Genomic DNA, 72,089 nt, shown 5'->3' with positions numbered 1-72,089 from the left:
ATGTACTGAGCCTCTCCAACTAGACTGGTTAAAAGGAAGCAGGTCATAAAGGTCAGGTGAAATAAACCTAAAATTGGCTTGGTTAAGTTGAATATGGTTGGGTGCTCCTCGGGCAATCCGAGTTTGGATAGTGGAGGAACCTTATTTGAGACCACAATGGGGCCTGGATAAAAGGCTTCGCTCATTCTATTGGGGTCTCTACTAGTGTTGATGCAAAGCTGTGAGCTCTAAGGAAAGGGTTGATAATGTGTGGAAATTTGAATCTCGGGGTAGTGGAAATTGAAATAGATACTAAACCAATGTTTGATTGGATAACTGAAGAGTAAGGGAGTAGTTTAGATCGTATTCTTCTTATTTTAGATTGTAGGACACTCGTCAGCCAAATTCCTTACGTGAAAATTGGTCACTGTTTCTGTGAAGCAAATAAGTGTGTTAATGCATTGGCCAGAAAAAGGTCCAGTTTCAAATTAGGATATGTATTTTGATAGTCCACCTGTGAACTTATGTTTGCTTTTGTTTTATAACTATGTGGGTTTGCATTATATATGGCATAGTCCTCTGTTGTTGTTGATTTTATTTATTAATGTTATCCGGATTTACCAATATATAAATAAATAAAAAGTGGTAGTGTCTCATGTGCAAACATAGTACTTTCTTCTAGTAATCTACCTGCTATTGCCTCTCACTGCACTTTGGTTTGGGAATACTGAGCCTACAGGACTTGAAATAACTTGACGTTTACCACAAATTTTACCTTAAACTTTGACGTTTGTGTCTATTTGAACACCATGAATTGAATCCCCTTAATATTTGGCTTGTGAAAAATTATATATTTTATTAGTATTTTTCATTAAAACCTAACAAAAGTATGAAAACCAAATCGATACTTGGTTCAAAATTCGGTGGTGCAATTGTAAATCCTAGACAATTTCACGAGTGAAAAACTAACTGATTACATATTTACCCTAAAGCCCAAGCCAATACAAAATCAAACCCAATCCAAATTCTTGGGGATTTTGTTTGGGCCTTAAAGCAGTGTACGAATGACTTTTAAAATGGTCCTCCTCCAGCAAAACATCCACATGATTTGGGGTGGCCCAGAGATTGGACCTCTTTCAAATTCAGGGTATCCTAAGTTCCTAACTTACCTGAATTTCTCTTCCTTGCCAATCCCCTTCTTTGCTTTACCTATCTTAGCTTATATGAGTTGTGAATCTAGATAGGCTTCTTAACTTCTCACCATTTCTACCAAAAGCTGGCCTTTATAAAATGTTAATTGATCTTAAAGTTTGGAAAAGCTAGAGAAACATTTATAAAATTGGGTAATATTAAAGTCTCACATGAAATACCCAAAAATTAGTGAACAATTAATATAATATAACTGGGTCCAGTTTCATTGGCTTTATTATTGTTTTGCATTATAAGATTTTAGTTACAGCTCACAACTTATGTGAATTGTTTTTATATTTAGTTAATAAAAACTCATTTTCGTTTACAATTACTTTAAAAAGCTTCTGATTTTAATTTAAACTTTCTAAATTTTAAGGATTTAATTTAAAATCACATAGTTATAGAGGAATTATTTAATTTATTCAATCCTTTAATAAAGGATAGTCATTCGGAGCAAAGAGATTGTAACCACTTGTTACATAAAGAAAATGACAACTTGGTATGATCACGATTTCTATAATTCAACTTTTTATTATATAGTACATAATTGACATATAAGTATTTCATCAATGGATTTGACTAACAATAGGTTCAATTCCTTGAAGCAAAATTAAACAACAAATGAAGGATGTATCCTTTAAAGATTTTGCTCCAACAAATGCACTTGTCTTGTGAATTGAAAGTAATGTCTTACACCGTACCAAATAATTTCAAGTTCACATATTAAATAGAATTTAAATCTATCCAAGAATTGTACTATTAGAAAGAATTTTTACTTTCATATTTTGTTAAAATTATTTAAAAGTATAATTGAATCCAAATGTTTTTTTTTCCTTTTCAAATTCATGATCTTTTTTGAATCACATCGGAATCCTTGCTTAAAAAGAAAATAAATTTACTTCATTCACAATTATAGTTTATATGTACATTATGTTTCATATGACAATTACATATATTTTGTTACTTATATTAGTTAACTTTTTCAGAGTTAATTTTTTTATATAAAATATATATAAAAAACAAAATAAGTTCTCGTATCAAAGAGGGAAAAGGAAATTTGAACTAGTAACATTTGCTTCATGAGATGTGAGCATGAACCCATTATGTTAACCCTTTGGAACTATGAATTAAAATCTTGGCTCTATAACATGATGTAAATGGTGGATCCATATCATATGACTATATGAGAATTAGTACAAACTTGCCAACTCAACTATTGTAAAAAAATGTTGTCAATTTTTGTGTGTATATTGCTCATCTGTAAAACTAATGTAGTGGTATGGTAAAATTATAGTATCTCTAAGACTCTAACATCACTCGGTAAATAAATATATTACAACAAAGATGTATAAAAAAATATGGGAAATACAATGAATAATTCATCTTTCTTCACTCAACAAGTTAGGCTAGTTTTTAGTTATATCTTTTTAGAGCAAGACTTAGGTACAGTACTTAGGTACTGTTCCTTAAATTCCCTTCTTAAAATTTTGCTATGTGGATTTTTTTCTCATGGAATAGAAGTATATTTTTTAATTAAATAGCTACATGGCTAAATTTTAAGAGGAAAACCTAAAGAAAAACACCTAAAGTACTGTACCTAAGTTTTTTCCTTTTTTATATACTATTTTTTCAGGTATGTCAACCAAATTTTTCATGAAAAAAGACAGATTTAAGCCCTAAATTTTCTTATAAAGAAGATCAAATAATACTATTGATCGAGTTACAAGCCAAATACCACTTTATTTTATTTATTATATCTAGAAACTCTGTGGTCATTTGAAAAATATTATTGCATTATTATGACCTATTTATAGGCCATCAAATATCTATACTTGGAAAAGAATTTAAAACAAAATGGGCTGTGCTGAGGCCCGCCTGCTTGTCTTAGATTGGGCCTCTATGATCAATTAGGAATGAAATATTTGGCTGAGCGGGCTCAGACCCATGGTGTGAATGTTTGGGGACTGGCCCAGTTCATGATACCTCATAAAAGTACAGGACAATACCTGTCAAAAGGGATTTGGAGTTATTAACTTTTAATGGGTTTTTGGATTTGGAATTGAAGTGATCGATTTTATAACCCATTATTGTTGTTTCGGGATCAGAGTTGTATCATAATAGTGGAAATACAATACACAACTTAATTAGGGCCTAAATGAACGTTAATGCTTTTAGCATCAAGTGGCCTAATCTAATCTAAGAATATAGGTTTAATTTGATGTGATTTGTTTAAATCAATGTCTTAAGTCTAAACTTTCAGAAGGGCCATATTGGTTCATTCAATATACCCATATAAAGACTGATATTATCATGACTCTTATGAGGTTAAGGGTAAGTAATAGTTAAACCCATATGAAGAAATTTGTGCAACCTCCTTATTGATTAAATCCACATAAAATCTTATCCAAAAAAAATCCAGATAAAATTACTGTTTTTTTTCCAATCATTGGATTCTAATTCCAACCAACCAATCTTAGGTGTTGACTCTAATAAATTTTCTTTTATTGTAAAACTTGTTAACACTAACTCTAAATCTGGTAGCTCTTACATATATCTTAATAGGGTTCTTTATATAATGTACATTACTTATATATCAAAGATGTAGTAATTAGAACTTTACAGTTTACACTATGAATGTAAGCGGTTAAGCTGAACAATATAACCTTTTATCTCTTTCTCTGTTATGCTTCCACTTCTCTACTTTGTTTTTCATGTTTTTATTTCTCCTTGATTTTAACATGGGGTATGGATTCTTAACTATATTCGTAATCTAATATACCAGTTCATATTTGATTTTATGTTTAATCACATAAGACTAGTCGAACCGAATTGGGCTGCTAAAGCTTGAATTGGATTCAAATTCCTTTGCTAAAAGTCTGAGAAAAGCAAAGACATATGGACTTGTTTTTGTTGTAGGTTATTCAAAAAGCTCATCCTTTTTTGCTTGCTTGATTGGTCTGCACCTACACTTGTATTTACTAAAACATGCCAAATGTGTGTTGCTCTACCTCTATCACCTTTCTTCCGCATTTAAAATCTTGTTTTGAAGTCAGAGATTTACACTTGGTATAGAAAAACTTAATTCAATTAATTCCGCGTGCTGAATTTATCTTAATTTTGTTTCATCTTCAAGCATCAATTCAAAGTCAAATTTTACAAACACTTGGTCACTTGCATACTTGTCGGATATTAAAAACATGCCCGAATTTAAGTAAGAGAGCCTATTCCCGTCAATGTTCTATTTCCCAGAATTGAAACTCTAATGGCCAAAGCCTGTGAGATTCTTTACATATTTAATTTTAAATTTGCTCAAATAATAACAATATGACCATAAAACTACAATTTTTTCAAAGAAAATGCAAAACCTATTGTTACAAACTCATGGATAGAATTCACCCTTGAAAATCGGCTTACAAGGAGAAGGTACCCAAGAGCTTACAAACACATAGTTAAGTTTACACTTATCCAATGTGGGACACTAAGATCATAACATACTACCACGCTCCACAGTTGACGTTCACGACGGATCACTCTAGCGACACTGACCCGTTAGTAGTCCTTTCTCATTTTGGTGGCTCCACTCAATTATTAGTAATTTTTATCCAGCCTCTAAGTCGCCCCTTTCGGGATTCGACCACAAAGCCGCAACTCATTTGATCACATACTCAATGAGCTACACTCGATTAATCGGGATGATAGTTAGCTCTGATACCAAATGTTACAAACTCATGGGTAGAACTCACTCTTGAAAACTGACTTACAAAGAGAAGATGTCCAAGAATTTATAAACATATGGTTAAGTGTAACCGACTTATAAAGAGAGGATGTCTAAGAATTTATAAACATATGGTTAAGTTTACACTTAACCAATGTGGGGCACTAGGATCATAACATCTATAAAAGAAAATACTTCTAATTACACAGTGGTTTACAGAAGAATGTTACACTTGCAACTACAATCCTACCGACAAATTTTAAAGGAATGTGAATGTAACATGCACGGGTAGGGACACATTGTTTTTCACACCTAAATCTATAAGTGTCAACTCATGGTTAATGCATAAGCTCACATAAAATGCTCATATAACTATATTGGACTCAAGGAAACATGATGAAATATAATTTCAAATTAACACGTAAGTATGGTGTGAATTTAAGTGTAGAAAAGAGTACATCGTTAAGCGGACTATGAGATTTTTTATGTATTTAATATGCTCAAATCCTAACAATATGAACATAAAGTTGCCGCTTTTTCCAAAGAATACACAAAATCTATAAAAAGAGATACTCTTAATTATGTAGTGGTCTATGGAAGAGTGTTTACACTTACACCTACAGACAAATTTGAAAGGAATGTGTGAATGTACGATGCACAAGATGAAAAGATGATGCTATTTTGTGTGCTGGCTGCAAAATCTGCAGAAAGGATGGAGAGTGGAAGTAATGATTGGTCAAAGAGAGAGAGAGAGACAGCATATATAGGGTTAGGTTAGGACTAAGCTAGCATAAGCATTAACAAATGCTTGAGAATTAGTATAAAAAGCAACACGCCTAGAAGGGCAAAGTGGGGGCAAAGGTAACAGAGACTGAGAGCACGTCCCCGACACAACCACCCGATTCGCAAAGCACTTGTCTCCTCTCTCTCTCTCGAAACAAAAGAATAAAAGAGAAACCCTCCACGCCATAGCCACACAACACACACACAGACACTACACCAACCCAACTATCTACACCTCTCTCTCTCTTTCTCTCTCTCTCTGATCTGTTCTCTTTTCTTTGTCTTCTTGTCCTTGCCCATGATTACAACCTTTTGTCAGCTTCCTTTACGCACGCTTCCTCTCTCTCTCTCTCAAGTTATCATTATTGATAAAAAGATACTCTTTTTTATTTTTGAAAAATAAGGACACAGAGATGAAATGAGTTTCTAACGCAAATACATTATAAATTTATGAATAATGCTATGAATTTTTTTTTTTACGCTAAATTTCATGAGTGTTAGTTGTGTCGGACTCCTCCACTTATAGTTGACTACTTCAACATGTATGAAATTTATAATATAAAAAAATTTATAAATGTTCACGTATAGTCTCTAATCTTGCTACTTATAAACAAATTGTTCTAAATGGAGAAAAAAGAAATTGAAGGTATAAAAATTCTTAGTAATTAGTTATTTCCCTCATTCATGTTCAGTGGCGGCCCCACATATAGGTCAGGGTGGTCCCAGGACCACCCTGACCTGAATTCTTTTTTTTTTTTTTATATATAATAAAAAAAATTTATTTATCTACCTTTAAAAAAAAATTAGGAATACTCTCAAAAAAAATTAGGAACACTCTCAAAAATTTTTTATGTTAATTAAATTAAATTTTTGTAGATTATTTGTTACATTTTGGCTGGTACCAATTTTTAGAAGAAAAAAAGAAAAACTTTTAAACTAACAAACTCGTTAGTACATAATGTCATTACTTGCGTCGAATGCCTAAAAAACAAATCCAACTATCGCAAGGGTCGCCCTTTCTTCTTCTTCCTTTTCGTCTTCTTTGTTTCGTCTCAGACATTCTGCTAGTCTACTTCTTCTTTCTTTTTTTACTCTAGTTTTTGCTTTGTCAAGTTTTTTCTTTAGTTTGTTTTTTAGACTTTTAGCTTGCTAACCCCACCTACGTGACAAAACTCAAAAAGCTAACAAAATGTTTTGATTTCAAACTTATTTATTGAGTCTTACCTCTTCCCAATATGATATACATATATACACTATTTTTTTTTTCATTATTTAATTACATATTTATGTTTTAATATTCTAAAACAGTAATTGTTATGTAATAACTAAATGATTTGAGTGTCAAAAAAGAAAAACTAAACGATTTGTTTTATTTGAGGTCTACTTATTTGGATCAATAATTTTATGTTGTATAAGAAAATATAAATATATATTATTTTTAATATTTTTTAGAAATCCCGAAACACCCCAAAATGGTACGTCGAAATAGATCTGTACCGAAATATTCCGTTTCACTAAACAAACCGAAACATGGTCCAAAACGGTATTTATAACATTGCTTTCAAGCAAAAAGAAAAAGCTAAAAAAAATTCGAACTTAAATCTAAAAAAGAAAAAATTGTAACAGATAATCTGAAGAAAAAAAAATTGTAACAGAGCAAGCCCACTAAGGAACACCCTGAGAAACAATCCTGGAGCTGCCACTGTTCATGTTCCCATATACTTGACTTTTATAGAGGATTCTAAGGGTGTTTAAAATCCCCAGGGGTTGCTCTTAAATAATTAGATCGATAATGTATCTTTTAAATTTTAGCAATTTTGAGTTGTGTGTTTTATGGGGAAGTGAAACTGGTTTTGCTTCGTGTGGATTTTATGAAATTTCATCAGTGGAGGTTGCTTGTTAGTTGCAAACCATTGTTGAAGATTTTTAGCCAAATGATAATGCTAGTAAACATTCAGCGTGACAAAATTTTATACCAAATGAGCGTGAAATATGAAATGAAATAAGGAATTTGCAGTAGAGGTTCGTTTCCTAAATTTTTTCTTTAATGTGAGGCCACTCATTGACTTATGGAATTGCATGTCCTCTAAGACCACATGCATGCTTCTTCTTCCTTTGTGCTTAAAGTGTATCAAAGTCCTTTCTTGAAAGAGAAGAAAGGAGCTCACTCCAAAGTTCAACATGATTTTCTTAAAACGTTTACAAATTTCAACTAAACTTTTAACTTTTAAGTTTCTAAGGGATCAATGTCACACCAGTGTCAATATTTTTTTGTCATAGATCCACGTAATGTGTGGGAATATATAATTATTTTATGATGTGGTATCATGTACAGTTTATTTTCTAAATTTTATTGAAAATTATTTGTTCTCCTTAAAAATTGAGCTATTTTAAAAGTAATTTTCATTTCTCTATCTCTACAAATAAATCATTTTATTATTTTGGGTGTTTTTTTTGGAGAAATTTGGGTGTGTTTGATTGATATTATTCTTTTTTTAAGTGATCTATATTCTTCAAAAAAAATTTATAGTCCATTATGTTTACCTTATTTCTTTGGTATAGCTAAAATTTTTTAAGTTTCAAATTATTATTCAAAATTTTCATTCTCTTAAGAAGATTACCATGATAACTAAATCTCATCACAAATTTACAATTGATAGGCATATTCAAATATATAGCCATGTAGATTGTTTTTTGATATAAATTCAAACTCTCACTTTTAAAATATCAAAGAATTAAATCAAACCAAAACTCAGAGAGAGAGAGAGAGAGAGAGAGAGAGAGATCGCTTTTTTGTATGGACAAAATATGGATTGAATTGAAGAAATAATAGAAAAATTTTATAGCAAATAAAATAGGAAGAAGAAGAATCAAAATAAAATGGAGATGAAGGGAGTAAGGAATTGTAACATTAAGATATAGAGTTGTGGGAAGATAAAAATCTAAAAGTAAGAGAGAAATGTTGGAGAAAGTGTAATTATAAGGTGAGAAATTAATAAGAAGAAAAACAATAAGAAAAGAGAGAGAAAGTGATGTGACATGATGAGAAAGTAGTAGAATTAATTACTATGCTTCCATTTTTATATATTATATAGATATAGATTTTTTATTCTCAAAAATGTATATATATATATATATATATATATATATATATATATATATATATATATATATATATAACTAAGAGCAATGCTATTAATATATACAAAATTTGTCACAATTTCTTCCGCAAATGCTAAAATGATTTATTCTAATTGAAGTAATATTATTTTTACCTATTTTATTATGCACCAAAGGGCACAACAACTTATCTTAGTAGCTGTGACAAAATTGTAAAAAGATAAAAATGTTTTCAATACTTTTTTTAATATACAGTATAACTTTTATATATATATGTGAAGTTTCTTTCTAAAAACTTGAACCCTGGTCATTATCCCCTACGCACGAAGGGTGCATAGTAGTTTTCTATACTTAATTGGGAAAATTTAATGAGTGTCTTAAAATTACTGATTTAAGAAATATTTTCAAAAACCCTTTATCGAAAAAGAAAAAAGATAACTAATTTTTTGCAGTTTATTTTCTGAAAACTTAAACTCTGATCCTTGTCCCCCCACGTACCAACCACGCACCAAAGGTGCATGATAGTTTTCTATACTTAGTTGGGAAAATTTAACAATTGTCTTAAAAGTATTGATTTAAGAAATATTTTTAGAAACTTTTTTATGAAAAAAAGAAAAATGGTAACTAATTTTTTACAGTTTATTTTTAGATTTTCTATAAAATTTGTATAAAAAATTTCTTAAAATTATCAATTAACAAATATTCTAACAACCTCCGGTTACCTGGACATACTTAATATTAATGCTCACATGTGTCTTCCCACACAAAGTTCATACATATTTTACCGCGTGTCATGCGTGTGTCATAAACAAATGGTAACCACAGGACACAGATTTTTTTCAGAAATGAAATCTCTAAACTATGATGCCTAGCTATTAGGGATGGTATACATACGGTCGGAGCACGGGATAAGGTTACTTTTTCCTATTGTCAGAGGGAAGAAAAGGTGTAGTAGGAATGTATACGATCGGTATGTACAGAACACACATGCCTTGGTGACAAAAGTGATACTTCTATAGCAGGCTAGCAGCAACCAAGAGTTGAACCAAATATCCACCCTTGCACTCTTCTCAAGTACTTAGGTTTCTGTCTTTTATTTTATGTTCATTATTTAAGTCTATCTCCAATGTTTCAAATGTCCCTTTGAAGCTGCAAATTCAGGGTAAAGGGAACTGATATCTAAGCCACATATGTGAGTATTTTGAAAAGTTATGCAGTGTGGCCTGAACGAATTGTCCATGCATGCCCTTTTAATTAAGGGTTATGTTAACAAGATGCCCGTTAACAACATAGATTTGAGCAGTTTTTTAGATTTTTAGGCAGTTTTTGATAGCTTTTAATAATTTTTTTGATAACATATTTCATTTTTTCTAAGTAAAACTCAAAAGGGAAAATCTTAACAAACACCGTACGGTGCTTGTTAACATTTCCCTTCAATTAAATAAACTATTGGATTTTGTTTTTACTACTTTGAAAAACAAAGAAAGAGAAGGCTGGGAAGGAGAGACTGGCACTAGTGCTGGAAATGACATTGTAGTCTAGTCCAAAAGTTTAGTTCACTTATCCAGTCAGTCATGGAAACTGGTCCTCATCAACATCATTGTCCCCTTATCTAAATGTACATCCCTACTTTTCTTTTGCTTCCCCCTCTTATCGACTTTAACCCATAACGCATGATGTACAACTTGGCAATGAATTAGTGATAAAAAGTATCTTTCTCTTGTGCATTTATATGATCCTATAAGGAATGACATTCCAAACTCTATCCATTTGGTTACTATATGCTATGATCATCTATCAAGAGTCTTTGTAGCACAACCAGTTGATACCAAATATAAACTTAATATTAGTTGAAATTTTAGAAAGATAGTAAATAAATAAAGAGTTTGAAGGAAAATAATTACTACATTATAGGGTTCAATTGGCAAATATCATACTCATTTCTTGCATGTTCATGCAAAAGCTGGTTCCCAAACAAAAAATATACGTGATGAATTGAATTACCGATTATCTTAAAGGTTTAAAACAGTTAGAAAATTATGAATTTAATTATTTAATTATAATTTTATCACTGTGCTATATTGGTAATATATTTCCTGCAAATCAATGAGTTGGATTTATGTTGAGTTGGATTCATTGAGTAGTTTTTGGTTGCGTAAAGATCGAACCGAATTAATGAAATGGTCAAAAGATTCCCTATACAATATTTCGACATAGGAGGCTAGTTGGGGCAGATTTTCTTTGTTAATAGGGTATTGTGGTGGATTTAATGATCTGCTTGTCATCATGTTGACCAGAGTTTTGTCGAATCAGAAAAGGCTCTACACGCACCAAACCACTCCTATCATGAGTTCTAAGTTCTAACTTTAATCTTTAGTGTACCATGAGCTAGTCTCTGACTGCATTTTCAAAAGAACTTTTTGGAAGTAAACCAAAACCTCCTGACTGTATGTAGATTGTTACCATTGTCATTGCATGTCTAGCTAACCACAACTTCCAAATTTTGTCAAATTTTTTATCTTTAAATAAATAAAGTTCTTGGTGATGTTCCTTGAGTTTTGGGAAAATTGGACAAGATTTAATATAGGGTGATATTTAAATGTAATTCAGAAGAAACCTGTGGGGGGTAAAAAGATCCTGATGGGAACATGGGCCTTTTGGGCCGTGTTAAGGAGGGCCGACCTAACCCTGGGTTTGGAAGTTGTTAATACTATGGGTCGGCCCATGCGCCGAGGGTCCGAGGACCCAGCCGAGGGTGAACTTACCCTCGGACTGACACCAGAGAACCCGGGACTTCATGGTACAGGTTAGGGAATGACACGGTCAAGACCAATGGTTAAAAGGGGTGAACCCTTGAATGCCCCAGAAGCACCAGTGTTGAAGAAATGTCAAAGACAAAGGCTGCTACCTCCACATTAAAGACCCTGCACCTACCACCCTGGCCGCATTAATGGGGAGGTGACACTTAAACAGTGGAAGGGAAACTTCTAGTTACTGTTCAAAGGCACTAAGAAAAGAAATATCTATACTAAGGGAGGAGTTGGGGGCAACACGTGTATAAAGTATTAAGAAGAAGAGTATTTAAGGAAAGACCTAGAACAGAAATGAGGACGGAACTTTTTGTAACCTAAAAAGAAAAAAAGACAAAGAGAGAGAGATAATATAAGAACAGCTCTTGGCTTACGTCCGAGGAGACCTATTTACATTACTCTTTGCTGTTTCCTAATACTGGCAATCTTTAGTTTGGCATTTAATCTTCACTCACTTCTAACCTGGGTTTCAAGCCCACTCTCTACAAATTTTCATTGTTTAAGGCTCATTGGGCCTGAGCCCATAACTGTTTTTGGGTCCAGGTGCAATTGTGCACTTACAAAACCAATACATAGTTGCTGAGCCAAAAGAACCTAAATACAAAATCATGCTTTCATTTTTTTTTTCAATATCTGTTTCGTTATTCAATTTCTGATTCTAATCATGCGTCCACATGCAAGTATAAGAAATGCTAAAAAGGGGCTAAACAGCGAGCATGGTCCAATTGTCCAAGAGCAAAATGAAATAAATAAGGCCAGACCCCAATATTTAAATTTATCTACAGAAAGCCATCTTATCGGACCATTTCAATACGAGATGCTTAAATTTCACCCCCAAAAAAAAAAAAAAAGATGCTTCAATGTGTCAAAGAGATGAGGTTTTATAATACTAACTTTCACTTCATCTGGTTTAACTTCAAATATCCAGAATTAAAAAAGCTCAGAAATGCAGAGATCCTCTCCCTTGATTCCTGTGAGAATGTCTTTTCTCTCAGTGAATTTTGTTTTCCCCATGCTGGAATGGAAGCACTCTCTCTGTCCCCTTCTCTCTCTCTCTCTCTCTCTCTCTCTCTCTCTCTCTCTCAATAAAAAATTGACACCCATTAAATACTCAAATCTGAGACCGAAGTTCCCAACAAGAATTCCCAACCACTATCATTCATTCTCTAGAATCAGTGTATGCTTGGATTAAAAAAAAACTCGGTCATACATTACACACCTACTACTCAGAATATGAAGAAAAATAATATATATACTGATTTTGAGCTTGGAAACTCACAAAGCAATGCTTTTACAGACCTCATTGTCACACATTTCACGTACATATACTTCATTAATTCTCATCACTTCAGACTCAGATTCTTCAACTTTTCCTGCTTGCATGCAAGATTTCACATGCACTAGCTAGATTCTAAACCTAAACCCTAACCAATCAACAAACTTACACACATAAATTTTCAAATTTCTTTCTTCTTGGCTAAAAGCAAACAAACCCATCACACATACAAACCAGCTGATAAAGGAAGCTAAATAGATAAAGAAATGCAAAAAATGACAAAAAATTTGAAAATGTAAACAAGCAATTACGTCTCTTACATAACTATTTTGCGGTCTAATATGCGTCTTCGTTTGGACCGATCACTAGAACTCGAACGTTCTAGTAAAGATTTCAATGCATTTTGCAAGAAATGTACTGATTCAATGCTGTGATCTTTATCAGCCGCGACAATCAGAACATTGCGGATTCTTCCACCAAGTGTAGCCATTTCTGCTTTGAGAGTTTTCAAATGTAGAGACTTCAGGATCTCAATTAGGTCTGGCATTAGGTCAGTCCGGTCTTCACAACACAATGAAGCCTTGAATATTAACCTTCCATCACTTGTATAGTCGCCGGAGAGTACAGTGATTTCGTCGGTTTCAGAAGGTAAAGCTTCGAGTTCTGTGATTTCGGAGGTTTGTTCTTTTAGCTCTTTCACACGTTGAACAACCTTTGCAAGTAGTGAAGCCTTGTCTGTCTGAAAAAAAACACCCCAAAAAAAATAAAAAGTGAGTAAAGGGTCAGAAACCCTAATTTTGAAAAGCTGGGAAACTTTCCCAATTAAACCACCAATGGCCAACCATAGAAGCTAGAAAAGGGTTTTCGAATATCGATCCCTTTTCTTTTTCAGATTCTGTATTTGCAGTTTGGAACATTCAAAAGTTGCAAAGAATTTTATAAATCCAAGATTTCGGAATCTAAATAAACTCTCTTTTTTTCTTGTTTCTATTACAGAAAAGTCCCAAGTCTCCGCTTGATTGCCGGGGGGGAAAAAACCAACACAAACTTGTAACTCTGAATCCTTAATTTGTTATACACTGTTTATTTCCCTAGTCTAACAAACAAAATAGGAAAAACAGAAAAGTAGTTGAAGATGGAAATTAAGCTCGTGCCAACTAACACAAACAGTGATCTTAGACTAAGGTTAGAGAAGTCTTTGAGTGGAAACTAGCTAGATCTTTAACTCTGCCTTTATTGGGTCAAAAATAGCACTGAAAAGTCTATGATTCTATATCCTAATCTCTTTTTCTTTTTCCAACTTTTCTTAGTAGCCAAACAGTAAAAAAAGTGCCAATCACATAGAACACAAGAATCTAATGTAGCACAACACCAAATTGTGACCCTTCAAAAAGCTCATGGTTTTCAAAACCTGTACACCAAAATTAATTTGGAAAAAAATCAAGTACATGGGACAAGTTAATGAAACCTAATCTTAACCTCGTTGCTCAATTTGAAAAGTTTTTTAAAAAAAATCATTCCCACACTAAAATAAAATGAAAAACATAGACGCACACACAACACAGACTCACATAAATTGCCAAATTACCTTAGAATTACAAGGAAGAAGACTCCTCAGCTTATCAAGATGAGAGTTGATTCTCTCTCTCCTTCTCTTCTCGGCCTCCTTATGATTCTTCAAAGCCATAAGTGCTCGATCTTGGGGTGGTGTATCAGCTAAACCTGACACTTCCAAAGGGTAGTACGAGCTGGAACTACAAAAGCTTGGCATCCCAGCAAGCTCACATGAGTTCACTTCTGGGAAACCGTACGGACCCACGTTGAAAACACCGTTTCCGGTGAGAAAGCGGTAGAGATCATGGTTTTCCGGCTGATGCATGGTTTGGTTTTTGGGTATGATGGTGCTTTTTGACTGAGAGAGAGTGTGTGTGTGTTTGAAATGAGAAAGTGTTGGAAGCTTTCGGTGGGGTTTTGTCTTTAGGGTTTTTATCTGAGAATTTTTGGGTCGTTTGGGCCCTTTTTGCATTGATTTAATAATGTTGTCTATTATAAAGTTGGTGAGATTTCTCACGATATATATATACATGATTGTGATTTGTTTGTTTGTTGTGTCTTGATATTTTCATTTCATTTTCTCGCTCTCTGAATTATTCTACCCAAATAAACAACTCACATATTATATGACAAGTTGTCTAAATCGTTCAATAAATTGAGTCAAATGTGGGGCAGTTATTATTATACTTTATATTTGTGTAATGTGTATTTAAATCATTTTTTTTATAAATCATTTTTTTTTTTTGATGAGTTATAAATCTATTATAAACTCATGTAATATGATGATCTAAACTAATGTAATGTATGGTATGTATCTAAAAAATTATTATGTCTTCATGACTTTGCATATTCATTCTATCTAGATATAGAGTAAGGGCTTTAAATAATAATTAAGTTGCAATGGTATTCTTTGTGGCATTCCATACACATGGTTCAAATGCAAACTTCTCCTTTCAAACTATCTATCTAAAAAAATAATTTTATAAATATTAACCCACCGACCACCGAAAAAATAGTTTAGAGGCACACTAATTTTATAATTTTCCCCATAATTAATGATTGATATTAATAAAAGTAATGTTAATGAAATAAAGATTTTAAAAATCTGTCCCTATCATTATTATTATCGTATTTGATTGCAATTATTGTTGTTCTCTATCTGCTTGCAACTTGTTAAACAACTTGCCACGGACAGATCAAGATAGCATCTCGTAGTACTGATGGAGTACATGAGATCATAATTCAAAAGCCAATTTAGTTTAAACAAATTGCAAATTAACTTAAAATTCCTCTTACATTTTCCTTTATATCACAAATCCAATTACACCTCCTTTTCCGATAGATAAGGTATCATGTTAGAACTTTACTTATAAACTAGAAGCAGTTACCTGCGAGTTTTGCTTTCTACCTTAACTTTTTTCCTTTTTCTATTGTTAATTGTCACTCTCATAAGATTAGGTGGGATAAATAGCATCCTTCTTCTTGTAGAGAATTAGCTAGAACATGAAATAACCTCACTTTATATAGTTTTTCAAACTTAAATAATTGTAGGATTTCAATTCTATTTTAAAAATAAAAAGATAAAGATAAGTTGTAAAATAGCAGTAGAAAAACTTGGACATGATTTTATTTAGAGTTCACACCATCAATATGAAATTGAAATTGTATTTAGTAACATTTCACTCATCAACATAGTATTTCTCCACTTCATGAAATTAGAGGTCTGAGGTCCAGCCTATCATGTCTATAGGATATGTAGGATTAAGGATTCTTTTATTTTTATTTTTAAAATTTTCTTGTTGAGTACAATATCTTTTTTTAATTGAAATAGATTAAAGTATTAAGAGTGTGTTTATTTTGTTTTAAAAATATAGTTACACCTAAGAAAAATAAGAGATAAAAAACTGTACATAAATTGGCGTTGAAAATAAGGTATGATTTTAATTTACAACAAACAAATACTAAATTTCCAATGTCTCGTTGGCTTAATTAACGTTTTAGAACAATTGATTTAATTAAATCTAGGATCTCTAATCTCCTTAGCTTATAACAGCATGTTCATTGGAGTTATGCATACAAATCTTTTTAATGGAGTGTTTTTGAAAAAAAAAAAAGCTTGGAATGGTATTAGTAGATTGATAATGTGGCATTATTTCAACCATTTATTATTTTATAAAAAAAAATTGTTAAAATTTAAAGAACTCTACGTTGTAGAGTATCTATGAATTCAAAAAGATACCACCGCACATCTTTGGTGTGACGGTTACTCTACAAGTATAAGTGCTTGTAGGAAGTGGAGAGTAAGGGTCGAGGTTCAAGTCTCTAGGAATGAGTTTCACATACATATACACTTAGATTAAGTTATAGTAAAATTTCTATATTTTAAAATAATAATAATAAATAAATATATTCAAAAAAAAAAAGAATTCAAAAAGTTTTTTTTTTTTTTTTGAGGATAGGAATTCAAGAAGATCTAATTACATAGTCATTGTACATTTTAGGTGCTTAAATTTACAGGTACGAAAGGTCTTAAAATACAGACTGTCACAATAAATGATTTCACATTTTAAATGCGTATAGGCCATAAAGTATGCGTTTATTTTCCATAAATCCTTCTACTTTGTACGGATCTTATAAATTTAGACCTCGACTCTAAATCATTTTTCAACTTATCAGTCATTGAAAGCGGCAGTTTCTTAATTGGAGACTATATTGTACAACCTTCGCCATATCTAAACTAGCTAGGCAACTTCCGCTTTTCCCGTGAGCTTGTTTACTAAACTAACATTTTGACTAAACATTTTGACTAAACATTTTGATATTGATACGTGAATTATCCATTAGCATTTCCCAAAAATAAAAAAGATATATGAATTATTTGGTGTGCAATAATTAATTTTCTCAGTACCATTCAGAAATAGTAGCTTTGCGTCGTAAAGTAGAACATTAATTGCGAGCTAAATTTATCAGGGTAGTCGATACCGTACCAGTACCGGCTGTACCGGATTGTACATACCATACCGGCCAGTGTACCGGTATTGGTATACTTCTATTTTGTACCGAAAAAAATACCGGCCTTACCGGCCGCGTACTGACCATACCTGCCAATTTCGGACAATACCGGCCAGTACCAGGCGTACCGGCCGGTACCAAAAAAAAAAGCTTTTTTTTTAATTTTAGTTTTGTAATTTTTGAATTTTCGTAAGGGTATAATGGTAACTTATTTACATTAACTTATTAGTATTATTTGTTTTCTTAGTATGCAATGAACAACTAAGCTTTCTATTTTTTATATTGTTTTTTTTCTTTTAATTGATACTAAAATCTAAAACTATGAATAATTTGTTCTGAATTGAGGTAATATTTTATGATAAACTTTTATATTTACTATAATATAAGTGAAATATTATATGCTTATAAACATGGTTCTAGAGATTTTGGTGTGTATATATATAATATATAAAATAGTGGTAAACCTGAAACGGTACACCGGTATTGACCGGTATCCGAAATATATCGTACCGGTAGCCAAACCGGTACAGCCTCCGGTACGGTATTGACTTCCTTGAAATTTATAGCTTCAATTTTTTTTTTTTTTTTTTTTTGAGAAGGAGCTTCAATTTTATTGGGTTGGAAATTTGGAGTTGTTTGACGAATGCTGTTGATGGAGAGGAAAAGAGGCTGTGCGCGAGCTAAACTGAGCTTGTTTCCAAATCTATGTTAAGCTTACAAGTTACAACATCTTTTATTTTTTATTGTTTATGGAATAATCACGTGTGACTATTAAATAGATCATATGATTATAAATTAGCAACTAGTGATTTATATAACTATGATTAATAAATAGGTTAGATGATTAAAAGTATATTGAGATCTTGATACCAAGTCGCCACTCTCATCACAAACATAAAGAATTTTTCATGACTTATGGTTGTAGATGAAATTTGGTTCCATAAGTAATCCAAAGGAAAAAAAAAATGCTTTGATATTCTATTATAGCCAGATTAGTGTTAGAGAGAGAGAGAGAGAGAGAGAGAGAGAGAGAGGAGATTTTTAAACAAACGAATATAAAAGAGTTAAAAGCAAAAAATGGTTGTTAAAGAAGACATCCCTAACTTCTTCCTTTATATCTTCCACTGTCTAATGGCCATCAGTGAGAAGAAGAGAAGGTCTAAGGGTTAAAAAAAAAAAGTTAGGAGAAAAACCAAAACAATATGTCTAGAGCCTAAAAAAATTATATTGCTGTGATGCTAGATTAAGATTGGTGTAAATAGGTTTCTCAAAAAAAAAAAAAATTGGTGTAAATAGTGGGTTTCAGTTAGCGCAATTAGTAAAGTCTCTGATGGTTGTATAAGAGATTTGGGGTTCAATCTTCGTCTACACCAAAAATTGATTGGTGTCTTGGTCTAATGATAATAAGCTATCATCAGGAGCAGACACCATAAGTTGGAACTCTAAAAAAAAAAGATTGGTGTAAATAAAACTGATATCAGTAGTGGCCTCATATGTATATAAATAAATGATATTACACTAATCATAATTTACCACCTTTCAATTGTGAAATTTATTTAAAATAAAATAAAATGCTAAACACGTGGGGAGGTTTAGTTTGCGCTCTTGAAATATGTTTTTCAAAAGGTTAAAAACTAGTTTTAAAATGAAATTCCAAAACATTTTTTTTTAATGTTTTCTCAGAAAAATAATGTTCGCTTTTAAACAAAGGGGGGGGGTTGAAATGTGAAATAGCAAAAAAATTGTTTTTATAAATGTGTCATAATAATTTCATTTAAGCCCCTTTTTTTTTAATCACTCCCACTTTGGCAAATAAGTTCGCCACCACAACACAATTCATCAACAAAAACCCACAACCCATCACAATAGGCCAACAAAAATCCATCAAAACACAACAAAATTAATAGTCCGTTTGGATTGAGGGAGAGGGAGAGGGAGAGGGAGAGCGAGGGGGAGTAGAGTAAATTTAGCACAAAATTAGCTTATTTTTTAGCCAACTCTACTCTACTTAGGGATGGCAATTTAGATCCGGCCCGCGGATACCCGGCCCGGCCCGACCCTAATGGGCCGGATTTTACCCGGCCCGATAAAGAATAGAGTCGGGTATGGGTTTTTAAAAAAAAATTCGAAGCGGGTTCGGGTCGGGTCCGGGTTTTATAAAAAAAATCCGAAACCCGACCCGAAACCCGCCCCAGATAAAAACCCGGTTATGGAGGATAAGACATTTTGTAAGAATTTCTTAGTCTTTTTCATTTGTTAGTTGGAGGATAAGACATTTTGTAATTTTCTAGACTTATGGGATTTATTTTGTAGCTTTTTAAGTGATTTGTTGATTTAAAATCTTAGTTGTGATTTGTTGATTTATGATTAACTTATAATTTGGTTTGATTTGGTTGCCCTATAATGTGGCCTAAATGCCAAATTTTGGCATTTGGGCCATGTTAAATGGCTTGAATTTAGGGAAAAAATTTAATGGGCTTCAAAAAAAAAATTTTTTGTTAGGCTAGATTTGGGCCCAAGAAGATAAACGGGGCCCGCAGGGCCCGTGGGGCCCGGCGGAGCGGGTATGGGCCCCGGAAAAAAACCCGATTAATAATCGGGCCGGGTCCGGGTTCCGGGTCTTGGCCCGCAGGTCGGGTCTGGGTATGCAAAAACCCGGCCCGAACCCGACCCGTTGCCATTCCCTCTACTCCCTCAATTTCACCTCCTTCTCCCCTCCATTGAAACAAGCCATAAAGAATTTCTCTTTTAAAAAAAAATTGAAATCATACAACAAATTAATCACTGTCTAGCTTCCTAATATTTGTAGCAATATAATGTCCACGTTCTTGAATTCCTAACGTCTTCATCAGCCGCTTCTGAGCCATATTCGAAGAGCATGGAAGGAAGCCTGAGGTGAATTTGTATCTGCATGAAGTTCGTAATTCGCCGCCTTGGACAAACTCTGATTGAAGGAAAATTTTAACATATAAGAACATCACTTAATTCAAAAGCTTAAATCAATGAGATTGGACCGTCCAACTGTATATTTATTAACAGTACGCTTTTGTCATTATTACTATTCAATGTGACCTAACTCACAAGCAACAAAGTGGGAAAAAAAAATCGCCATTGTTGTCTATAAGTTAAAAAATCCCAAGCACAAAAATGTCAAAATGGGACTACATGGGTTTCCAAGCAAAGTTACCCAATTTACAAAGAGCTTTGGCGTTTTGATTCTCTTACATCCAATATTTTATATATCTTTTTTCGTAAACAAACTCCGGTGTCTACAAGTAAGCACCGAGGGAGCACAAGGGCTACATGTATAAGATTTTGATGGATTAAAAGCACATATGAATGTGTATGTTAGTATAACTTGAAAATTTCGAGTTAGATTTTCGTTCTCTTTTTTTTTTTTCCAATGTTTTTATAACAAAAATTTTAAAATATTTTGTAATTCAACCACTAGATTTCTTAAAAGGTTAATTTGCGCCAGTTGTTAGGTTGAATCGAAACATGTCACTGCGCTAGCAAAAAGAAAAAAGAAACATGTCACACTGCGCTCTCTCTGTCTCCGTGCGACACTGGTACTGTATCTGTATACCCAAATGTTATACAATATCTGAATCTTGGGCCAAAAGCAGTCCAAGACCCTTAAGCTTTTCAGCTTTGAAATCGGAATACAATGTATTAAAAAGCCTAAAGTGACATGTTCGATTTTATACTTTTATGGGCTATAGCAATAGGATTTCTGGGCTAGGGTTTAAGCCTTTGTACTGGATCAGCTACAGAGGCAATCCTAATCCTTTTCTTTTTTCTTTTTCTCTCTTTTTTTTTTTTCTTTTTTTTGGGGGGGGGGGGGGTGTGGGGGGTTATCAATAGCAAAATTAATTCACATAAGCCAGTATTTTATCGGTTATAATGTAATAAATAATTGATATAATGAATTTGTTTTCATAATTGTATTCAAACAATGATGATATGATTATGGTTCAAATGATTTGGTGGTATTGTAATGATATATGACATTTTTAGTAGTGTTTCATATATGTGGTTCGAAATCACCTCTCCTTCTCCTACTATCTACTTATTTAAACTAAAAATAATGATAATATGGTTTGATTCTTGTTTAAAAATGAAACTAATGGTTTTCTAGATTTCGATCCTATCAAACTCATATGTACAATATAAATCATGTTGAGGCTCATTTGTACAATATAAGTCATGTCGAGGCTCATTTGTATTAAGAGATCACAACCACACCACAAAACCTAGTTTTCATAAAATTGTTTTCCAAAAAAAAAAATACTCATGCATAGTGCTTAACTGCTTATGCATAAGTATTGGACTTCACCATCCATTTATATGAAAAATAAAACCAATTAATTACTTCCATTTATGCTTGCTTCTTTTCTTTTAGATCTAAGTATGAGAAAATTATTGAATACTCCGAGAGTATTATAAATGCATACTCCCTCTCTCTCACATGAATTGTGAGTCCCATCATAAATTTAATTAGTAAAACTAACAGTTATGCGAGAGGGATGAGTATGCTTTTATAACACTTCGAGAGTACTCAATAATTACCCCTTAAGTTTGAGGTTTTTATTCTACAAAAAAGTGTGAGTTTCCTTGTTAAAAGTCTTACAACTTAACTGACACCTCTTGATACTTCTAACACAAACAAGACAAATTAAAATCTCTTATATCCTTCCACTTTCCTATCCCTTCCTTATCTTCTATCATTCTATTTTTCCATCTTTCAATCAAACAGACTCTAAAGAAAAATAAAAGTTTTATATTCACAACATTTTCACAATAAATCATAGGTGATAAGTTGTTATTGGTTATAATTTGAATTCATAACTTAAATTACTTTTTTACCCACCCATAACAACCAATAACAATCTACCAATCAAAATTTGTTGTGAAAGTATAGTAAAAATGTTATGGACATAGTGTTTCTCAAAGAAAAGTAAGCAATAGTGTCATGACTAATGGGTTAGAAATAATATAAGATGGTTATCTTTTTTTTCTTTTTTTATAATCAATAAGATGGTTATTTCAATTGTGTGTAACACGGTCAAGTGAAATTTTTTTTTAATCTTTTTGAGAATCACGATGAAGTCACAATACATGTTTTCTAACATTTGACCATATAGTGGGGGATAAGAACCCAAACAACATAAAAACAAATAAGGTTATCAAAAAAAAAAAACATAAAAACAAATAAAGGTGGATTTGGATTAGTTGATTATTTATTTGTTGAAGTATTGTAAAAAGGCTAGATGGGGAAAAAAAAAACTAGTGTGAAACGTTCCAAAATTAGTTTAAAAAGTTTTTCTTTTTTTTTGGGTGTGTGTGGACTCCAAACGTAATTTCATGGAGAGGCCTGCTTATAGGGCCGAATACTTGGGCTGGAAATTGGCCTACTTATAGAATGTGTGGACAGTGCTATTTTTATATATGGCTCTCTTTTTAGAAGGCCAGGCCCCTTATCCTTAAAGTATGAAGCCATCCCAACCAACCAGGAAGTAAAAGATTAAAATAAAATAAAAAAATATATCCCACAACCACAAAAGGGAAGCATTCGCCCTAATATTAGTGAGTTCTCTATTTTGCTTTTCTTTACTTTTCTTTTCTTTTTTTTCCTTTTTTTTTTCTTTTTTTTTTTTTTGGAGTGGGTGTTTGGAGTTTAGACATTTTAGAATTGTGTAGTTAAATAATTAAATTTACTATATTTCAAAAGCTTAAATCATTGGAATAATCAATAATTTAATATAGGCAAAAATGCAAAACTGTCCCTCTAACTTTTAGCTGTTGTCATTTCAGTCTTCTAACTTTCAGTTTTGTCATTTCAATCCTCTAACTTTCAATTTTTATCAATATAGTATTCTGTTAGGTTTCACTTACTGCAACCGTTAAGTTTAACCCTTTTTTTAAATAAAAAAAATTGTAATTAAAAGAAAAAAAAAGCTAGGAAAAAAAGAAAAGAGAAAAAGAAAACAGAATACTAACAAAACATTTTCGTCTCTCAAGAGACACCAAAATCTTCCTCTCGAATATCGAATTGAAACGCGTAAGGTTGTCTTTGAAGAGCTTGACTTGCTCCGATAACTCGGAATAGTTATCGAATTCAATCCCTAAAGCTCGTGCTAAGTCCATGATTATGGCGCTTTGTACTGCTTTGCTTGTTCGTCTTCCTTGCCCTTCTTTCTGTAGCATACAATGCACTCTCTCCTCGTTCTTCGTTACCTGCCAAAATCAAAATCAAAATCAACAACCATGGCAGAAAAATTTAGAGCGAGCTAGAGAAAGAGAGAGAAAATTACAGTGAATTGAGTTTGCTTCATATCTCGAGAGAGATCGGCGATCTTTTTGCGGAGATCGGGGAGGCCGGAGTCCAGCAAAGCAAGCCAATTGGCTATGGCTGAAGTGCGCTCTTGGAGAGAATCGCAGAGCTATCGGCAATTGACAAGGACGAAGGTCTTGCTGCGTTTGGAGTAAAGCAAAGCCACATCAGCAGCTACAGAAAGATCGGCAGCGATTCCTTTGAGTGTAGTGAGTGCGGCGGTGGCGAGAGACTCAGGCGAAAGGAATGAGGAGCTGTTGGAGAATGAACTAGAGACGGCTTGCGAAGGAGCAGAAACGCCGAGGGTTGTTGAAGTAGAACCTAGATTGGTGGTCCTCACTAGGGCAGAGCTCAAAGAGCGATTGCTGGATAAAGTCAATCGCGGTTGAAACTGACGCCGACAAGGGCGTTGGAGTTGCTGACGTCATTTTACAGTGCCAATGGCATGATGGTCAAAGAGTACTACTGACAGTGAAAGGCATGGCGAGAGTTGGTTGAACTCGATCGCTGATATAGAAGAGAAGAGGATAATGTGATTTAGGATAACGTTGGGTTTGATTTTCTCTTTCTGTTTCGCGTTTGTATTTCTTCTATTCTGTTCCATGATTGAACTCATTTGAAGTTCCATGTTTTTTGTTCAAGCTTTTTTTTATTTTCTTTTAATTACAATTTTTTTTTTTTTAAATGTCAAACTTAACAGTAGCAGTAACTGAAATCTAACAGAATACTACATTGACAAAAATTGAAATTTAGAGAACTAAAATGACAAAACTGAAAATTAGAGAACTGAAATGACAAAACTAAAAGTTAAAGGACTGAAATGACAAAAGCTAAAAGTTAAAAGGTCAATTTTGCATTTTTGCCTTTAATATAATATTAAAGCAGGAAATCCTAAGTTTGATTCATATCTCCTCCACTTTACCTCTTATTTAAATGATTAAATTTATCATATTCCAATAGTTTAAGTTTGAGAAATCTGTTAATTTAACAAGACAAAAGGTTTTGCCTATAACAATGAAAATTTTGCATTCTACAATAATTTTGATCTAGCATTTTACGAAATAGTTAATCATAAAGGGTGATCTAACAGTCAAGTTACTAATTGAAATGGATGGTAAGATCAATATAAAAAAAGAATCAAACATTCAAGGTTTAAAATGAAAACTTTAAAACTTAAAAGACTACAATTAATGAAAACACTCTTAAACTTTAAGAGCAAAAACTGTACTTCAATTTTTTATTATTATATAAATTTTAAGTGAAAAATGTTCATGAAATATCACGCTTCTCACTCATCATCCTACTAAATTTTGCTTGTCACGTCCTTTGAACTTCATTTGAGGAGCACAACTCAACTAAAGAAAATGGGACCCTTTACAAGTCATTCCTCTCTTTCTTTATGGTTGCTATAGCTTTCAGCACAGCTTCACCATTTTGATATTTGATTCTCCTAAGAATGCACCTATATTGTGTTTGCCATTATTAACCAATTATGGAATTTCTTTGCGGTCCACATCCAGTTCATTAAAGGTCCCTTTGTAAACATGTTATAAAAACTATGTATACTTTAAGATTTGGCAACTAAGAACTTCGGGTAATCTGGACAATGGACATGCATGTGGTAGCTAGCTAGGCTATATTGCTACTTGTTGTGCCAAAGAAGAAAATGATACTTGAATAATGAACAATTCAGGTTCGTCCCAACTTAGAAAATCTTGGCTCAATTGGTAAAATAAAAGACTATCGGATTAGATTCTTTATGAACAAACTTGGGCTTATAGGGGAATTGAGAATGATTTTTAAGTTCATACTCAAACTCATTGGTGCTTTTAGAATAGAATGATTCATGCCCCATGAATGAATGAGGCAGACTCATCAATTACTGGAAAGAACAAAGAATTCATCAACCAAACATATTAAAAGAAGTGAATGAATGGGTGTTTCAACATCATGCATGGATCGTTGCGTGGATAGCATACCGAACCAAAAATAAGTTTATTCATTTTCATCAACTACTTTCGAATAATTAATGGTAGGTTTTTAGAACTTGATTATTATTCGGTTGCTAAGTAACAAGGCTATTCGTAGTAATGCCAACTATTATTTATGGTATCCGCCCATTTGATTCTCGATCTGTACAAGAAATTCACAATTGACAAATTGTACCACAGATGTCAGTTTCCAATTTTATTTATAGAAATATTTATAGTGCATATAAAGGAAAGCTTGAATAATGTAATTAAGTTGTGCTAGTGCATGCTTGAAATAAGCCTATAGTAGTATTTAATAAAATTATCACCCTAGCTAGCTAGCTTTTGATTAGGGTTAGCTTTTCTTATTTTAAGTAAAAACATATACTTCTGCTGCCACTGAAACCAATTTTTCACATTCAAAAATTCTCTTCATGGCCTCCACGAAAGACGAACCAGTACTTTCACCTAACTTTACAACTATCCTAATAACATTTTGTATAACTAATAATTAATCATATAACAAAAGAGAGTAGTGGTTTGGTTCTTCCTAACACCTCCCAAGTACAACTTTCACTTTGCTAAGGAACCATAAACAATTGAATGTTGAAACTCAAAAAAGGCAAAAACCAAACGAAACCTCGGAAAAGAGAGGTGAAGTGGCACATGTGCTAACAACACATTCATTAAAAGATCACAGTGACAAATAAAGAAATAAGCTCTGGTTTCATCATTGTATTCACTATGATCATTCAAGCTCATTACCTTTGATGGTTTAGCATTACTTTTCTTCTGAAACAAAAATGGAATAAAAGAGAAAGCACTTTAAAATAATAAGGAAAACAGCGGTTCTTGTCTGCTTTGATATAGATTGGTGTCACTCACACATAAAAAGCACTCTTTTAAGTAATCACCATCATAATACTACTGCATTTGCAGTTGCAGGTCATGAGTGGAACTCAAAGGGCTAAAAATGCTTCTCTCTCTCTCTCTCGGGTATTTTATTGCTGTCCCTTAAATCTAGCATGCTTTAACTGAAAATACGGCTTTTGATGGGTTGAAATGATGGAACATACTTACCCAAGAATAAAAATCTGCTCTACTAAAATAAGAATCACGCAACATGGGTGCAATGAGGTATACAGTAGTTTTTACTTTTTCGTTTACATACCTTTTAAGAAATTTATTTACCACCCAAAAAAAAAGTGAAGGTTTGGTCCGGACACTGGACCTGGTTGGATTGTAATATGTTATATATTTTTGGACACATGTCACCATCTAATTGAATTTAGTGCACTGAAAGCCCGAAACCTAATTCGGACCCAAAAAATGCATACCTTAAGAAATTTCTTTTTATTGAGGTGGGGTAGGTAAAAAGAAAACACCATAAGGTTAAAGAGAAAAGTTAAATCAAGTATTAAAAAGTTATATGAATAATTTTCTTTTTTTGTGCTAAAGATAATTAATAAATGATACAACATTAGGGATGTAAAAAAGCTAAGTTAAACCGAGTATTAAAAGTTCAGATTTATACATTTAATTTAATTTCTAGCTCCAGCTACATTCGAGCTCATCGTCAAATAAGATAATACATTCAAGCTTGGTTCATATATTTCCTTGCCATACAAGCATTAACTTGTTCACAACAAGCTACTTGATTAACTAACATATATATAGCAAAATTATGACTAGATTTTTTATCCATTCACAAATCTATGAATTTTTACTGCAAATAAAGTGTTTTATTATCAATAAACTATAAATGATAATTTGATATCATATGAACCCAGTGGCGACTCCAGGATTATTTATCAGGGTGTTCCTCGGTGGACTTGCTTTGTTACAATTTTTTTTTCTTCAGATTCTCTGTTACAATTTTTCCTTTTTTAGATTTAAGTTCGAATTTTTTTTAGCTTTTTCTTTTGGCTTGAAAGCAATGTTATGAATACCGTTTTGGACCATGTTTTGGTTTGTTTGGTGAAATGGAATATTTCGATACAGATCTATTTCAACGTACCATTTCAAAGTGTTTCGGGGTTTCTAAAAAGAATTAAAAATAATATATATTTATATTTTCTTATACAACATAATATTATTGATCTAAATAAGTAAACCTCAAATAAAACAAATCATTTATTTTTTCTTTTTTGACACTCAAATCATTTAGTTATTACATAACAATTACTGTTTTAGAATATTAAAACATAAATATGTAATTAAATAATGAAAAACAACAACAAAAAATAGTACAATAAGAGTGTATATATGTATATCATATTAAAACTCAATAAATAAGTTTGAAATCAAAATATTTTGTTAGCTTTTTGAGTTTTGTCACGTGGATAGGATTAGCAAGCTAAAAGTCTAAAAAACAAACTAAAGAAAAAACTTGACAAAACAAAAACTAGAGTAAAAAAAGAAAGAAGAGGTAGACTAGCAGAACGTCTGAGACGAAGCAAAGAAGACGAAAAGGAAGAAGAAGAAAGGGCGACCTTTGCAATAGCTGGATTTGTTTTTTAGGCATTCGACGCAAGTAATGACATGCTGTGCTGACGAGTTTGTCAGTTTACGAGTTTTTCTTTTTTCTTCTAAAAACTGGTACCAACTAAAATGTAACAAATAATTTATCAAAATTTAATTTTTTTGAGAGTGTTCCTAATTTCTTTTTAGGGTGTTCCTAATTTTTTTTAAAGGTAAATAAACAATTTTTTTTATTATATATATATACAAAAAAAAAAAAAGAATTCAGGTCAGGGTGGTCCTGGGACCACCCTGACCTATATGTGGCGCCGCCACTGTATGAACCTATTTACAATTTTATATAATCCAATCCCAAGTCTATACCAATATATTTTTAGACAAGTATATATATATATATATATATATATTATATTTATAAATAATTCGACTCATACAATAGTTGAGACTAAATTTTGGCTTGAGTTTGGCCTGTTTGCTAAAAAAATGAATATATATATAAACAAACCTTCTCTTCTATGAATAAGGATAATTATATAGATATATAGAGAATAACGAGTAGACCCAACCCATCTCAATCTTCTAGGGTAGAAACCCAAGGAGAAAGAGAAGAAATGGAAAATGTAGCCCATCGTGTCAAGCTGTGATAAATGAAATTAACATCCCTAGAAACAAAAGAAAAATTACAGCAAAAGAGAGAATCTAGATCAACTTTTGACATAGGGAGATAAGAGGTACCATAAAGAACTTAAATAATGGTAAACAAGCATTTTCTTGAGCCAAACTCAAGTTGTTTATAAGCAGCTCGGTTCAATTACAGCCTTAGACAATATCAGTATAAAGCATCCAAAATATCGACAATTTTTTACAATTTAAAGATTATATTAAAATATCATTTAATTGCCATTATTTACGATAAAATTTTGATTCAACGATAGGCCTTCATCATCAACCAATATTCACAAGAAAAAAGGGCTTTAGCAAGCAAGATGATGGAACTCGTTATACTTAATTATAAAAGCTTCAACCACCCCCCCCCCCCGGGTGGCTGAAAATTAATGTTGCAAAGATAGAAAACTGAGAGGATATAACCTTGTTTTAATTTTTCACCATATGTGTTTGGTAGAATGATTACTATGATATCCTTTTTTTTAAAGAAATATAATTTCCTTATTATTAAATGTGAAATGATAGAAAAGTAAATAAGTGATTTTTTTTAATTTTCTTTTCAATAGCATGTCCCTCCCAATTTTTTCCACAATTGGAAGAAAACAATGTAGCCAGGTGGAAAACTCAACAACCCAATATTATTTCTTCTCCCTTTCCATCCCAACCAATGGGAATTCACATTTTTCTCTTCATTTTCTTTCCTCCATTTTCCATCATCTCCATTTTTCTTTCCTCATTTTCCATTCTCTCCCTTTTCACCTCTACCAAACATTTTTTTTCCCCTTAGATCTATTTGGCTACAAGTTTGAGAGTAGTTACAAAAAGAGCCAAGATTTGAAAGAGGCAATGTAAAACCGGTGGGATCCACTTGTATGAGAAAACATGGGAATATACTCACAAAATACATAATAATTTTCCGTAAAACGGTATTTATGCACAAATCTACCACCAGTACAAATCATATTTACTATCACATATTCACATTACTCAAATAGTCAAATGGGATCTTCGTACAAGTTTTACTATTTCATTATCATCATTGACCCGTGATTTTCTACCATTCTACTAGTTTTTACAGCCGAAAATTAGGGTTTGGGACCACTGAATAAGATTTTATTTCTGTAATTGTCTAGCATGCGCGAGACTAAGAGACAGCACATGTCGTAGAGATTAATCAAGTTCTCAATGAAATCCAGACGCATCATTAGGAGCAAAAAATAAAAATTGTTATCCTCATTGGGAAAAATAAAAGGAAAAACTATAATTAGAAAAAATAATAATTTATTAAAACGTTATTTAAATGTACAAGTATGCATATGGGAATTCCATCCCTTTGGAGACATCCATGATGGCTGCAATTAATTTTTCTGAATTTTCTTGGACAAAATCACATGCTTTGTTTCTCTCGCTTATTATCCCTTTCATAGACCGTATCATAATATTTCTCTTTATTTTAAAAATTGATTAATATTATCAAATATATAATATTTTTACAACAAATATTCTATAGCAAACTATTATTAATAGATACAAAAGTGATGTTAGTAGTAGGTTCAAATTTAGAACTAGTAATCATCTGTTACCTAGAATTTATTGTTAAATTATTATGGATGCAGCTACCTCATTTAAATTTAATGTATTACCTTTATTTATTTTTAAAAAAATTAAAGTTGCTATAAATTTTAGCATCATTTTAATTTAAACTAAAAAAGGGAATGAAAATGTATAGATATTTTAAATAAAGTTACCATCATTGTTTCTAATAACTTTTTAAAAGGTATCATATTTGTGGATATTAAAAAATGAAAAAAAAAAGCAACAAAGCAAAATGAAAATATCTTCTAAAAAAAAGAGTAAAATAAAAATGAAAGATGTTACGTCCACAATATTTTTACAACAAATCAGAGGTAGTTAGTTGTTATTGGTTCAAATTTGAACCTAACACTAAAATTATTTTTTTACCCTAACAATAACAACCAGTAATAACCTGCCACTTAAGATTTATTGTGAAAATGTTCTGAACATATTATTTCTCAATAAAAATATATTTCAGAGCTAGAGAGTGGGGAAATTTTAACGAGCGGAGCATCAATGCATCATTGATAATTGAGATACTACTACTACTACTACTCTCTCTCTCTCTCTCTCTCTCTCTCTCTCTCTCTCTCTCTCTCTCTCTCTCTCTCTATCTCTCTCTTTTTCTCTCTCTCACAGGCACACACTGTAACACTCACATAAAAATGCAATAGTTAGTTATTATTGATTCAAATTTGAACCTAACACTAAGATTATTTTTTTACCCCAACAATAACAACCAGTAACAACCTGCCACTTAGAATTTATTGTAAAAATATTGTGAAAATATTGTGGACATATTATTTCTCAATAAAAATATATTTCAGAGCTAGAGAGTGGGAAAATTTTAACGAGCGGAGCATCAATGCATCATTGATAATTGAGGTACTACTACTCTCTCTCTTTGTTTCTCTCTCTGTCTCTCTCTCTCTCACACGCACACACTGTAACGCTATACACAAAAATGCAATGCTCATGGATCCACTAAAGCTTTTACGAGATAAAAAAGCCCAAAAAGTATCAAAAGCATATAAATTCGCAATCATAAAGAGTGATTAAAAAGTGAAAACTATCCAAATGCAATTATTTTTTTCTTTTCTTTTTTGAGAATCCGATTGGGTATTTTATTTATATCCCAAAATTCAAAGAAATTTCTTTTTCCTTAACCATACACCACAAGTACTACTAGATGCAAGACATTACAATCTTCCTAGTGAATAATTCTTTTTAGGCATATATGCAATACAATAAGCATCTCATAAAGACGATTTTACGAGACATTCTCACAAGTGAAACTCACATGCATAGTCTATATATTATAAGAGAAATGTCTCGTAAGACTGTTTTCAGAAGAAATTTTTTCTATTCTATTTTTTGCTAGCAGTTTACTTGCTTTGTGTACATATCAGATTACCAATGCTTATAGACTTGATCCATAATCCATATTCATATGCAAAGGGGGTCCAAATGTTTGAACTGCCAAGTGCCAGCTTGTTCCTATGATCCCATCCGAAGACAAGAATTGATGACTAGCTTTGTCGCTTGGGAGAGAGATAGTCAGTGTCAGCAATAGGTCCTCATGACCCCAAAAAGAGAGCCAAGAAGCACCCTAGTCCTAGCCTTTCCAGAAGTCTATACCCACTTAGACTACGCTAACAAGCCCCCATCAAAGCTGTCACAAAGATAAATTCAAGCCATGTCCAAATCCTAGGACCCTAAAGAGAGCTAGTCCTGCAATCTTTTCAAGTTACCAAACCTAAAATTGTTGGTTTTAATAAAGATTTTGAATACAAGAGACAGCTTGTACCCCACTCTTCAGCCTAAAAGGCTGAAAAATGGAAGAAACAAAAACCAGCAAGCACACTTTGATATTCGATATTGATCACTTTCACACGTTTCTCTCAAGAAAAAAGATAAGCACTTTTTAGTTTTTTGCCGGACTTTTCTTTGCATAGAGATTCCAATTGAGTTTAAATCTTTTTTCGACCTTAAAAAGGCAGTAAATAAGTAGACGTATCTACAAGACTACAACTGCAATACACTTCACTTTCCTCGTCAAAAGAACAAAAGCCTGTAAGGCACTAACTAAGCACAAGGTTTAGCACGAAAGGCAAAATGACAACAAAAAATTAGAGCACTCCCCAATGGCTTCAATTTTCTCATTCTTCTTTCCTTTTGCTCCCCTACTTTTTCTTCCTTCCTCTCTAAAGTCATGAAATTCTATGTTGTTCATCTGTTAGAGAATGACAAAAAACACCCCATCCTTTTCAAAAGGGTTACAACATATTCTACCATAACTATTTCCTTAGTAGCTTCAGTGTCTCAGCTTCAAAGTCCCAGCAAGATGTAGTAAACTAGTGTAATAGGAAGAGCTATTAGCATCCCAAATATAACCCTGCACCAATATGGACACCAAAATTGATCATTAATACGAGAGAGAGAGAGTGTGTGCTAGTATTCTTGCAGAGTGCACATGCTAGTCAATATATACATACGGATATTCTCAATGGAATTATTATACACAATAATTTATTTATGATTACATACAATATAGATTTGAAATCACATAAATGCAGTTCATCAGAAATTAAATGTGAATTAGAACAGTGCTCTAACCCAGTGCTGAGAATGTCAGGATGAACATTGTATTCCTTAGCAAAAACGAAGGGGACAATCCCTTGGGGAAGAGCCGCCTGAAAAATTAAGGACAGATTTTACATTATCCCATGAAAATCACAATTAAAATTGAGTGCAACAACAGAAAAAGTAGATAATCAAACTTGATTTGGTATAAGAACCTCATTTACCTGGACAATAGCAATGTGCAACAGAACTCCTCTTAGCCCAATAGCATATGAGGCTGCAGCCATGACCGCAGGACCAGTGATGAATCGAACAGCCATGGCAAAGGCAGCAATGGAGTTCCCACATGCAATAATTTTTGGCTGCAATGCCATGAAAAGACCTGCAACACCACAGGAACAAAAACAAGATTAAAATCAGTACAAATCAAGTTGTGACCAAGTCTACGTTCATTGTATCCAATTTTACTTGGGATGCGAACAAAGTAATCCTAAAATTACTTGGGAGTACAAATACAATAATCTTTTTGTTCTTATAAACGCAAGTAAAATAATCTAAATTAATATACCACTATAAACATTTTCAATCTTTAAATTTGCCATCTAACAAGTAGAAAGCTAAGAAATCCTGAAGGGGTTAACATACCAAGACTAAACATGGCCATTCCGAGACCAGCACTTGAGAGAATGCCTATCGAACCAGCTACAATGGCTGGCATTTCAATTTTCCATCTGTAAAATTACGGAATTGATTAAAACACACGTGCTAACAATTCGAAATTGCTTCAAAACAAGTGCCAGATTTAATTTCACATACCTGAAGGAAACCAGAGACCAAGTGAGGCCAATCAAGCTGGAGTAAGTATTGGGATTCCTAATGAGCTTTCGCCACACCATAATCAAAATGAGTCTGGTCATAACACTAGCAGGCGGCATATTTGTCGGCTTTGATTCAATATGAGCGCCAGTCTTGGGATGAAGCTCAGTTGTTGAGCTTGAACCAAGCTTGGAAAGCACAGGACCTTCCCTGTCAACACCATTTGTCACCGGCCTGTTCCCAAAGCTGAACTCATCCCGACCAAACTCATCATAATCTACCAAACACAAGAATTAGTTTACTATCATATGAAACATGAGGAAATGACAAAAACAAAAAGAAAAATGTTCCCAGTGATGACAACTGTTTCAAAGACCAACCAAAAAACAGGGGATTCTGTTTTGAATCTGAACTAAAAAAGCAAGGAAAACAAGCCAAATCCCATCCTAGGTTGAATGGGAAAACGATAAGACACGTTGAGTAACAAACAAAATGTAACAAACCCCACTTCACAGTTAAAATAACGTTAAACACTCATCCACACCCCTTTTTCAACAACACAATAGCAAAATTCCAAGAGTGACTCAAAAACAAAACCAAATCATGCCTAATAGTCCACAATGTCAAGCACAACATGCACCAAAACAAAATACAACTACTAAAGTTTCAAAAATAAATATTTCAAACCTTTTTGGTGACCAACTCCAGCACCAAGCTCATTCCCATATTCTCCACCTCTGAAAACATGGATGCCGCCTTCTGACACAGGGGAAGCACTTGAGCTCCATACAAACATGTGAAGGTCTTTTCCTCCCTCACCACTACCAACACCATTAGCCTTCTTCTTTGTAGTTCCAGGTGAGAAAATCCCAGCACTAGGAGGAGCTGGATAAGCCCCATTAGCTCTCCCTGCGTTTCCAAACACGTTTACTCCACTCTCTTCTTCAAAACCCAAGTTTCCAAAATTGGATTGCCTTGGGCTCACATTGCTAGCATTCTTACCATTCACCATGGAGTAAAAATCAGTATGGTTGAAACTAGAACCTCTAGGAGTTGGGTTTCTTGAAGATTGGAGAGAGTAAATCTCAGCATTTGTTAAGTTAGAAGGTCGAGGAGTGAGTGAAAGACCAGAATTTGGACCATGAGAGCGGCGAGAGAAGATTTCTGAACGAGAAGAAGCGGATTTTCTAACAGTGACATGGAGCTTACCATCTTCACCAACTTCAGCTTGTGTTTCAAGTGGTTCTTTCCCATCTAAAGAAATGATATCAGAATCAACTCTGAAAGATATTATAGAGCCAGCAGTGTCTGGAAATTGCTCAACAATTAAAAGCCTAGCTCCTCTGTACTCAAACAAGAAAAGCATGAGTGTGTACCAAATGATACATTGGAGGACAACTATTTGAACCATGAGAGTCCCTGAGGCATCACCGTACATGCCTTTGAGTAAAGGTATGCCCATGACAAGTGTGTTGGGGAGAGAGGAGAGAGAGAAGAGTGTGATGGACCATTCAAGTGAGCCTCTTGAGCTGGTCCTTGACCAAATGGCTAGGACCACCAAGACTATAACTTTTTGAAGAGTGTCAGCGGCTATGAACTTGAAGTTCATGGCGTAGGGGTCGTTGGCGGAGATGAAGTGAAAGGAAAGTAGAGGGACTGCAAATAGGGCAACAAAGCGGTTGATGCCTGAACATTGGTCAGGGCTAAAGATTTTCCACCATTTTACAGAACCGTAAGCTAAGATCATAGCCACATAGAGAGGCACAACCGCTGTGAGGACATGGTAGAGGTCTGTGAGAGAAATCATTTTTTTTCTTTTGACAGATGGGGTTTTGGGAGGGTTTTGAGTGATACCCAGATGAGAAAATGGGGTCAAAGAGAAGCCAGATGGGGTTTCGCAAAAAGTGGAAGAAAAACTATAACTTTCCCGGATTTTCTCTGGGATTTTCTTGAGCTTTCTATCCGGAAAACCAGTCCAGCTTAGGAAAGTTAGTTCTTTTAGGAGTTAAAAAAGAGTCCAGTATTGATGTTGAGGAAAATATGTAGAAGAAAATAAGCACATAAAGTTAACCCATTTTCTTATAAACTCAAAGAGACGAAGCTAAGAAAATAAGGGGGATAACAGCGGTAATGGTAAATAGAGGAGACCGCCGGAAAATGACTGGAAGGTTATTTTCCGGCGAGGGTTAGAGAAAGAGAAAGAGGGTAGCAAGTGGGGATGGGAAAGAGAAGCAAAGGGTTATATTTATGGCATTTTAATGGCAGACAAAGAAATAAAAGCTGAGGGCTTTTCTGAAGGTTTTTGTTTTCTTTTTCTATATCTTTTCAGCTTTTTTTGGATTTGGAAAAATGAGAGAGGGAGAGAGAGAGGAGAGAGTATCTCAGGGGAAAGTAAAAGTGAGCCTGTGAGTGAGAGGGAAAAGACCAAGCAGCATCAGAGAGAAAAGAGAGAGAAGTGGAAAAGCGAAAGCAAGGGAGAAACCAGGAGAGCTTCACAAGATTCTCTCCACTTTCTGTAATTTATATAGTGTTCTTATGACACATGAGAATGAGATTGATAAGAAAAATATTTCTACTTTTTCTCTCTGTCGGAACATATTAATATTTTTGGCACTAGGAGTGGATCCCTTCAATTTTTTTTTTCCCTTTTACAATATATACACACACACGCTTAAGAGCACAGGTAAAAAGTGTGTTTAATAACTATATTGTTATTTTTAACACCACTAATACTTAAAATATATACTACAACAATGGTGCTATACCTAAAATTTGTTAGTTACTTGCTATTGTGCAAAAAAATAATAATATTTTATTAAACTCTCTCTCTTCTCTCATTAAAATAATATTTTGCATTTTCTTTCTTTTTCTCTCTCTTCGGCTGCTCTTCTTTCTTCCTTATTCCTTCTCATTTTTTTCTCTCTCCTTCATCGCCGAGACCCATCTCAGTGAACTCAATGGAAACAAAGTCAAGAGCTCTAGCGAGTCAGTACCTCTCAGCGTACACAGCAACAATGGGTGCAAGTAAAACCCTTTTCCTGCTATGGCCTTGTCCTCATCGGACAAAGGTGACTTGGTGCTGGAACTCGGCAGGAAAGGTGAGTCGCAGCCAAGTGGGGTGACCGAACTTGAATCAGTGAGTTGGCGAGATTTGTTAGGCTCAGTTTGATTTCGAGTTTTCTCATGGTGTGGATGTGCCTTCGCTCGTGGAGCTTGAAGGGTGACTGACAAGGGCCGGTGGGGTCACCGGGAGTGAATGGTTTGGAGGGATGTTTTGAAGGGATGGTGACCAGGAGTTTATTAGAGTCACCTAATAAGCCGGTCAGTTTATGGACTAGGTCTCTAAAGGAGTTTGTGTTTGCTTGCACAAAGGTTGTTACTGTTGGTGAATTCATGGAATTGGTCATACTAGAATGTTTTTCTATTTTTGAGATTCAACTTTTTCTGTTTTTGAATTTTGTAGATTTTTTGTTCTGTTTTGTTGTTTTTCTAATCGGAAATGTAATTTTGTTAAGGCGTTTGGTTGCCACGAAAATTTGTTGGAATGAATGAAATCATTTTAATTTTTTTTACTGAGGTGTTTGGTTGGTGAGAAAATGTTGCAAAATGAAGGAAATCATTATTAAAAGTAAACTTTATTACTATAAAAAAATATATCAAAATCACTTCAATTTGGCCAAGTTAGCTTGAATTTGATTTTTTTTTTTTGGTGGTGGTTTTTGGCTAATTTGGGTTTTTGGCTAATTTGGATTTTTGGCGGTGGTTGTGGGTGGTTGTTCTTGGCTTGCTAGTTGTTGTTGGGTGGTTGTGCTTGGTTGGCAGTGGTTGTGGATTGTGTCATTGATCGGTTTGTGGTATTTTTTTTGTAGTGGGATGTATTATTTTATTGTAGTAGATATATTAATTTATTGTGTTGAAAGCTAAAATAAATTCACTGATGCTGAATGTTTTATAAAATGAGTAGGTAAAATAGATAAAGTAGTTTTTTGTAGTGCCAAATAGATAAAAAAAAAATAGTTCAACTGCTGTGGATGCTCTAATATCCTTATATCACAACTCAGTGAGCTATATACTTCATAATTTCCACATAAGACCCTATGGGAGCTAGAGGGAGGAACCTAGGATGGGTCATTTAGCCCAAAAGAACCTCCCCTTTGGAAAGAGGTACAAAATGAAAAAGTAATAAATTAACACAAGGTTTTTTTAGATGGCTTTCAAGGCATTAAATAACTAGCTCAATATATCTATTTATATAATAATAAAAAAATTATTCAAATTTGAAATATACACTTAAGTGTGAATGTATCCAACTCCTTTAAGTGTGAATGTATCTAACTTTTAATATCTTTCTTACATTATGGTTAATTAGGATTTGCATAATTGTTATTATATCATTATATATTTTTTCTTTTATTTAATTTTATAATTTGATTATTGGAAGAGGGAGAATTTGAACATTTGATATTTTTATTAGAAACACCAAGAAATGTCAATCACATGAGTTACTAGGCTCTTAGCACCATCATTAGGCACTTGATGCTTGCTTCTTTGGTCCACATTGGTTCTTTGATCAAGGTGTCATTGATCCTTAGTACAATCTTCATGATTATTGCTAATACACTCTTGCAAGTTCATGGGTCAATCACGAGCCATAAGTTTGTATTTAAGAAGCTTGAACTAATCACAGATGAGGCCTTTGATGAACACATTGTGTATTTTAGGGACTAGCAATTTTTGTTTTATTTTTAAAATGGCATTTGCAATTTATAATTTTATACATCCCAACCTACCTAATTCTCCCATAAAATGGCCTGTGAAATTCTTTGGAGAGAGAAGGGAGGAACTTTGAAAGTGAAAGTGTCATTAAGCCAAAAAGAACCTACCCCCTTAGTAAGAGGTAGAAACTACAATTTCATCCAAGGTTATAAACATACTACACTATGTTTGATTTGAGTGAAAATGGAAGAAAATGAAAGTAGAGAAGGAAAAGGCAGGGAGGATTGGAGAGAAATCGAGGGAATTGTTTTTCCATGTGTCCATCATTTTTCTTTCCTCCATTATATGTTTGTCTTATGCCACGACTCTTAAACTTTATCCAGAGCACTTTGGGAGTCAATTTTGAACTATTAGACCAACCCCCTGGGTTCCCTCAATAAGTGTGCCAATTTTTTTTATTATTTGAAAGTTACAACAATGGAGAAAAATGATTCAAACCATAATTCTTCTCACGAAGGAGAACATGCAATGTCACTGATCCATATGCCACAATTTTTTTTTTCTTTTTTGGTTGCAGTGCATGGCACTTGACATAAGTATACCTAATACGCGAAATCTTTAACTTTTAGTATCACATGTAATTGGAGAGAGAATTTAAACTAATGGTCATCTTCTTTGATTCTATAATAAATTGTCACTTCTTTAAAATAAGACAAAATTTGACTACAAACTTAATTATAGTTAAGACTACAACTTTTATTAAAAAATTAGGATGACTATATATTTTGAAAATATAATTACTAGAAAGCATATTTTAACACACATGTTAAATTTTATTTAATAGGATGTTATTTACTATATGATCCATAAACATATTTTTATGCATAATTTTATACTACAAAAATTTATAATTTAAACAATTAATTGATAACATGGCTATTAATCTTTAATCTTCTATAAATTTTGCAAGTATGAAGGATATAAGAAGAATATATAATCCAATGATAGATTTGTCAAAATTCACATCTAATTAATTAAGTTGCAACTAAATTTGTAACCAAATTTTGTCCTTAAAATATTGATATATATATATATATATTTATTGGTATTGAGTGATAGACTATCAATAGTAGAGCCAAGATGTTCCATTGGCTAGAGAGAAAAATATGAACTAATTTACTAGTTTGATGGGTTGTCCTTAAAATATTGAAATATCTATTTTTTGGTATTGAGTGATAGTCTATCAATAGTAGAGCCAAGATGTTCCATTGGCGAGAAAGATATATATGAACTAATTTACTAGTTTGATGGGTTGTACTATGAGACTTTTATTTTGAAGTTGGAAATATAATTGCGTAGATTAATGTTTAAGAGATAAATTCAAATTCAAATTTTCTTTTCTTTATACTCATCACCAGTTTTTAAAATTGAGTATGCTTCTAAATTTTCTTTTAGCAAGGTTTTAATGCAACCTGGATTCCAAGAATTTTTATGCAACCCACTACGTGTTGGTTAAAAAAGCCATCTACATGTATTATTTAAATAAGTCACATAACTCATTAAAAATATCATGTAACTATAAGTACAAGTAGATGGTTTTTTAAACTGTCACGTAATGAATTGCATAAAAATCCCTACAACCCCAGTTGCGTAGAAACCTTTTCCTTGTTTTTTCTGCGTGTTCTTGTTTAGGAGCACTAAACTTGTTATTATTATTACTATATGTATATATATATATATATATATATATATATATATATAACCGAAATCTCTTAAACTCTCATAATTTGCCACATCGGCACAATATTTAAATAAAATTATCATTTTATTTAAATAAAAATTATTTTTGTTTAGTCCAAACTTAACAATGAGTGAAACACTATCTCTCTAACAAGTCTAACTTAAACTCAAACTCATCATTTTTTTTAAACAAAATTATTTTTGTTTAATCCAAATTTAACGAGTGAAACTCTATCTCTCTAATAAGTCCAACTTAAACTCAAACTCAAACGTTGATATTATTATTATTATTATTATTATTATTATTATTATCATCATCTCTCTACTTCAATAACGTGATATTTTATAATAGGGTGTAAACTTATAACCATAGATTATTCTTTTAAATGTCCCACAATCTTTTTCTTATATTTTTCAGTCATATATATTTTGTTTTGTTTCAATAATTTCTAAGCTATGAATAATTAGATTCTTTAATATTTTTTGGTTTTTCAGAAGTTTTAATATCTGAATTTTTAAGTTACTTTTATCAGTATCTGAAATTGTCTGACAAATTTTTTGTAAGTCATTGCACGTTCAAGCAATGTCTTCAAATTGTAATACAAATTGAAGTCATACAAAAGCAAATCCTGTAATGGTGTAGTTTCTTAATCAATTTAAAATTTTATAAAATTATTTTAGTCTACCTTACAAATAGATAGGTTCACGTGCATAACACGAGTTGACGACTAGTTATTATTATTATTATTATTAAAAAGTACCCATGTGCAACTTCCCCAACCTCATCTACTCATTTACCACTTAGACCAAAAAAAAAAAAAAGGCTTTATAACTAAAGCTAACATTTCAAGAGGAAAAGAAAATAGTTCTTATTACTCCTTTCTTTTACCAGTATTAATCCATGTACAAGGAACAATTTCACCGAAATTATTTTTCTATATTTTTATTTAAGGTTAATGGCTTTATATTAATTTGGGAAAAAAATTATGCTTTATAAGTAATACTTTGTTGATTTTTTGTAAATCACTTGGTTGGATTGAGTCTTAAACTTTTTAAAAGGTTTGGGTTGAATTAGGTCTGAGTGGCAAAAATTTTCAATTTAAGTAACGTGAATAAATTCGCACTTTTAATAATTTGGAAAAAAAATGTAATTTATAGATAAAAATAAAATAATTTAGTTTTGATAGATGAAATTCAATTATGTAATTACCTCTAGAAAGAATGTTGATTGTGTTTTATAAAAAATTAAAAATTAAAAAAAAAAGATTGTTGATTGCTATTGCTAAAGCGATAACAAGAGTGATTACAACAGATAATTAAGCCTTGAATAGATGGAATAGATTGAATGAATCTCCCCAAAATGTTCAAGATTATGTTGAAGCTAGAAACAACAATAGAAAATTGCATGCCTTGAACTTTCAAATTTTCAATACATGTACGCGCGATGTATCAAAATAAATAGTATACTAATCTTATCATATAAATTTTTTTTTTCTTTTTTCATTTGTTAGAAAAATATGAATACACTGATAAAAGATGGAGAGGTTTGGAAAGAGTCCAATGGGAAGAGACAATAGTCTCTGCCACTGTGCCACCACAGGAAGAAGGACCATGAAAAGAACAAATCATGAACAACAAAATTAAGAAAAAAAACAATAGCAGCAGAACAGATCAAAAGAAGAAGCATAAAAACCCTCAAATGCTGGGAATGATTGCTGCAAAAAAAAAAAAAGGGAATCTGAAATTTCCGAATCCCACAACTTCATGCGCAACAATTGGCATGTGTCACGTTCTCATGTAATCATTGTATTTCTAGCTATGACGGGGCCTATTTTGGTTTGTGTTTCCTCAGCTGCGTGGCCCTTTAAAATGGCCCATGACCCCAACCAAAACCTAAAAAATAAGAATAAAAAAACCAAAACCCCAACATAAATATAAGACATTAGAGATTTGGGATCGACCAAAAAGAAATATTCTTCCATATCTTTGTCTAATGGTAAATATCATCCTGCTGATGGAGTGATGGGCAGCAGTTTTGTCAAATCAAGGTCGTCTATATAGCTCATCTCATCCATATAGCAGTCTAACCACGGATTTAGATTCGATGCAATATTAAAAGGATGTAATTATTCTAATCCTTCTCAAGTAAATTTTTACCATTCTTAACTTTCAACTTTAACTTTTTAACTATTTTTTAACTTTTTGTATTTAATGGTTGAGAACTTGAGATTGAAAGTTACTTTTTTCAGCTCTCAATTTTAACTATCCATTGTTTTTGCATATACTTTAAATATTACATTTGATCTCAATCCTCTAACCATGATGTGGAGAAGAAATGTGGACAATCCATCTTAATTAAGAAAGACCAAATCTCGAAATTTTTGGATTGTGCTTTCAGCCAAAAATATGTTGTGTCCAGGAATTAATAGACTCTAAACGTTGTTGCCTCTATTTCCACCTTGGTGTACTCCATGACCCAATCATGGGATGTGGCTAGAATCATGGAGCATTTTGAAAATGTCTTTTGTATATACATCATCGTCTTAACATGACAAGGTATGAAGAACTCCCCTAATCACTAGATATCTTGAAATATCATCTTATGACTGCTAACTTAGGTATTAGAATAGTATTGGCTGACACCATACTAGTGTCAACTTTGAAATTTTTGTCATGTTTTCTTGTAGATTTTCCAAAATTTAAGTGGGACGACATTGATTTCAAACATTATCAATACCTTCCACACACACATATATGTGGCAATGTGGTAAGACAATTTGTTGACATTCAATATAAAAAAATAATTGGTATTTTACTAATATTGTCCTTGAAATTTAATGTGATTATTAATAATTTTTTCAAAGACTCTTGCCGTCGAATAAGCGACATGAATTCAAATGCCACCCATACCAAAAAAAAAAACTTAATTAATTAATATTTTGATATAATGATAAAGAACAATAATCATAAAATATGTGCTGCAAGTTTGCACTTTATAGATTTGCTTCTCTATCATTTTTCACCTAAGAGCTAACTTTTCAAAGGACCAAAGCCATAAATGAGACTCGGAGAAATGGCTAGGGCTTTGAAAGTACTGCTACCTAACATTAATTAGTTAAGAAGTAAATTTAGTTAAAGTTTTTACCTAAAATTGACCACAAACGTTGAATATGCTGCATGATCTTGGTGAACCTATGCAAACAAGTCAAAGTGCACCAAAAAAATATTTGTCACCACTATCATGCATCATTGTCTTTCGGTCATCGTGGTGATCAATCATTGGAACTTCTCTTTTGGCCTTTGTTAAATCCGCATGGTCTGTCTAAATATCTATCCTGATTGTCCCCAAGACAAATTCAACTCAACAACACCATTCACAACCATTTTCACACCAAATTTTAAACTTATTGACTTGTGTAACTGTGAGCGGTCAATTAAAAGTGATGAATTTATATAAACAGAAAGTGTTGATCACTCACAATTTCATAAGTTAACAAATTGTGAAATTTAGTATGTGATTAGTTGTGTCTCTAGAATTATTCAATTCAATTCGACATACTTCAACTGAAATCAAGATTTTGCCTCTCTCTCTCTCTCTCTCTCTCTCTCTCTCTCTCTCTCTCTCTCTCTCTCTCTCTCTCTCTCTCTCTCTGGGTAAGGAGTCTAAAAGAAAAAAGTAACCACTTTCTTTAAAGAAAGATCAGCTCAGGTGTGAGTGCATTTCTAGCACCGGATGCTACTTATCAAAATGTTCGGAATTGCGTATTTCATTATCAAATATAAAGTCAGTCAGCAAAAGAGTTGAGAAAAGAATGCCGACTTTGCATGTTTCAGCTTGAAAAGAACCTAATTCCTTTCCAACTAGATTAAAAAGCCACACCATGTATGGTGCTTTTCTAGATGACCATTACTTTAAACAATTGACTAATGGCTAATCATCTAATCTTAGTAGCTTCAAAACATAAAAAATCTTTTACTTTGTTTTTTTCCTTCTCTCCTTTTTTGTAAACAAATAGACTAAAGTGATTTTGGTTATTAAACACTCTACCTAGACCACATTACAAAGATTCGAGAATTTGTGAAAATAAACAAATGCAACATTATCTCCTAAGGGAGCAACAATGCAACATGTAAACATTTTTGTTCTTTTTTTAAGGTTCGGTTAATTGGTGCATTTAAGGTCATTATGAACAAATTATTTTAAGAAAATTTTGACACAATTTTATAAAAAATAGAAAAATTATCAAAATATTAATTGTTTTTTTTCTTTTCCTATAAAAACTTTCCTAAAATGATTTAATAATACATGCCTTTAGAGCATTAGTTAACCTTACCTCTCTTTTTTTTTTCAAATTATTACCAATGTCATTTTGATTGTGCACTTGTCTTCAATCATGAGAAGACAAAAATTGTTTTCCCAACAACAAAGTGAACCCCTTCCTTTTATCATTACAAAGCACCCAATCGTCTTATGGGAAGTAGAGATTAGGAAAATGACTAATTAATCTAGCCTGGCCTCTAATATATAGATGATCTTAAACCCAAAACAGAAAAAGAAAAAGAAAAAAAAGCTTGAGAGACACTTTATTCATACTCTTGACAAAAGCTGTAGAGAATATAACACACTAAAATCCTTGAATGGGAGTCATTCATTCCCTTCGGTTGAGGTTGTCTGCCATATAGCTTACAAAAAACTAGCTAATAGCGCCCGCACAATCACCTAAACTTCAATGTGGCCCTTCCTTTTTTTCAAAAATAATATAAATTAATTTTATATTTTGGGACAAAAATTTTGTATTCTTAAAGTACGGTGAAAATAGCCAAATACCATATTTTGGTATAATTTGTAGCAAACTTGCACTGTTTCTGAAATATTTAGCAATTTACCACTTTTTTAGTACTCGAATTTCACAAAATCGAGTTCTAAATAATACTCGAGTTCAGTGAACTCGAGTACCTAGGGAGTCGCTAGCGTGGCACTGCTGACTTGAAATTTGTGCAATTAAAAATAATAATGTGGTACTTGAGCTTGGTAAACTCGAGTTCCATGCAACACAATACTCGAGCTTACTAGGCTCGAGTTCTTTGTAAATAAAATGGCCTTTATTTTTCTTCTATGGTACTCGAGCTCACCAAGCTCGAGTTCCTTGTAATATGGAACTTAAGTTTGGCAGGCTCGAGTTCCTTATTATTATTATTGATAATGAACATATAAACATAAACATTAAAATAAGTAATTTTCTACATTTGAACGCACAAACATATGTTTTTATTTATTTAAATAGGCTCGAGTTCACGTTTACTGTATATTCAAATTTGACCATAATGCTTCCAAGAAGTTGGAAACTGATGAGTGTGTTAAAAATAAATGAATAAGAGTTATGAGTGGCCGAAAAATTAATATTTTGAAATTAAAATTTCTATATTCTACAATGCTTCTATTTAATAGTTTGATAAGCTCGAGTTCCTTATAATATTTTTTTTTTATAATCAGCAAATAAACTTAAACATAAAAATAAGTAGTTTTTTTTTTCAATTAAATGCACAAACATATATTTTTATTTATTTAAATAGAAGCATTGTAAAATATAGAAATTTTAATTTCAAAATATTAATTTTTGGGCCACTCATACCCCTTGTTCATTCATTTTTAACACACTCGTCAATTTCTAACTTCTCAGAAGCGATATGATCAAATATGTTAAAATATTGGAGGTTACAATGAGAAATTAGAACAACATGTAAAAGAAAAACCCCACTTCATTTTTAGTCATGGGCACACCGAAAGAAATTTAAGCTACATATTGTTACTTTATCAATCCTGTTCCGAATTACCGTATGGTCAAATGATTGATAAGTATTGTAGAAAGAGTGGACCACTTGGATATAAAGAAAAACTTAAGTTTTATCACATCTAGATATGTAAATTCTTGACTTGCAGTGTTTCTAAGAGGAATGTAAAACATTTTTTTTATGTATATCTAAATTTTTGGCTGATGATGTGAAAGTCGCTTTGACAACTTTTTTTCTTGGCGAGTTGTAGCACCCCATGTTTAGATATTTTTCACTGTTTTCTCACAAAACACCTCCTGAAATTGTGTTCTCTAAATTTAAAAGCAAAATCTGTATGCTTTTTCATGTTTGAATTTCACAATAATCGAACATGTTTTTCTGCATTGATAAATCTGTTTCTACATTAATAAAATTTGCTCTTTGCACATCATGTTTACTGTATATTCAAATCTTCTTATTGCATTCATAAAATCTGTTTTCTGCATTAATTAAAATTGTTCATTGTTTTCCCATAAAAATTATTCACTATTTTTTGCATAAACTATTTATAGCATTCTGCATAAAATTATTTTATGTTCAGCATTATTTAAAAAATTGTTTACTCTATTTTCTGCATAAATTATTCTTTGTTCACTATTTAAAAATTTGTTCACTGTTTTCTCATAAAACACCTATTGAAATCGTGTTTTCTACATTTAAAAGTCAAATCTGAATTATTTTTCATGTTTAAATTTCACAATAATCGAATTTGTTTTTCTGCATTGATAAAATCTGTTTCTACATTAATAAAATTTTCTCTCTGCACATCATGTTTACTGTATATTCAAATCTGCTTACTGCATTCATAAAATCTGTTTTTTGCATTAATTTAAACTGTTCATTGTTTTCTCATAAAAATTGTTCACTATTTTCTGCATAAACTATTTCTAAGATGTTGCATAAAATTATTTTCTATTCAACATTATTTAAAAAATTATTCGCTCTCTTTTTTGCATAAATTATTCTCTGTTTACTATTTAAAAAATTGTTATCTGTTTTCTCATGAAACGGTTTATGCAAAAAACAATGAACAATTTTTATGATAAAACAGTGAATAGTTTTAATTAATGCAAAAAACAGATTTTATGAATGTCGTAAGCAGATTTGAATATACAGTAACCATGATGTGCAGAGAGTAAATTTTATTAATGTAGAAATAGATTTTATCAATGCAGAAAAATAGATTCGATTATTGTGAAATTTAAATATAAAAAAGCATTCAAATTTGGCTTTTAAATTTAGAAAACACAATTTCACGAGGTGTTTTATGAGAAAACAGTGAACAATTTTTTAAATAGCGAACAGAGCATAATTTATGCAGAAAAGAGAGTGAACACTTTTTGAAATAATGTTACATAGAAAATATTTTATGCAAAATTCTAGAAATAGTTTATGCAAAAAACAGTGAACAATTTTTGTGGGAAAACAATGAACAGTTTTAATTAATGCAAAAAACATATTTTATGCATGCAGTAAACAGTTTGAATATACAATAAACATGATGTGCATAGAGCAAATTTTATTAATGTGGAAACAGATTTTATTAATGCAGAAAAACAGATTGAATTATTATGAAATTCAAGCATGAAAAAGCATACAGATTTGGCTTTTAAATTTAGAAAACACAATTTCAGGAGGTGTTTTATGAGAAAATAGTAAACAATATCTAGACATGGGGTGCTACAACTCTCCAAGAAAAAAAGTTGCCAAAGCAACTTTCACATCATCAACCAAACATTTAGATATACATAAAAAAATGTTTCACATTCCTCTTAGAAACACTGCAAGTCAAGAACTTACATATCTAGATGTGGTAAAACTTAAGTTCTTCTTTATATCCAAGTGGTCCACTCTTTCTACAATACTTAGCAATCATTTGACCAAACGGTAATTCAGAACAAGATTGATAAAGTAACAATATGTAGTTTAAACTTCTTTCAGTATGCCCATGGCTAAAAATGGAGTGAGATTTTTCCTTTAAATGTTGTTCTAATTTCTCATTATAACCCTCAATATTTTAACCAATTTGACCATAACGCTTCCAAGAAGTTAGAAATTGATGAGTGTGTTAAAAATGAATGAACAAGGGGTATGAGTGGCCTAAAAATTAATATTTTGAAATTAAAATTTCTATATTTAACACACTCATCAATTTCTAACTTCTTGGAAGCGTTATGGTCAGATTTGGATATACAGTAAACGTGAACTCAAGCCTATTTAAATAAATAAAAACATATGTTTGTGCATTCAAATGAAGAAAATTACTTATAAAAAATGAATAAAATTACTTATTTTTATGTTTAAAATTACTTATTTTTATGTTTAAAATTACTTATTTTTATGTTTATATGTTGATTATCGGAAAATAATAATAATAATAATAAGGATCTCGAGCTGCCAAACTCGAGTTCCATATTACAAGGAACTCGAGCTTGGTGAGCTCGAGTACCATAGAAGAAAAATAAATACCATTTTATTTACAAAGAACTCGAGCCTAGTAAGCCTGAGTATTATTTTGCATGAAACTCGAGTTTACCAAACTCAAGTACCACATTATTTTCTTTAATTGCACAAATTTCAGGTCAACAGTGTCACGCTGGCGAATCCTTAAGAACTCGAGTTCACTGAACTCAAGTACTATTTAGAACTCAATTTTGTGAAATTTGAATACTAAAAAAGTGGTAGATTGCTAAATATTTTCGAAACAATGCTAGTTTGCTACAAATTTTGCCAAAACGTGATATTTGGCTATTTTCACCCTTAAAGTACTAGTATAACTATTCACTAACCCCACATCACCAATGTGCCAATTGGAGTGAGTTTATTTCTTACTTCCCATAAAACTACTTAATTAGGTTAATTTCTAGGTTTATTTGATGTCTTCCAATAGCTACATTTAATACTCTTTTAATTAAGTCAATGAATTCCTCTGTCCAAGAAAAAAAAAGTGAAAATCTTGCGTGAAAAGATGTTATGAAATTTGATTATTATATTACTACTTAACCATTTATGTTTTAGAAATTATTTGTTGTATTACACAGTCATAAAATGCAATGAGAATAATGAAATATAAACCTAGTTAAGCTCTTTTGTAATTGTACTCTAGTTATGTAATATATTATAAACTCAATTTAAAACATTAGTATTACTATTTTCGTGTGTATTCTAATAAGTATTATTGTTTACTAAAAAAATGTAATATATATAATGAAGTTATTGTGAAATTATAAGAATGTTTTTAAATAATGGGTGATCATGATGTTAAATTTTTAGACGATGGATGGTGATTAGCTCCTCGATAATGTGAGAAATTCTTAATTTAGTAGAATGTATCACTTTCCATAAGGCTCATAACTCTTTTTCTAGGAAAATATTATACATCATCCGTTTAGCCAAAAAAAAAAAAAAAAAATTAAGCACCAATAAAAGTTATTATTTTCTTGCATTTTCTTTTGGTTTCTCCCCAAAAAAAAAAAAAAACTGCAAGTATAATGGGCCATTTTCTACAAGTATTATTAGAAAAAAAATGGCCACCATTACTCGGCCTGTTATGTTAATAAGCCTGTTCGTTAATGGGTCTGGTCAGGGCCTGTGCAGCACTTATTCCGTTGATTTCTCTGCCAAACCAAACGATAATTAAATAATTATTTTCTTTGATCAAAATTATTAACATTTTTTTTTAGGTTAATAATGTTGTGCATGCTAACATCTAACACTGTCTTGGGGAGTTTCAAGTAAGGGTGGCAACCCACCAATTTGCCAAAATCAACCCAATTCAACACAATCTATAGGGTTGACATTTTTTTCAACCCACCCATGGTAAGCTGGGTTAAAAAAAAAAAACCTCAACCCAAAACAACCCAACCCATACACACGTAGAGTTTATAAAGGAAATAAATAAAATTGAATGGCACCAAATCAAATGGACAGAGAAAAAAAATAATGGAAATGAGTGGAAATGAAGTATGATGGTGAACCAAAAGGAAAACAAACTCCGACTCGTCCATAGGTGTCATCCAGGGCAAGAATGCAAGAATGGCCTCCCCTGACAGGATGGTCGTCCATAGGCATGTGGCTCGTCCATAAGTAAGACTCATGGACGAGCTCTGACACTTGGGAATAATTACAGAAATTAGTGTACAAGAACTAAAGCGAACCACATGTCACTATTTGGAGGCATGAGTTAGGTTCTGGTTCATCGTTATAACTTCCTCTGTAGGACTTAAATTCCATGACAGTTATAGGAAATAAAATGTTCTAACTCCTATAACAGTTGTGGAAATTAACCTTGAATCCTCTGCCCTCCTCATTTATAGGAGAAGTTATGAGACAAGTAACTGCTCCAAGACCACACTATATAAACGTTCGTTCACGTCAAATGAAGGTAAGTTTTTACAACTCCTGAAAGTTGGAACTCTAGAATTGAAAAGAAAACTAACTTTGGCATCGGAGGGTTCTTAGCCGGTTCGCCCCGGTCATCCTTTGATTGTGTGTTCTTCTTTTCAAGCCTTCAAAATAATCACTAGCCTATTGAAGCTCGGAGCATCCAGCCTACTGATTCTCTTTACATCATCAAAGTATATATATATTTTTCTCTTCTTTGGACATTTGATAGGAAATCAATAGTATGAAAAATAAATTTAATTATTCGGGATTATATATTATTTATTTATTTAGGGGAGGAGGGAAAACATTTGTCACTTTTCTTTCACTCATAAATTCACTATATGTGGGAGTTATTTTTAAAGAGAAATTGAGAATTTTAGTGTAGTGGGAAATTTATAGCTTTCCCATAATAAAATATATTATTTCAAGAAATCCTTGAGAAATTATATAAACTCCATTAAATAGTTATTTTCAATATGAAACAAATACCAAAAAATATTTTTCAAAATTTCTTTTAGGAACACAACTAAACATCAAAACATTACTATGTTTTCAACTAAAAACATTTTCCATCAAAAACCCTTTTAGGTCAAAATATATACAGCCTAAGTGCTATATCATAGATATCACTTTAAATATAAAACAAGTCTACGTTAATAATCTACAAATCTAATATAAAACTAATGTATCACAGACGCCATAGGTTGAAACTTTCTAAAATAAAAAACTAATGCATCCATGTATACTTAACAGTGCGTTTGGTTAGAGGTGTTTTAGGGAGGAGGCAAAATAGTGGAATGAAAAAATGAGAGAAAATATCATTTTCTTTTGTTTACTAAAGGAGAAATTGGATGGAAGGAAATTGGGGTAGGGTACGAGTTTTCTCTTTGGACCCACAAATCTCTCTCCAAAATGGAGAAAACTTTAGAGAAGCAAAATGTCAAGTTTGCCCCCACTTTTTCATCATTATGCTTTTAATGATAAGGGTATAATAGTAATTAATTATTCATCATTCTACTTTTCCATCTTCTCTACCAACCACAAATGATAAAGAACACATATTTTATATCTTCCAACTTTTCCATCCTTCCAATATTTTATATCCTTCCACCGTCTCACTTTTACATCCTCCCAATAAAATGGAGATAGAGAGCCTAATTGTTAATTTTGTGATTAAATTTTTTTGGATAAAAAAAGAGCTAAATTATTTTTTTTGTCCATGGAGTTTGCATAATTTTTTTTTTATTCCTAAATTTTATAGTGTTCATTTTTCTTTCATTAACTATTGAAAATGTTCCACTCTCTTTCCTTTAACCCACACCCACGCGCGCTTACACACAAGTTTTTAATCTTTAAAATATTGGAAAATTTTATTTTTATCCATAGATTATTGAAAAAAGCCCCATGCAAAGTTTAGGGACAAAAAATGAATTTCATGCAAAGGTTAGGGATAAAAAAATAATGTTGTAGTAAACAAAAAATCAATAAATAAATTTATTAAAGGTTAATGTTTTGATTTATACATTTTGGGGTCATTGTCAATTTGGTCCCTACTTTTTAGTGGCTATCAAATTGGTTTATGTTATTTTCAACTTGCACTCAATTTGGTCATTGATATTTTCAATTTACTATCATTTTGGGTCCAAACTTGGGTTTATTTTAGTTGCTAAGTTGATATATGTGTCTTCTGAAGTTGGAGATTGGTAAATTTGATATGTGTTTTGCATTTGGTTGCCAAGAAAGTGCGCAAGAAAAGTTAAGAGTTGATGATAGAGGTCAGATTGATTGCAAATTAAAAGTAACATAAATTGAATTATAAGCTACAAAAATGTATGGACTAAATTAACAATAAAAAAAATATAGGAACCCAAATAATATATTTTGCCTTCATTATTTTTTTATTTCTTATTTTTTTTGAGAATACCTTCATTAAATTAGAACTATTAAATTAATACTCGATTTTGGGGTAAATATTAGATCTTGTATCTAATTACATTAGACTCATCCAAATGATGCCATGTGTCCATTATTGAACACTTGTCATCATTTAGATGCAATTCTGTCACTTAATCCAAGTCCCCCATCTTAATTCCATGACTAATCTTTTTAATTACTTTTATAGCAAAAACAAAAATTAAACAAAACCAGAAAGAAATTAACGCCATATGTGGACAGAGATGAAGAGCAGGACCATATCTTACGAGACTAATGTCGCGTGATGCATGCCTTTGTTGTCATTTCAATTCCTATATAATCAATCTGACCAAAACAGTGAGAGTCCAATGACTTTTAAAGCTCTCTTTAATACTGTCTGTCGTTTTTACAACCCAATCGCAGGCGGCGCCGCTGTTGACAGTGATATAGTGAGAGACACCACAACAATTGCTGTGCCATCGCTCCCCTCTCAATATATAAATGCCTCACCAATTACGTGCTCACCGATATTTTGCCTTAGGTGCTGTGCTTTCGATGCTAATTAAAATCAGACCTTTATTGCTTAGATACGTTGCTTTATTTGCAATCTACTACTTTGTCTATTATGCTGTCTGTAAATTCCTCTAAAAAGACAAAACCTTTCCCTTTCACTGTCTCCCAATCTCTGGACCTAATTTACCAATATGCTTCCTCCTACATTTATGAGTATATACGATTATAAATTATGAAGTCTTTATTTGGGGTCCCAAGAAAAATAAAATAATTGGGTGGTCCTATTCAAAGCTTTCCATTATTATCATGTGCCAGTAATTTATATACATGGAGGGAAGAGCTTTTTTTCTTTTTTTTGGTTCAGGGTGCATTTAAATGATTTCATTTTTATTGATTTATTTTGTTTAACACAGAAAGAATTCAATTGGATATTTTATATATATATATATATATATATATATATATATATATCACAAAGATGTAGGTTAGAGCACAAGTATTTGGAGTTGTAAAACGCATGGTATGCTAAATTTTAGCATTAAACTACTAAAATGATGCATTACTTAGTATTGTTATGGTAAAAAAATTTACAATTATGCTGTAGTATCATCTTAAATCTATGATGGTAATGTAGTTCAATTCCAAAAATATTTTTTTTTTGTTTGTCATCTCGTTCTTTTAATCCATTTTATTCCTTCTCTCTTCTCTCTCTTTCTCTGTCTCTTGTCGCAGTTATTTTCTTTCTCACTCTCTTTTTCCTCACATCTCTAGTGATTGGGCCTCCATCCATGCCAACGAAGCCAAAGATCAAAGTTTCTCCACCGATCTCTTGGCTGAGGGGTGTGAGTTGGATCTAGTGGCGGATGCATGGTGGGTTGTGAGTCTGGGTGGTAGTTGGGTGGGGCATAGTGGGTTTGGGTCATGGTGGTGCAGTGGTGGTGTGGTTTTTTGTGGCCGGCGTCTGGTGGTCGTTGCCGGTTTGTTTGTGTGTGTGCACGTGTTTTTTTTTTGTGGTTCTTGTGATGGTTGTTGTTTTTGGTTGGTTTGGTGGTTTTTTTAATGGGTTTGCAAGTTGGCATGGTGGTGGCATGGTGGTAGTGGAAGTGGTTGCTGGCCAGTGTTTAGTGGGTTAAATGGGATGTGAGTGGCGGTTTTTTAATGGGTTTTGTTGGAGCTTGGTTGCTTAGAGGAAGAGGAAGAGAGAGAACTAGTATAAAAAGAATATTTAAATAAAGTGACAAAAAAAATAGAGTTTGAGATGTTAGGTGTGTTATGAAATTGTATAGTATAATAAATAAAGTAATTTTTAAGATCGTAAAATGTGATATTTTTTAAATAAACGCTAATGCTTAAAGGTAAATTATAGATTCAACTTCAAATATGCTAGACGTTAATGATGGAATGGAGAGCAAAACATAGATTCAACTTCAAATCTTGGGATCAAAGTTTATTGTTGGTTTGGTTTTTTTAGCTGGGATTGTTGCTAATAATTGAAATCCAAGGATCCCTAAACCTTGAAATTTCTCAAAAATTGTGGCACCAATGTTTTCTATAGAAGCCCCAGCTCGCATTGCACGTAACAATCACATATTCATGTTTGTGTAACTTTCAATCTGTTAACACCAGGCCATTTTCAACAAATATATATAAAATTCGAATCCTCCAAACTCTCCTGTTTAAACACATGAATGCATTTGCTCATATCCCAAGCCAGTCGCCACGTATTTGCCGGAGTGTATTCTCGTATTCCAATGCTAGAGACCCGTTGAGGCTGCCCAATATCTTTAGCAATCTGTATGTTGGAGCAGTCTTTAATTCTGGAGTAATATATATAATCACGGAACCCTATGATGATGGAAAAGAGGATAAAATCTAAGAAAAAGAAAGAAGCATATAATGAAATGAAAAGGATTTGATAATGGCAAAAGTCACAGGAAACAGTGCATGCAGAATTGGAAGACAAGCAAAGCAATGTTAGAATTACATCAAAGTGACGTCCAGGAATATTTGGCAGACGGCATGTGTATATATAAAAGCGCGCAGTTTGCCAGGATTTCTTGCACTGTAAAAGGCTGCATTGATGACCAAAATCTGAACTGAGATCAGGTGGAATTACCACTTTCTCTCATAAATTTTTTTACATTTTTAGTTTTAATTTTTTAACTCTCTTTTAATACATTTTATTTATTAATTGAGATTAAAAGTTATTTTTTAAACTTTAAATCTCAGTTATTGATTATAATTGCTTCAAGTGTAATATTTATTGCACCCGATTTGAAAAAGTATTGATACTTTTTTTTAATTTTTGAAATTTTTTTATCATAAATAGATGAATAATTGTGTATTAGCAAAATCCTTATTGTATTTAATCCCTTTGTGCTTTATTTGGTTGGATATTAGAAAAGGTGATAGATTGAGAGGACAAAAACACGTTAGGAGGATTTTATCTGATAATACTCCTCCTGTCCTAATTTGTTTGTCTTATTTGAAAAGTCAAACTTTTTAAGAGAATATTATTTAGAGATGTGCTACGTCCACAACATTTTTATAACAATTTTACAACAAATCATAGGTGGTTAGTTATTATAGGTTCAAATTTGAACCTAACACTAAGATTACTTTTTTGCCCCAACAATAACAACCAGTAACAACCTGCCACTTAAGATTTGTTGTAAAAATGTTGTAAAAATGTTGTAGATATATCATTTCTCTATTATTTATTGTCTTGTTTATCTTATAAAAACGTATAAGTTTACAAAATTATCTTTAAATAAATTTATCAACTTTTAAAAAAAAGTTATTCTTAATGAGGCAACTAAAAAGGTGGCCCAATTAGATTGATTTTTTAAAAATATTTGTTAGTTTTCCTTTCAAATAGTTTTGAAAATAAAATAGAGGCATAATAAGAACATTAGTAAATTAATTAATTAATTTTATTTTTAGAAATATGACAATATTTTGGGACATTCCAAAATGGAATAGAAGACAAACAAATTGGGATAGAGGGAGTAATTGATACATTCACAATATTTTTAAAATAAATTTATAAAAATAAATTTTGGGTGATAAGTTGTTACTAGTTTCAATTTGAATCTACCATTAAAATTATTATTTTTACCTATTCATAACAATCTGTAAGAACCTGCTACTTATGATTTGTAATGAAAATAGAGTAATGCTACATATACAAATTATTTTATAGCGTTTTTAAAAAATGTTGATGTGACCAATCTTTTATTGGTTTTCATGTAGGCCCACTATTAACCAAGGAAGTCAATACCGTACCGGAGGCTGTACCGGTTTGGCCATCGGTACGATATATTTCGGATACCGGTCAATACCGGTGTACCGTTTCGGGTTTACCGCTATTTTATATATATATATATATATATATATATATATTATACTCACTAAAATCTCTAGAACCATGGTTATAAGCATATAATATTTCACTTATATTATAGTAAATATAAAAGTTTATCATAAAATATTACCTCAATTCAGAAAAAATTATTCATAGTTTTAAACTTTAGTATTAATTAAAAGGAAAAAAAAAACACAATATAAAAAATAGAAAGCTTAGTTGTTCATTGCATACTAAAAAAACAAATAATACTAATAAGTTAGTGTAAATAAGTTATTATTATGTCCTTACAAAAATTCAAAAATTACAAAACTAAAAATAAAAAAAAAAAGTTTTTTTCTATACCGGCCGGTACGCCCGGTATTGGCCGGTATTGCCCGAAATTGGCCGGTATGGCCGGTACGCGACCGGTACGGCCGGTATTTTTTCCGGTACAAAATAGAAGTGTACCGGTACCGGTGCACTGACCGGTACGGTACGTACCGGCCGGTACGGCCGGTACCGGTACGGTATCGACCACCCTGCTATTAACATCACTTTTTCATTTACCAATAATCACTCACCGCATTAATAATTTGTAAAAAATTTTGCAAAACAGTTTGCATCTCTAGCATTATTCATGAAAATATTGTTGACATAACATTTCTCATATTAGAGCGTTGGAAGTAGAGGGATTTGAACCAGAATGTTAGAAATTCCAAGACTTGCAAATTAGTTTTTATTTTTTTATTTTAACATTAGTGTTTATAAAGAGAACAACAAAGTAGAAAACAAAATTACTATAATATATTTATAATTTTTTTAAAGAGTTTAATTCTATAGCGCTCGCTCCTAATGATAGATGTAGCTCTTTATCATTAGACCAAAACATTAATCGATTTTTGGTATAAACCAGAATTGAATCTCAGATATCTTATTTATCAATCTAAGACTTTATTATATCTTTATTATTACAAATAAAATGATGGAAAAGAGGGGTAATTTGGTATTTTCTTTTCAATATCATTTTCTTCCCTCTTGTCTTCACAAGTTGGAACGAAAAAAGAAAAAAAATACTCGGCCCATCCACTCTATTTTGTTTTATCTCCATCTTCACTTCAATCAAACAATAAAAAAAATTCTCTCTTTTTTCCTTCTTTCATTTTCAATCCTCCCTTTTCACCCCCATCAAATTGTCCTTTCCTTTTTTTAGTATTATTATTTTTAAATTAGCATTTTTAAAATTGATTTTTTTGGGGGTCAAATACTTCACCTTTTAAAGTCTCTTTCCTTTAAGTAATTACTTCTTTCAATTATAATGAACGATATAATTTAGGCACAAATTTTAAGTGTTGAAGTTTAGGTCCCCAATCAAATACAACATAATCTGTATTGCCTTCTTAAAAAATGACAATTAAATTCAATCATGTGAATTTTTTTAAGAGATTCAGTCATGTGGTTCATGGCCAATGCAACCACAAGGTTAAATAAATATTGAAGAATCTATTGTTAGGTCATCAAAGAAACTGTATAAAAGTATATTATTTAAATAATAAATATATATATTTCTCGTACTTAATTATTTTAATATTTTTTTAAAAAAATAAAAAATTTGGTCATGTCAACTGTGGTGGCTGGCACTAAGTTTCTCCTTGTATCGGTGTATCCTACAATGGGGTTTTGCCATATGGCTTACTTTCTATTAAAATAGTTAAGTCAAAAATATCAAGTGACCTGATACAAGTCATTCTAATTAGTTTCACACGTTCGAAATTTATGACAAAGTATAAACTACTTCAAGCCCATTTAACTCCTTCCAACTTATTTGAAGCCCATTATGACCCATTCTACTTTGAGCCCATAAGAAATTACTTACAATCCATTTCACTTTATGCCCATTTAACTACTTCAACTTTTTTGAAGCCAATCCAAATTTTCTTACCTAAACTCATTACTAACTAAAGTATATGCAAATCTTAACATATTTTTAAAAATTGTTCCTTTTCGATATATTATTATAATAACTCGGTCAATTTTTATGATTATTTGAAAAAATATAAACATAAAATAAATTTGTTATATCATGATATCAATAATTAATAAAACTAAGTATATAAATAGGTTAACGAACTACTTAAAAAAAAAAAAAACTAAAATGCACAAAAAAACAAATTTGAGAAATAATTACAACATACGGTTAACCCTGCAGCTCGAACCATTTCCAACTAAACCCCCAAACACAAATTAATAATGAATGATTTAGTTTTCAAAAAAAAAAAATGAATGATTTACAAACTCTATCACGCGTTATCTTTATAAAAGCATTCTCATCTGGTTATATAAAAATGCAATATAAATAACACTGTAGATAAAAAGGAAAAAAAAAAAGCTTCATCCAATTATTTATTTTGTATAAAATTATACACAACGGTACAATGCTTATATAAATACACAATCACTGTAGCTTATGTGAAACATTTCCTTAATATTTTATTCACTCATTCTTTCTCCTCTTAACAAAAAAATCAAGACTCCCTCCCTCCCTCTCTCTCTTGCACTTTCATCATATCATGGTTGTGGATCAGGCAGTGTGGGTCTCGGCATAGGTCGTGGCACTAGGTTGTTGACTATTGGTGTGGGTTGTGGTTTCAAATCAACAATGTTGGGTTTGAGTTGCGGTGGTTGGTGGGTTTGGGTGAACAATGAGATCAATAGTGCTGGGTTTGTGAGTGGTGATATTGCTGGGTTTGGGTTGGTGAGATGATTGGGTTTTGCAATTGGTTGATTGGGTTTGTTGAGAAAGAAAATGATTATTTTAATATGATGTATCCAAAATGAGAATGGGATGTAGGATGTGTTGTAAAAGCAGTTATCTAAAATAGAAATAGAAATTTAGCATGGTCTAAAATTGTTTATATATATATATATATTTACTTGTTTTTTTTTTTTTGATCCTTTGTATATTTATTTGTTTACATAACTAGCCGAGAATGCTATAAGGTTTTTCAAGGGTAGACATGAATTCAAAAAGGAACATTAATAGGGTCAAACTTAGATAAAAACATTTATTATATATTTAGTTATTATTTTTCTTAAATATGCATGTAGGATACGTTAAATATTTTTTTAATAAAAAAATATGATAGTTGAAGGTGGGAGAAGTTGAATCCTGAATGTCTTTGCTGGAAACACTAAAAGGTGCCCATTAAAGTACAAGACTCTTAGAAAAATAAGTAAACTATGGATCATTAAGTTTTGATCCACGATCTTTGTATTTGGTAAAAAATGAACAAAAAATATTCATACATATTTAAGTATTTTTGAAATAGCTAGAGTAAAGTATTCTTAAATATAGGGGAAAAAATAGAGAAAAAAAGAATGAAGGAGGTTTCATAACTCACCAACATAGCTAGTAAAATATATGTAATATACTGCACGTATGTATATATTCTTAAAAGAACCTGTTTACGCTTTCAAAAAAAAAAAGAAAAGAAAAAAAAGAACCTGTTCACCGTATGAAGCAAAAATTCTCTAAAGATATATGTTTTCTTTTATTATTACAATTAATCGTATAAATCTTGTATTAAACATTTCGTGTATTATATTTGTACAAAAATATTCCAACTTGACTTACCTTTAATACTTTTATCAAGGGCAGAATTGTTTGTTTTCAAAATGTGTATCATTATACACAACAATGAAGTTATCAAAATTAATGCTTGTAGTGCAATGTTTTTTTTTTGCTGTTTATATTAAGCATCAATGATTTTATTATTTATCTATTATAAGAATTTTCTATAATTTGAATTATGTACTTTTATTGTTGTTTGTTTGTTTAGACCCCTTAAATCAGATTATTTAATCTAATTAATTAACCAAGTTGATTAATTATTCAGATTGAGGTTAAATAAGCATATATCATATCATGCATAAAAGTGGAAAATAAATAACACCATGATATGATGACCTAGGAAAACCGATAAAACGAACCGTTTCAAGGTAAAAATTTGGGGAGGATTTGACTTAACTATCCCTAAGGTAAAGTGAATTCACTATAAGAGAATCGAAGTTTTTACAATTAGATTTAATCCTAAATCTATTACTACCTCATGTAGTAACTTACTGACACGACCACATGCAAGTTCTGAATCCACGGACTCATTTTTTTCATGGATTTACAATAACACAAGCACCATTGCTTGTAACTTTGAGATCTTACTTAAAGGTTTCAAATCACCATCTGTAATGATTTTGATGCAACAACTATGTTCTACCAATACTTGATTGTAGTTCTGGCTCCGATAGATTCTTGTGTGAAGTTACAAAACCTCTTAGATCTCATAAGGAGTAATACACAAGTCTTCCAAAAGTCTGAAAAACGTAGCTAGAGTTTCCTTTTTATATGTGGAGAATTTGGAATGAAACCCTAAACGTTTTTGCGGGCTTGAGCTTGGTTTAAAAATTCTGCAGAATTTTGTTCCTGTGAATTTCGATCAATTGAGCCTAATTCTCAATTGGTCAAGCAAGGCAAAACCACACTTCCTTTTTCTACAGTTAGTTGGGCTTGAATCTTGAAACAAATACTTTTAAGCATTGCCTAACACCTAGCCTAAACATGTTTTGTTATCGGTTTGCCAACACAATAAAAATATGATTCTAAACATTTACACCTAAATCTTTAGGACCTAACAATTCTCATATATGTATGTATGAATGATAGATTTTTAGTAAAAATAAATAAAATCATTTTAAATATAATAATATGAGCCAATAAATGCTTTCAGTTAATTATTTTGTTATGAATTTTGGGTTTGGCTTACTTCCAATACTTTTTTAACTGGAATCTCTTTTTGTTTTAATGAAAAATTGTCATATCACTCATTAACTAAATAAAAGGTAGAGATTAAAACTCACTACCACTTGGTATTATGTATTTAAAATAAAAGGACACCTCCAGTTAAAAAAATACTAAAAGTAAGCCGAACCCATTGGTTTTTCGCTAAAAAAGTGAATCAAAGAATTTATAAAATACATTTCCTTCTTTAAATTGTTTTAACTCATCCATGATTTTATGCTATTGTGGGGAGTAAAAGGACCCAAATGGGCATATGGGCCTTTGGACTGTAGCATGGAGGGCCGACCTGCTCCAGAATTAAACTCTACGAATTGGCCCATACGCCGAAGATCTGAGGGTACTGCCGAGGGCGAGTTTCTCCTCAGACAGATCCAAGAGAACTTAGGACTTCATTATGAAGGTCAAGGCATAACTCTGGAAAGACTAATGGTTAAAGGGGGACACCCTGAACCTTCTAGATGCACCAGTGTTAAAGAAAATATCAAGGGTAAAGGCTGCCACCTCCGCATTAAAGGCTCTGCACCTACCTCCTTGGCCGTATTGATGGGGAAGTGACCCCTGAACAGTAGGGCTGAAACTTCTAGTCATTGTCCAAAAGGTATCAGGAAAGGAAGTATTTAAGGGGGGTGAAGGCTAGAACAAATGGGGATTGACAACAAAGAAAGAAACTAAGAATTGTAACTTTTAAGTAAAGAATAGAAATAATACAGAGATAGTCCTCGACTTACGTCTGAGAAGGCCCATTTACAATTATCTTTCGTTATTTATAGGTGTTTGTAACTCTTAGCCTGTTATCAAGGTCTCAGCATTTCTAATCTAGGTTTCAAGCCCACGCTCTACAAATTTTATTGTCTAAGGCTTATTGAGCCTGAGCCCGTAGTTGTCTTTAGGTCCAGGTGTAATTGTGCACTTATAATTGGCGCCGTCTGTGGAAAATCTAGTCTAGAAAGAGTTGGGATATTATGACAGGCCTGGGTTCCCACCATGCAGAGTCACAGGGATCACAACCGGAGGATTTTTTCGAGCGTCTTGAGCGTCGAAGGGATCGTGAGGGAAGTGTCCATACAGAATACCCTGGGTCTAGCTATACTCATGGTGGGGGTAGCACCACCCATGAGGATGGTGCTAAAGCCATGCAGAAGGAGATTAATCGTTTGAAGAGAAAGTTACGCCGTGCCAGATGCAGGTCTTCACCGTCCTCATCTAATTCTTCCTTAGAGGAGGTACGGGGAGGTAGCTACAGCTCAAGGTCATGCTCACCCCCCAGTGCAATGTCCTCTGGAGAGGAGGACGACCAGCCAGCTCGCAGACGCAAGAAGCTACCTTCTAGGGGCTTAGGGAACGATGCTATGAGTCGGGCGTTGCACCAACTCTCCAAATCTCCGTTTTCACAGAGGATTGAGAAGGGGAGGCTTCCCAGAAGGTTTACTCAACCCACCTTTACCATCTACAATGGCCGGACTGATCCGGTGGAGCACGTGAGTCACTTTAACTAGAGGATGGTGGTGCACTCTCATAACGAGACCCTGATGTGTAAAGTTTTCCCCTCTAGCTTAGGACCTGTTACTATGAGGTGGTTCAATGGCCTTAAATCGGGGTCTATAGGTTCGTTTGGGGAGCTCACTAGAACATTCGCTTCGCGGTTCATTACGTGTAGCAGAGTACCTCGACCATTGGACTCGCTGTTATCCATGACCATGAGGGAAGGGGAGACGTTGAAAGCATACTCCGACCGGTACTGGGAACTGTTTAATGAAATAGATGGTGACTTTGATGAGGTGGTGCTCAATACCTTTAAGGTAGGTCTTCCTACTGATCACGACTTGAGAAAGTCTTTGACCAAAAAGCCCGTCCGTAGCGTACGTCGCCTCATGGACCATATTGATGAATACAAAAGGGTAGAGAAAGACCAGCAGCAAGGAAAGGGTAAGGAGAAGGTTATCCCGCAGGAGAGAAGGGATTTCAGGTCGGACAGATACCACAATAGCAAGCCGAGGAGAGATTACAATAGTCAATCCGGCTCGGCTGCACCTCAGGCAGTGAACACTGTGTTCCGAGAACCAGTACACCAGTTGTTGGAGAAAGTTCGTAAGGAGCCATTTTTCAGGTGGCCTAGCAAGATGGCAGAAGACCCCGCGAAGAGGAATCAGAACCTCTTTTGTCACTACCATCAGGACGTGGGCTACACTACCGAGAATTGTCGGACCCTTTGGAACCATTTGGAGCAGCTTGTCGGTGAAGGAAAATTGAAGCAGCATTTGTGTCAACCTACTGGGCAGGGCAGTCACGCTGGCTCAAACAACCAGAGGAACAATCCATCTCGGCCCGCACTGGGAACAATTAACGTTATCTTCGCTGCACCTGGCAGGACCGGCTCAGGTCCCACTAGGGTGATGGCGGTTTCTCATCCTCAGGCCGAGGAGGCAGGTTGAAGGCCGAAGAGGTTGAAGGTGACTTTGCCCGTCTTGGGATTCTCCGAGGAGGATAAGGTTGGTACCATCCAACCCCACGACGATGCTCTTGTGGTCACTCTCAGGATGTCGATTTGACCCATATGGGTGATTGGGCCACATGTTCTTAGGAGTCGGGAGGTAGACGAGCAGTGGTGCACTGGTGGAGCAGACAAAGCAGTGTGTGTGAACGTCAATTTAAAGGGTTGATTCTCTTTAGGCTTTTTTTCTCAAGTGATGATGATGAGAGAAAAAAAGAGGGAGAAATGAACTGGAGGTGGAAAAAAAACAAAAATGAATATAGAGAGGGGAAAAGTAGGGATAGGGATGAAGCTAGGTTTCTAGTTAAGGGGAGCCAGAGTATAGAAAAAAAAAATTCAAGAAATTCCCAATAAGCATTTATTTAGTATTAACAACAATGTTTTTCAAAAAAAAAAAAAAAAAACTATGAACAAAGACAAATAAACAAGTCTCAGTCTCTCTCAACTTGTATCTCTCTGCGTCCCTCTTTTTTATTTTATTTATGAAAAATGCTAAAGCCCCAAATTATTTTACATTTTTTTTACAAATTACTAATGTGATCAGTAGTTATTAGTAAGTAAAAAAGTAATATTAATAGTAGACCTAGATAATAATTCATAAGAATTTGTCACATTAATAGTTTGTACAAATATTTATTGGGTAAAATACTATTTCGGTCATTAAACTTTACTAAAGTGTGTTTTTCGTCCTGAAGTTTTAAAAAGTTTTTTTTCATCCTTCAATTTTATAAAGAGTTATTTTAATAGTTTAGAAATAAAAATAAGGATAAAAAATAACTTCTTTCAATAGTTTATGGACGAAAAACAAACTTTTAATAAAGTTTGAGAATGGAAAACATTTTCAATAATTTAGGGACAAAAAATAAACTTTACAATAGTTTATGGACAAAAACTAACTTTTTATAGTTTAAGGATGAAAAACAAACTTTTGGTAAAATCTAGAGACCAAAACAGTATTTTACCCTTATTTATTGGAATTAAGCTCATAAATTTCAACTTTTTTTTTTTTTTATTAAGTTTTTGGGCTCCTAGTTAGACTGAGTTGGGTTGATGATTTTTTTGAGGGGAGTGGGCCAAAAGTTTTTTACCCGGGGGGGGGGGGGGGAGGGTTGGATGGGGAGGCTCCTTTGGCCCCCTTGGCTTCGTCCTTGGGTGGGGGGATACATGTGTGGAGGAAAGAAAACAAGAGGGAAAAAAGAAAGAAAGAAAGAAAAAAGAAAAGAGAAAAGAAGATAGAGATGATTCTAGAAAATGAAACATATGGGGTAAAAAAATAAAGAGAAAAACGAAAAATAAAATATAGATAAAAAAAATTAAAATTGAGAAATACTATATTCATAATATTTTTACAACACTTTTACAACAAATTTTAAGAGGAAGATTGTTACTGGTTATTACTAGTAGGCAAAAAAGTAATTTCTACAACCAATAACAACTTATTACTTAAGATTTTTTGTGAGAATGTTATACGCAGACATAGCATTTCTCATTAAAATTATATGACCCTACAACTTACTATACCATTGTCATGAGTGCTCCATGAAATTGGTTAAAAAAAAAGTACGCCATTGAAAAATTTGGAGATTTAAAACATATAGTTGTTTGAAATTTATAAAATATATTCATTAGTAATAAATGAATAAAGATTAAAGAAAGAATTAAGAAAAACTATTTAAATGGAATAGGAAAAATTTTGAGAGCCTAATTTCTTCTTCTTTTTTAAATTTATAGTAATTAAGTCCTGACTTGATATTGTTATTATATATATATATATATATATATATATATATATTTTTTTTTTTTTTTTGGGTAGCGTTAATAAGCATCCTAAGGTATCCATTAAGAAAAACTTAATATCAAATCTTTTTGCTTTATGTCAATTTTTTTACTAGTTTTATAGGTGTGGAGCCAATAGAACTAAAATTTTGAATTCCATTTATTATTTCAATAGTATTTTTAGTTCCCTCATCATTTTATACTATTTTCTTTTTTATAAACTAGTCCATTTCCCTTTATATTTTTGTGATAATATTATATATTTATTTTTTATGCTGTGACTGTGGCCCATTATTCATTATATACATCCATTTCAATTCCTTATGACAAACTAGATCCTCATTCTAATAAGACTATGAGTATGTATCGTTTTTGTTTCTTTTTTTGTTTTAATATATATTTAAATAATAAATAAATCACAAAGACAAAGAGAAGTGATTTGGGCAGCCAATTCCATCTTGTCTACTTGTCTATGCCTCTATTATAGGAGGAAGCATACCCTGTTACGTTACGGGTGTATGCTTCCTCCCTCCCACAAGTCGCTGGGACCCCCAGCTGGTGGGTCTTACTTGCTGGGAGAGGAGAGAAACATACACTCGTAATGGGGTGTATTTTCTCCTATTGCTGATTGATTCCCCTGTCAGGTTGCCCAAGTCCCCATTAACAGAGCCCCATAATTTTAAGGCATTGGGCTTGGGTCTTCGGTTTGTAAGAGCATTCTCGTCAAGAATGTTATAATGATAAAAATGCTAATTTTACAACCAAAACACCAAAATATCTGCTACATCAAAGTCGCGTCTCTCTTTTCTTTCCTTTTTCTAGTTTTCCCTCAATCCATGCCGATAAGCTCCCTTCCCTTCTCCCACGCTGCATCCCTTCCCTCAACCCACACCGCCAAAAATTGAAGATCCTTTTCCCTCTAACCGAACCCATAAACCCATATTGCCAATAATCCATGCTCTGCTCTTCTCCTTCTGGGTGTTGTTAGGCTACGGTGGCTGGGCTGCAATGGGTTTTGTGATTTAATATCGGTGGGGTTTGATTTTGGTGGTTTTTGATTTCGGTGGCTGGGTTGATCGGGGTGGTTGAGAGATAGGTGTGGCTTGATTGATTCGGTGGTGGGGTTTTGATTTGCAGGTTGTGAGAGGCGGCAATGATGGTTTTGGGTGATTATATATATATATATATATATATATATATATTTGGATGTGGTGGGTTGCAATTTGTTGTGATTGTGGTGGTTGGGGGTGTGACAGTGGCTGAACTTGGCTGAGGCGTGGCTGTTGTGGTTGAGGTAGTGTTGGTTGTGGCTTTTTTTTAAAAAAAAAAATGAAAACTAGATGTTGGTATTGTATATTTTTGTGAGATATATTATTTTATTTTATTATTTTAATGTGTTGTATGATAAAATAGAACCTTTGATGTTAGGTGTATTGTAAAGTGAGATATTAAAATAGATAAAGTAGGTTTTTGAGATGCTACATGTTAATTTTTTTTTTTTAGATCCTTGATGTGAATGATCTAATAAGAGCGTTCAATCTCAAAAAAATTTAGCATTTAGCATTTTATTATTTTTTAGCATTTAACATTTAAAATTTAGCAATCAACATCAAAGGTTTTATATTTTTTACCACTTCATTAAAATAATTTTTTTATTATTATTTTTATTCTCAATTTCATTTCTTCCACTACTCCGCAAATCCACTGCCACTGTCAACACTCATTGCCACTAGCCACCACCACCCATAGCCATAGCCACAGCCACAACCACAGCCACAGCCACAGCCACAGCCACAACCACCACCAACAACCTCAAACCCTAACCACCAAAATCACAAACGAAAAAAAACCCAAAACCAAATCAAAACCCAAAATCAAATCAAACTCAAACCCACACCCACACCCACTGCCATAGCCACTATCGACCACCGCCACAGCCACGACAATCACTACCACCATAACCATCACCCACAACCTCCAACCATCAAATCACAAGCCCAAAACCAGAGTAGAATCCACCACCAAGCCATCATCCACTGTAAAATTGAACCCTAAGCTACCACCCAAAACCTGATCTGAACCCACCACAAAATTGCAGCCAAAACCTACCCTAGCCTCTCTGATGACCACTACCTTAGCGGCCCTGCCTCTCTGGTCTCAACCCTAGCCAAGAACACTGACCACGCCGACTCAAGAATGATGCCTCAAGAAGACCGACTCAACCTGCTCTGAAGCTTTAAATTTGAGACGAGAATGGAGAGCATATGGGTTTCAAGCTTGGGTTTTTGGGTTCGGCTATATAGAGAAGAGAAGAGCTTGGGTTGAGGGAGAACTAACAAAAAAAGGAGGCATTGTGATGATTGATGAGGTGTGGGTTGAGGGAGAACTAGAAGGGAGAACTAGAAGAGAGAGAATGATATAGAGAGATGGCATGTGTGGGAATTAAAAAAAAATGGTTTTGACACTCAACTACAGTGAGTTGCTATTTGTAGCAACTCACTATAGCTAGGTGTCAAAAATTTTAGCATATGACTTTTTTGATATAGTGTGTTTTTTGCGTGTTAATTGTTATTAATAACATTTTTAGCATTTTAACATTCTTGATGTGAATGTTCTAATAAGATCCCAATGGGCTAATTTCTTCACAAAAGTTGTAGCATTAACAAATTGTATGGAGCAAGATTTATAGTTGAAGACTATAAATCCCTCTCCCTCATTATCTGCTTATTGAAATAATAATAACAACAATAATAAAAAAATCCATTAGCAATTATTTGACTAGACACAAAAAGCAAAAAAAAACTAGTTAATTGATATAAACTCTACCATGCATCTTTCTTCTCCTCTCTTTCTTTCACTTGTATTATTAGTATGCTTATTGAAATAATAATAACAACAATAACAACAACAATAAAAAAATCCGTTAGCAATTATTTGATTAGACACAAAAAGCAAACAAAACTAGTTAATTGATATAAGCTCTACCATGCATCTTTCTTCTCCTCTCTTTCTCTGACTTGTATTATTAGTATGCTCAAACCCCTTTTTCTTTCTTTCTTTTTTCCTTGGTAAATTTCATTTTCTAAAAATTTGGGGTATGTTTCATTTAAGCATCAAATTTTTTTAAGGTTCATTTTTTGGTTGGGTAAAAACATAAAACTTAAGTACAATTTTTTAATATGTTCCCAAATTTAAATTTGTAGATGCTCATTTTTTGGAAGCCCAGCAGGAGGAAGAAGCCCAACAACGTGGGCAGAAGAAAGTTGGATAGAAAAGCTATTGAGCCCAAGCGGTAGGAATAATGGATCATGGGTCCATAAAGCAAACAAATGGATCTTGAAGAAGTAAATGGGCCTAAAATGCCCTAGTAAGAGAAAAGTAGCAAACCCATGGGCTGTATGGATGTAGAAAAGTAAGAATGGGCCACGATTGCCACAACACCAAAGCAATGTAAGTAAAGAAAGTAAGAGGCAATGAAGAATCCATAAGCCCCAAGGATGAAGTATAAAATATTTGAGCGAAGGAAGCCCAAGGAGTTAGTAAAAGCCCATGGGAAGCACAGAATTAGAAAGAGCCAAGGATGCCCCAAGAAAGTAAATGGGCCAAGGATGCCTAAGAGGAAGTAAGCGGGACGCGGGAGCCCGCAAGTAATGTAGTAAAAGGCCCAATGAGTTTATCGGGCCATTAGAAAAGAGATGAACAACAAGCCCAAAGAGGCCTAGCAATTCTGGATCAAATAACATCACGACAGGCATGACAGAATGATGTGACTGGAAGTAATAGCAAGGCTAAGAATGAAACACGGAGAATGGCACGAAGGAGGAGAAGCCCATAATTTGGCAAATCCTAGCAAATCATAAAGAATGAGAAATCAAGAAAGCAGCCCACACTGTAAAAAGTCAAGGACAAACGGCAGAATAGGCAGATGGACCTTCAGACCGCGACAAACGCATGAGCAGTAGAAAAAATTTGGACGTACATGGAAGTAAGGCATGCACAAGGCCCAGACACCACCAGCTTGTATCCAGCTAATACAGGAAGTGGTGGGTCATGAGTCAGAGGTAAGAGGGCATGGTTTGGCGGTGGGGAGTGGAAAAACCTATTTTTGTGTTTCCTGCTCAGGCTCTTTTGGAGGCAGTGTCCTGCTGGGATGACATACCGCTCAAAAGAAGCAAAACTGAGTTAGAACCATTAGGTGCATGCCATGAGGGACAAGGAGAAAAAGAGTACTTACACCATGGCAGGTAAGAATGCCACAGCAAGAAAACAAACAAAATAGTCTTCTTTGTCTGGTGAGGTGGAGTGGCGTGGCTAGTATTGGTAAGTGGCGCTGGTTGGGCGACTGACCAATCAGTAATGGTTGGCAAGGACACTCACACTAGAAAAAAATGGTTAAGGGCTAAAATGGTAAAAGCCAGCCGTGGTAGGCATTATATAAGGAACCCCTACTATGCACAGGAGGGGGACAGCAACAGTAATCTAAAAGAGAGAACCGTAACGACTAAGTAAAAATGGAAAGAGATAAAAAAACGAAAGGGCAAAGAAAGAAAGAATCAGAGAGAAAAGGAAAAACAAAAAAGGAGACAATAGCACAACAGACAAGCACCGAATATGATGATTTCCTCTTGTCCCTCTCAAACCACGCTCTCTGCTAAAAGTGAGATGCTCATCTAGGCATAAGTCATTTAGGGCCCGTTCCCTTAAAGCAGTTAATTTCTTCGTTGGAGAGATTATTTGCATTGAGGAAATGATTTTTTTCTTCTTGACTTAGACCCTGCGACAGAACTCTACATGGCAGACTGATATTTCTTTGTGATTCAATAAGCTTATTATCACCTGTGTCGTATTTATTTGTATTGCCATCTCATAAAACATGTGTTACTTTTAATAACCTACTACTTATTTTGTCTAAGTGGTGGATGAATCTTTGTTATTATCTTTATTGTATTTACTTGCCGTAATTGTCATAACAGCTCTGCCTGCTGGAGGCATATAATCAAAACCTAGGCTAAACCAGGCATAGTTTGTGCACAAGCCGATCTCAACTCCCTGATCTAGAACACCTTGGGCCTAGTACGACAGGAACCAGTTCAGCCCAATACCACACACAAGGCCTACCAAAAGATTAAAACTTACAATTATATTATTTTAATTGTCCTTAAAAAAGAAAATAGCATTAATTTTTTATCAAGAAGTAAAATCCATATATTTAAATTTAATCATAAAAAAGTCTAATCAATTTACTGTACCTAAAGGATAAGAGCATTCACACCTGGCATGCCATATGCCATATGTTAGTCTATTTTACCATTTAAGCACAAAAAACCTCCTCCATCTGGACTTGTAAAAGCCAACTATTGCAAAAATTTTTGCAATAGTGCTACAGTGCAATTTTAAAGGTAGAACTGCACTGTAGCACTATTGTAAAACCATAAAATTTATTTTACTCTTTTTCTCTCTCCACTCTGTCTCCTTGACTCTCCCACCCTCTCAGGTCTGTCTCCCACGTCTCTTTCTCTCAGATTTCTCCCTCTCCCTTTGCTCTCCCTTAGGCCACTGTTGGCCACCATCGCCCAGCAACACCATGCCTAGGTTGTGTCTCACCTAGCGACGCCTAAGCCCAGGCCACCATTGACCACTGTCTCACCTGACGTGGTATGATGGGTCTCTCATGGCGTTGCGTGGTTTGATGGGTCTTATGGGTCTTTCTAACCCCAAACTCTCAGCCTTTCTCTTAGATCTAGTGGGTTTATGGTGGGTTAGTGGTGGAGATCGTGGCCGATCAGTGGTGGGTTTCTTTGGTGTTGTGGATTATTTTGGCGGCGTGGTTCAGGTGGTGGGTGTGGTGGCCGTTGTTTTCTCCGATTGGTTTGATGGTTTGTGTGTGTGTGGCTTTGTTGATGGTTTGTGTTTGTGTGTGTGTGGCTCTGTTGATGGTTTGATGGTTTGTGTTTGTGTGTGTGTGTGGTGATGGGTTTGGATAGGTTGATTGGTGTATCATGGGTCTGTATGTATGTGTGGCTCTGTGTGTTGAACCGGTGCTAGAGGTTGAGGGAGAGAGAGGAAAAGGAAGAGAAAAAGAGAAATAGTAAAAAAAAAAAAAATTTAAATAAAATGGGAAAAAAAAGAATTTTGGGATGTTGGATGTATTGTAAAATTATATTGTATAATTGATAAAGTGGCTTTTTGAGATGGTAAAATAGGATATGATAGAATTTCCTAATGCGAATGCTCTAATAATGGGAAAAAATAAAGGTGATATAGATAAGGTGCATTGCAATTGTAGTCAAATGATTAAGAATAAGAATTCTAAAAAGTAATTTTCAGTGTCAACTATTAAATTAAAAATATTAAAAGAAGTTAAATAGTTAAGAAAGTAAAAAGACTTTGTGAGAAAAAACAGCAGGTAAATACTAAATACCCACCTAATAAATTTTATTTTTTTGAAGAAGAAAATACCCACCTAATCGTAATACAAATGAAGTTATAAAAAATATTAAGGGGCATTTGGATTTGCTGTTTCTATAACTCATAACTCTATTTCCATCACCCATAACTCAAAATATGTGGGTCCCACAAAAAAAAAACTTGGTTTGGATTTGTTTCTTGTTTTTGTTTTCATTACTTAATCTCTGATTTTTAAGTGATGAGTTATGGA

General features: G+C 33.0%; 2 protein-coding genes and 1 pseudogene across 2 annotated transcripts; all 3 read right to left on the bottom strand.

Annotated features, from left to right (window-relative positions):
* Positions 1-12,832: 12,832 nt before the first annotated feature.
* Positions 12,833-14,895, bottom strand: LOC142609750 (transcription factor bHLH106). The gene is made up of 2 exons (XM_075781460.1): positions 14,463-14,895; positions 12,833-13,613 (listed from the first exon to the last, which is right to left on the bottom strand). Exons 1-2 carry the CDS (start codon positions 14,751-14,753, stop codon positions 13,191-13,193), a joined length of 714 nt encoding a protein of 237 aa, XP_075637575.1. The 5' UTR covers positions 14,754-14,895; the 3' UTR covers positions 12,833-13,190.
* Positions 14,896-32,387: 17,492 nt separating this feature from the next.
* LOC142610222 (putative auxin efflux carrier component 1c) lies at positions 32,388-36,439 on the bottom strand. The gene is made up of 6 exons (XM_075781979.1): positions 34,553-36,439; positions 33,866-34,142; positions 33,695-33,780; positions 33,274-33,431; positions 33,083-33,159; positions 32,388-32,861 (listed from the first exon to the last, which is right to left on the bottom strand). The coding sequence occupies exons 1-6, from the start codon at positions 35,670-35,672 to the stop codon at positions 32,795-32,797; spliced, it is 1,785 nt and encodes a 594-aa protein (XP_075638094.1). The 5' UTR covers positions 35,673-36,439; the 3' UTR covers positions 32,388-32,794.
* Positions 36,440-36,763: 324 nt separating this feature from the next.
* On the bottom strand, positions 36,764-71,001 carry LOC142609152 (VQ motif-containing protein 11-like; annotated as a pseudogene).
* Between the last annotated feature and the right edge of the window lie 1,088 nt (positions 71,002-72,089).

The sequence above is a fragment of the Castanea sativa genome, chromosome 9, assembly GCF_040712315.1.
Source record: "Castanea sativa cultivar Marrone di Chiusa Pesio chromosome 9, ASM4071231v1".
In the NCBI taxonomy this organism is placed as follows: Eukaryota; Viridiplantae; Streptophyta; class Magnoliopsida; order Fagales; family Fagaceae; genus Castanea; species Castanea sativa.
The sequence above is the reverse complement of the archived record's forward strand: the minus strand, read 5'-3'. Positions and strand labels throughout refer to the sequence as shown.

Bases quoted from the DNA above. Each gene is read 5' to 3' on its own strand.
- LOC142609750 (XM_075781460.1), bottom strand. From the start codon at position 14,753: ATGCATCAGCCGGAAAACCATGATCTCTACCGCTTTCTCACCGGAAAC. The intron at 13,614-14,462 runs GTAATTTGGCAA...GTTTTTTTTCAG, and splicing joins TTCTTCCTTGTAATTCTAAG to ACAGACAAGGCTTCACTACT.
- LOC142610222 (XM_075781979.1), bottom strand. From the start codon at position 35,672: ATGATTTCTCTCACAGACCTCTACCATGTCCTCACAGCGGTTGTGCCT. The intron at 33,432-33,694 runs GTATGTTAACCC...GTGGTGTTGCAG, and splicing joins AATGGCCATGTTTAGTCTTG to GTCTTTTCATGGCATTGCAG. The intron at 33,160-33,273 runs GTAAATGAGGTT...TTAATTTTTCAG, and splicing joins TGCACATTGCTATTGTCCAG to GCGGCTCTTCCCCAAGGGAT.